Source organism: Saccostrea echinata, unplaced genomic scaffold (assembly GCF_033153115.1).
Source record: "Saccostrea echinata isolate AGI-Se365-2 ecotype Australia unplaced genomic scaffold, CSIRO_AGI_Sech_v1 ptg000014l, whole genome shotgun sequence".
Taxonomy (NCBI): Eukaryota; Metazoa; Mollusca; class Bivalvia; order Ostreida; family Ostreidae; genus Saccostrea; species Saccostrea echinata.
Window position 1 is genome coordinate 13,711,431 of NW_026889763.1, and position 51,018 is coordinate 13,762,448.

Sequence of the window (51,018 nt, forward strand, 5' to 3'; positions counted from 1 at the left end):
GGCGGGGCTTGTGGCACATAACGACTGTCAACTGAAGTGCAAGGTAAGCATCAGTATCGGCGATCTAAGAAAAACAAGGTAGTCATTTTACTTTATTTGGTTGTGATTCTGGATCTTGATAAAGATCAGTGTCTTAAAAGTAAGTTTTTAATCTGAACATTATTGATGTAATTTCTCAAATGACAAAATATGTTCTCTAAGTTACGAAGGAAAAACATTGCCTATTTCCTTGTAACATAACTTCACGTTAATCAACTCCGGCGTTAAGCATGTTTAGTACATATGTTCATGCAAGAAAAAGAAACTGAGAAATGGACAGGCACCAGTGTGCAGACTTAAAATGCACTTAAGTTGTGATTTTGATTAATGGCTGAAATGTGAATATTTTTTTTAATTTACGTTCAATGATTAAAAAAATGTTTTATCTATATGTTATGTATTTATCTTATTTATTTTTATTTATTCATTTATCTATTTATTTATTTCTGCATTTATTCATCAATATGCATTTCTTTAATAATATTGGGATCCACGCCTGTGTCATTCTGCATACTCTTTCATGCGTTTAGAAATTGCGCTTTTATGAATAGTAATACTATGCGTAAGATTGACATTGACTGTAACACGCAGAAAGGGTTCGCCGTTCGGCGAGGAAAAAAAACAACAAAACAGGCAAAAGGATTGCGTTTTGTACTGAGCAGGTAAATAATCAATAAACAGTTTTTTGGCCTGTCATATAAATAAATTTGTTATTTTGTTAAAACTTTTATGTTCTTTTGATGGAGTTTCTGTCAATATTCATCGTTTTATGAAATCCTCAGATCTGCCGTGTTTCCCGAAATTCCTCTGTTGTTCAAAAGAAAAGAATTGTTCAAAAGAATTTAAAAGTTTTGTAAATAATGAATTATCTCTATAATTAATTTAGGCAAAATTAACATATGTTTTAAACACACTCTGCGGCTTTATTTAACAGAAGATCAAAAATAACGTGTGAGAGATGATAGAAGTAAATTTCTTATTTTTTCATCATTATGTTTTGGGTGTATCTTCTTAACAATTGTTATTTTCATATTTTTCTAAGTACCTCTAAATAAAATACTTATGTTTACTTTTTCAAATATGCATATTAATGTGGTCTTAAAGACATAAAATGTGAAAAATTGACTGACCTGATATTTTTGATATTTCTTAGGAATGACCTGACATTAAATCAGATTATATAATTTTTTCCAGGAAAAAAAATGTTATTTATCAGGTCGAGGAAACTATTTTCTGTGACATCGGAATAAATTTACATGCCAAATGAGGCACCAACCTGACTGACAAACCGACCATTCAGCTAAATCAGTCGAACTGCATTATGGGTTACCACAAAAAATACTATGTTTAGAAAAGGCCAGTTTTTAGCTCACCTGAGCCGAAGGCTCAAGTGAGCTTTTCTGATCGAAATTTGTCCGTTGTCTGTCGTCGTTGGCGTTTGTCGTAAACTTTTCTCATTTTCATCTTCTTCTCTAGAACTACTGGGCCAATTTCAACCAAACTTGGCACAAAGTATCCTTGGGGTAAGGGGATTCAAGTTTGTTCAAATGAAGGGCCACACCCTCTTTCAAGGGGAGATAATAAAGAATTAGTGAAAATTTAATAGCATCTTTTAAAAATCTTCTGATGAAGAACCACAGGGCCAGGGAAGATGAAACTCATGTGGAAACATCCTCAGGTAGTGTAGATTCAAGTTTGTTCAAATCATGACCCCTGGGGGTAGGGCGGGGCAACAATGGAGGATCAAAGTTTTACATAGAAATATATAGGAAAAATCTTTAAAAATCTTGTTCTCAAGAACAGCAGAGCCATGATGAGTCATATTTATATGGAAGCATCCTTAGGTAGTGTAGATTCAAGTTTGTTCAAATCATGACCCCCAGGGGTAGTGCGGGGCCACAATGGAGGATCAAAGTTTTACATAGAAATATATAGGAAAAATCTTTAAAAATCTTCTTCTCAAGAACAGCAAAGCCATGATGAGTCAGTCATATTTATATGGAAGCATCCTCAGGTAGTGTAGATTTATGTTTGTTCAAATCATGACCCCCGGGGGTAGGGCGGGGCAACAATGGAGGATCAAAGTTTTACATAGAAATATATAGGAAAAATCTTTAAAAATCTACTTCTCAAGAACAGCAGAGCCATGATGAGTCATATTTATATGGAAGCATCCTCAGGTAGTGTAGATTCAATTTTGTTCAAATCATGACCCCCAGGGGTAGTGCGGGGCCACAATGGAGGATCAAAGTTTTACATAGAAATGTATAGGAAAAGCTTTAAAAATTTTCTATAGTCTCAAGAAAAGCAAATCAAAGCATCTTTAGCTGATGATACTTGTTGATTCACTCGCAGCACTCTAACTTAATTTCTGTACCCAGATCATCCAGTTTGCCAGAATCTGTCAATCATGGTCAGATTCATTGTCTCTAATTGTACTGGCAATTTGCATGTTTGTTTTTTATATCTAAATCAAGGTGAATTTTAGGGACAGTAAGTAATGGGTGTATATAATTATTGTTTTACACATGTACAACTTTGTAAATCAATGTAAATGCACTCAAACTACAAATGTAAAGTAAAATGTGGCAAAATATTTTGTGGGGTAGAAAAATTTCAAGGGGGTCCATTTGGTGCAGAGCTTATATCATGTGAAGTAATGCATCAACATTTATTTTTTATTAACTTATTATATATTTTTAAAGATAATATTTTGTAAAGAGAAAGCAATTCCTAGAAGATTGAGTCTATTTAATATTAAAAAATGACTCAGAATGACCTATGCAGCATATCTTCTCCCTTTACATTTTGATGTGTTTACTTAATTAGCCTAACAAAGTGTGCGTATTTATAAGAATATAATAATATTCACATTTTCTACTGTAAATAAACTCCCCATGTACCTTAATTATCAAGATATGTGTTAAGATTTACACACACACACACACAAAGTAAACTGTTAGTCCTAAATTGCCTACTGAGGCCTGCATTGTGGCTTGAAGTCACAGCTGTTTGCATATCTGCATTGTAGATATTAGTGTTCAGTGAAGTCATGTAATAATAATTATACTTTCCTATGGTCACATTTGAGATTTCTTTGACTATGCAGAATAACATATCAAACTTATGTAAACTTTTTTCTTACATATATAAGCTCTGAATGATTTATTTGAGAATACTTACATGTATGATGAGGAACTATTAGTACATGTTATGTGTCAACTTTTTTCTGTTGTTAGCTGATAGTGACTTATTTCAGGTTGTTCGTTATGAGAAGGCACCCCCTGTACATGCTGGTCATAGCATTATTCTTCTCATCAGCTGGACAGACGAAGGAATTATGTGTGTCCAATCAAACGATCAGTTTTGTGAACCATATTCTCCACATCAATGGTAACGGTTCTAAAATCTCCAGGCAGAAGTTTCAAGACACATTTCAGGATTTCACAGGACAGGAGGATTTTTATGACATTTGTCAGAATTCTTCAGACAAGTTATGTGCAGTAGAAAAGGTAACTAAGATGGCTTTTTGTCTTTTCCAGTCATGTGTCAAAATCCCTCAGACTTTTCTGAATGAAAATAATTCAAGTGCTTTATCTGTTCATTCTCGTAACATCAAATCATTAAATGTAAATCGGTACCAATTTTGATGCACTAGATGCACATTTCGACAAATTATGTCTCTTCAGTGATGCTTTATGTCAAATCATTGAATATACGTACAGGTATAAATAATTGAATATTGTACAGAATGTATTGTAGTGACTGAATATATGTTGTAGAATTCCCCCCTTTAAGTTTTATATTTTGTAACCAACTAACCATGCTAACAGAAAAGTGTGCACAGCATTTGCAGTGGAAGGATTTAATTTGTGCCTAGAGATCTGTATACATTCAAAAGGACAAGATAGGCTAAGACCCCTTTTTGGCCCCTGGTTTGGGGTGTCTTTTAGAATGATGCAACAGTTTATCAATAAAAACCTGTTGTCACCCCTGCCACAAAATAAGTAATGGTTCTAAGTTATGGAATACACAGAGGTCACAGGAAGGTCAGAAAATATGCCATTTTCCGAATTTTCTCATTTTTATGCAAATTTTCATCGATTTTACAACACATTTTGTTTCAGAAAACATAGAGCACAAGCTTGCCTATCTGCCAAATTTATATATTTCATACACTAGCATCAGATGCATCTTATGTATAAAAATCTTAGATAGGCAAGCTTGTGCTCTATGTTTCCCGAAGTGAAAAGTATCTCAAATTTGACAAAAATTCCACCAGAACTGAGGAAATTCAGGAAATTGGCCTACTTCCGCACCCTCTTGTGGCCTTCTTGTAAGCTTTAAATCAAAATTAGTGCTGGTTTTAAATCACTTAGCATCATTTTAAGTTCCTAACTACAAACTATCACAATTCTGATTTTTACATCAAATAAGGGGCCAGATTGGGCCGTTACCATATCTTGTCCTTTAAGCCTTCAAAAATGTTATAAGAGGGTGTTAATTTCATACTATCATCAATCGGAGACTATTCTTTAAATTTATTCTACAAGTATCTTTTTCATGCAGTAGTGTAATTCATATGAATTATGAACATCTACAAAAATTATTGTAACAGTGTCTGTCATTGGATGACATCCTACGTCTCCATGGATACAAGGTTGGGACTGATATCTCTCACCAGGGATTGGTTGAAATTTCACCAGCACTCTTACACAATCACCGGGCATGTCAGCAAAAAGGGGGAAATCACCACAAGAGTTTAGAGGGCAAAGGTCACAAAAAACCCTCAGCAACAGCAGGTAACTGGAAGTGAATGTAGCATTCTCATAGAGTGTGTAAGCTAACATTAATTAAAAACTACATGTACATGCACAGTTAGGGGCATAACTAAAGTCAGTTATTCTTGTATATTTATATCTACTGAATATTATCTCTACTAACAAGCAAAGAAAGCATTTTATTGTTTAATGAAATAGCTGTTTTAAATTATTATATATCTTAGTTAACTACAAATTTTCAGGCTTCACATCTTCTTTATTCTCTCTCTATTTGCTGTCAGTAGAGTTACCTAAGGTAACTCTACCTAAGGTAGAGGTACCTAAGGTCTTCTTTATTCTCTCTCTATTTGCTGTCAGTAGAGTTACCTAAGGGGACCAGAGGAAAAAGCCTATTGATTTTATGGACAACTTGCAGCCCCCTTACTGACTTGACACAAATAGTTATATGTGTACTTATAGTCTAGTAAACTTACATATAGGAAAATTCTGAATTATAAGCATGCTCATGACCAGAACATGTAAAAAGATACCGATTCAAGATCATAATGATTGAAGCAGAGGTACATCATACATGCTGAGATGGGGGGGGGGGGTGTTAAATATTTTGTTTTTTGGATGATTAGCTTTGTAATGTGAGAACTATGACAGCGAAGTAAAATCAGTTCAGTCTTGTTAATTTATTTACAAGGTCATAGGACAAAAATGACAGATTTCCATGCAATTCAAGAAATTTTCATTGCTAAAATACATGCACTTGCATACATATGTATGCAGTACAATTCAGTTTTCAGTGTAAGTAGAAATTAAAAGTTCTGAAGCCCTGTGTATGGTGAATTTCCACAGGAGATATATACACGTTGCATTAGGTAAAAAAAAAAAACATTAACCACATGTATACACCTGTGACAGGTGTCTACTGGACATGATTTTATGATGAAGTGGACAGGGTCACTTATAAATGTGTCTCTGGTCAGAAAAAAAGATCACTTCTAGGACAATTTCCATGTAAATCTCTCGCTCAACCACAAAATCGGGACATGAATTATTCCAGAGTTAGTTTACCTTTTGACATTTAGAGTATTTTGCTCAGTAGTTAACCTTTTCTAAGGAACAGTTTGCATCATGCCATATTAGCTTCTTCTAGTTGTTTTTACTCTATAGATTAAATGAGTGTATTCACCCTATTCCCACATGCCAGTTTTGATTATTAATTTGTTTTAATAGTATTTAAGGTTAATTAATGTCACCATAGATTTACCTGTACATTATTTTGCAATTTTATGCACTATTTATGTTACCGGTACATGTATTTTCTTGAAGGGAAAAACACAAAAAATGAAAAAATAAATTCAAGAAAAAAGATAAAATAACTTGACATTTTGTCAACTGAAAATACAAACTTTAACAATTTTATCTTTAATGAAATGTATGGAGATAACAAACAGTATTCAAGCTCAAAAGTCCACTAAACAATACAAATTTTGGAGCAGAGCAAACATGGACCTCTAAAACATCAGAGGTGGGATCAGGTGTCATGGAGGAGTGAGCATCCCCTGCTGACCGGTCACACCTGCCGTGTGCTCCTTGTCATGATCAGGAAATAACAGAAAAATCTGTCTACAATTCAGTGTGTAAATAATGGCCTAACAATAAGTATGAAAAATGTCAGTCAGCATTTGACTTAATGATAAATTGTATTTGCTGACAAGGTCATTGTATCAACCATAGAACTTACGAAATGACGACTTTAAATGAGACTGCTGATAATCTTGTTTCATCAACTTGTTTGTCAGTAACCTACCTCATTTTAGAAATTGTTTGTATGTAGAGCATGCTCTTGCGTATCGAATCAACTGAGAGATATAAACCCCGTATGCAGGTGATGAAGGTATATTGCTGCATAATCTGAAGCAAAGCTCAGAAGCCATCTAGAGGTTCAAGTTCCAAAATTTATGCAACCAAAATTGTGGGTCTTTGCATCCACAAACAAATTTTAAAAAGAGTACTTATCAATTAAGTATTGAATGATTATTTTTTGACAGATATAGTCTCATACCCGCAATGGTGTGTGCAAACAAATTGAGTTTGCACACATCGTTGCAGTTATGAGACTATATTTTTCAAATAAAAATCATTCAATACTTATATTTACATTTTATAACTCCTTGCATTGACTGCAAATGTGATTTATATTTCAAAATCCCTGTATTATCCTTGGTTAGCTACAATTAATGGAAGAGCCATTGCAACAGCTGATGGTTCATATGAGCGTGAATTTTGATTTTCGCCTATGACGTTCCACTTCCAAATTGTTCATCGTTTGTGACGTCAAAATAAAACGCATTCTATAACCTTTTGATCTCCTGTCCATGTTATGGTGTTTTGAATGTTGTGGCTTTCCACGCATTTTATAAGCAAATTTTTATAAGCAAAATACATGTGTAATGTAATTATTTTGTTTTGAAAATGCTCACAATGAGTAATAATTTGAAAATAAAATTGCATCAATTATATTAACAATTAACATACTGTTTACTTACGTTCCTGTTTCTTCATTGTAATACTTTATTTGGAAAATAGTTGATAAAATTTTATCAATTTGGTGACAAAGGAAAATGATCTGCATATATTTAATAACATAAGGCAACCACATATGGTATATTTGTTCTAAAAAAATTATTTTACAGCATGGGGGTTTGGCTTTCTCTTTGTGACCATTATCAACATTTGCTCTCTGGCTGGGGCAGTTGTGCTGCCATTCATGAAGAGGAAGTTTTATGTGAAGATTCTGATTTTTATGGTAGCGTTGGCCGTGGGTAGTCTGGCTGGTAGTGGAATGTTGGTCCTCATCCCTGAGGTAAGATAATTATGATTATTGATCCTTAGGTTAGGTCACTGGACATCTTTTATTTGCGACTCTTTAGTTTGGAATTCATCAGTGACTACTAATTTTTCGCAACTGAGGCAACATTCTACCTAAATGCATATAGGTGAATAATTTGTTTGCAGTGAGCAATATTCGCGAGTAAAAGGTCATGAAACCTGCAGATATTTCTTGCTCACAAATAAGAGTTTGCTTGTAGTAACTGGTCTGCTTTCCTTGATGTCCATTGGACCTTAGTCACTTTTTTTCTTCTGAGGAATGTCTGTTAGTGTTATATGGTAAAATGTAAATGAACCTTGTATGACACTGTTTGAACCAAATTTCTGCAAAAGCAAGTTCAACTTTATAAATTCCATGTTTTATGTCCTTATTCAGGCATTTGGATTCCTACTTTATTTATTCCATGTTTTATGTCCTTATTCAGGTGTTTGGATTCCTGCTTTACACAATTAATTCTTTGTTTTATGTCCTTATTCAGGTGTTTGGATTCCTGCTTTACACAATTAATTCTTTGTTTTATGTCCTTATTCAGGCCTTTGGGTTCCTGCTTTATTAATTCCTTGTTTTATGTCCTTATTCAGGCTTTTGGATTCCTGCCTTAGTAATTCTTTGTTTTATGTCCTTATTCAGGCATTTGGATTCCTGCTCTACAGAATTAATTCTTTGTTTTATGTCCTTATTCAGGCGTTTGGATTCCTTCTTTATTTATTCCTTGTTTTATGTCCTTATTCAGGCATTTGGATTCCTCCTTTACACAATTAATTCTTGTTTTATGTCCTTATTCAGGTGTTTGGATTCCTGCTTTATTTATTCCTTGTTTTATGTCCTTATTGAGGGGTTTGGATTCCTGCTTTACAAAATTAATTCTTGTTTTATGTCCTTATTCAGGCGTTTGGATTCCTGCTTTATTTATTCCTTGTTTTATGTCCTTATTCAGCGGTTTGGATTCCTGCTTTACACAATTAATTCTTTGTTTTATGTCCTTATTCAGGTGTTTGGATTCCTTCTTTATTAATTCTTTGTTTTATGTCTTATTCAGGCATTTGGATTCCTGCTTTATTTATTCCACGTTTTCTGTCCTTATTCAGGGATTTGGATTCCTGCTTTATTAATTCTTTGTTTTATGTCCTTATGCAGGCGTTTGGATTCCTGTTTTATTAATTCTTTGTTTTATGTCCTTATTCAGGCGTTTGGATTCCTGCTTTAGTAATTCTTTGTTTTATGTCCTTATTCAGGCGTTTGGATTCCTGCTTTAGTAATTCTTTGTTTTATGTCCTTATTCAGGCGTTTGGATTCCTGCTTTAGTAATTCTTTGTTTTATGTTCTTATTTAGGCGTTTGGATTCCTGCTCTACAGAATTAATTCTTTGTTTTATATCCTTATTTAGGCGTTTGGATTCCTGCTTTAGTAATTCTTTGTTTTATGTCCTTATTCACGCATTTGAGCTCCTGCTTTAGTAATTCTTTGTTTTATGTCCTTATTCAGGCGTTTGGATTCTTACTTTAGTAATTCTTTGTTTTATGTCCTTATTCAGGCCTTTGGATTCCTGCTTTAGTAATTCTTTGTTTTATGTCCTTATTCAGGTGTTTGGATTCCTGCTTTAGTAATTCTTTGTTTTATGTCCTTATTTAGGCGTTTGGATTCCTGCTCTACAGAAATAATTCTTTGTTTTATATCCTTATTCAGGCGTTTGGATTCCTGCTTTATTAATTCTTTGTTTTATGTCCTTATTCAGGCGTTTGGATTCCTGCTTTAGTAATTCTTTGTTTTATGTCCTTATTCACGCATTTGAGTTCCTGCTTTAGTAATTCTTTGTTTTATGTCCTTATTCAGGCGTTTGGATTCCTGCTTTAGTAATTCTTTGTTTTATGTCCTTATTCAGGCATTTGGATTCCTGCTTTATTAATTCTTTGTTTTATGTCCTTATTCAGGCGTTTGGATTCCTGCTTTAGTAATTCTTTGTTTTATGTCCTTATTCAGGCGTTTGGACTCCTGCTTTATTAATTCTTTGTTTTATGTCCTTATTCAGGCATTTGGGTTCCTGCTTTATTAATTCCTTGTTTTATGTCCTTATTCAGGTGTTTGGAATCTTGCATTTGGATTCCTGATTTACAGAATCAATTCTTTGTTTTATGTCCTTATTTAGGCGTTTGGATTCCTGCTTTTTTAATTCCATGTTTTATGTCCTTATTCAGGCGTTTGAATTCCTCCTTTACAGAATTAATTCTTTGTTTTATGTCTTTATTCAGGCCTTTGGATTCCTGCTTTATTAATTCTTTGTTTTATGTCCTTATTCAGGCGTTTAGATTCCTGCTGTAGTAATTCTTTGTTTTATGTCTTTATTCAGGTGTTTGGATTCCTGCTGTAGTAATTCTTTGTTTTATGTCCTTATTCAGGCATTTGGATTCCTGCTTTATTAATTCTTTGTTTTATGTCCTTATTCAGGCATTTGGATTCCTGCTTTACACAATTAATTCCATGTTTTATGTCCTTATTCAGGCGTTTGTATTCCTGCTTTATTAATTCTTTGTTTTATGTCCTTATTCAGGTGTTTGGATTCCGGCTTTATTAATTCCATGTTTTATGTCCTTATTCAGGCATTTGGATTCCTACAGAATCCTGATGGTAACCATGACTACCTCTGGAAGGCAGTCACTGTTGCAGGAGGGGTGTACCTGTTCTTCCTGATTGAACGTGTTCTAAAAATACTCTTAGATTTCAAAAAGGTAAGATATTCTTAAAACTTTTTTGAAATTTTTTTCAATGTTGAACTGATAAATCAAAACTTTGAAAATGTATGAGAAGCTCAGTTGAGCTCATTTTCTCCAGATGACAATGTAGAACAGTAGAGTATCAGTCTCATCAGAGACTTGTAGAAACATGGTCAAAGTAAATAAGATAATTGCATGCTTATACACACTGCAGAGTACAGATTATGGAGTTTGAATGATATTTTTTGAACGTACACTTCTCCTGTATTTGTTTGATCATAGAAAATTCAAAGCGTGTTTTAGGTCATGTCCTGCAAAATTCCAATGTTGAAAAAATTGTTAGCATGAAAATCTTCCCTGATTGAAAAATGTGCGAGTTTCTGTGAGTGTATTGTAAGATATCCTCATCTTTTTTTAATAGCATACGTTAGACATATCAAAATATTGTGGTTGTATGATAACACTTTTACAATCTATAATCCTTACAAAATGTGATTTTTCATAAAACACATTGAGATTTGATTAGGCAGCACAGTTTGAACAAATAAGGATATATTCCAATATATTCCATCAGGCACTTGTTGAATGCTGTTAGAACAATGTGTACTGTGAGAAGAAATTGCAGACACTGTGTGAGGCACGACAGATGTAAACATCAGCATCAAAATAGACAACACTCAGTGATGCAAGACAAAAGTACACAACAGCATTAAAACAGACAACATTGTGTGAGGCATGACAAATGTACACAACAGCATTAAAACAGACAACATTCAATGATGTATGACAAATGTACACAACAGCATTAAAACAGACAACACTCAGTGAGGCATGACAAATGTACACAACAGCATTTAAACGAACAACACTCAGTGAGGCATGACAAATGTACACAACAGCATTAAAACAGCTAGACAACATTGTGTGATACATTACAAATGTACAAAACAGCATTAAAACAGCTAAACAACACTCAGTGAGGCATGACAAATGTAAACATCAGCATTAAAACAGACAACACTCAGTGATGCATCACAAATGTACACAACAGTGTTAAAACAGACATCACTGAGTGAGGCATGACAGATATACAGAACAGCATTTAAACAGACAACACTCAGTGAGGCATGACAAATGTACACAGCAGCATTAAAATGGACAACACTTAGTGAGGCATGACAAATGTACACAACAGCATTAAAACAGACAACACTCAATGATGTATGACAAATGTACACAACAGCATTAAAACAGACAACACTCAGTGATGTATGACAAATGTACACAACAGCATTAAAATGGACAACACTCAGTGATGTATGACAAATGTACACAACAGCATTAATACAGACAATACTCAGTGAGGCATGACAAATGTACACAACAGCATTAAAATGGACAACACTCAGTGATGTATGACAAATGTACACAACAGCATTAAAACAGACAACATTGTGTGAGATATGACAAATGCAGTGATTCATTTTGAAAATGGTTATCATGGGTCCAAAGGACCCCTCTTAATGACAACAATGAGTCCCGTGCCAAAATCAATGCGTCCAAATCCAAGGGTACCATATATTAGATGTTACAGAGGAAATTCTGGTGAAATAAAAAAGGGTATTGCATGAAAGTGCAAATGTTTTACTGTAGTTGTGATGGATTTATACTTTTAGTCTTTTTCTATCAATTGTCCAAGTAAGAATACACGATTTTGTGTCATAAAAATAATATATTGTCCACTGTGCACTTTGGTTCTATTTTTAGATCTCATACGATCTCACACATTGTATCAGTCATAAAATGCACAGAAGCCGAATGAAGTAAAAAAAATTAAGAAGTAATAATGACAAATAGTCAGAAATAAAAATGATTAAATTTTATACTTCTTAGCTTGTAAGGAAAAAACGAAAAGAAAAAACCAATGATACAGGTTACAGCTTAAATACAAAGGTATAGTATTCGCTTCAGAAACGTTCCACGGTATAGACATAATCAGTGATAATCGAACTATGCTATCTAACTTTCAAATATTTTCTGATAATTGCTTTTAACTGCAGTTGTGAAACCTGACCTGTTGTTGGCAACCTTATACCTGTTAAAATCGTTCATGCATATCGCTTAGCACGTGGATATGATGCAATCTGTCAAGTTTTGAATCAGGTTATACTGAAATAATTTAAAATAGTACATGTCCTTCTATAAATTTATTGCGTCCATTGGGATGCACATTTATTGAAATAATGCGTCCTGAGCAAAATTTGTGCGTAATTTACGCAGGACACACACCAAAATGAATCACTGCAAATGTACACAACAGCATTAAAATGGACAACACTCAGTGAGGCATGACAACTGTACACAATAATCTTAAAATGGACAACATTGTGTGAGACATGACAAATGTACACAACAGCATTAAAACAGACAACACTCAGTGAGGCATGACAAATGTACACAACAGCATTAAAACAGACAACACTCAGTGATGTATGACAAATGTACACAACAGTGTTAAAACAGACAACACTCGGTGAGGCATGACAGATGTACACAACAGCATTAAAACAGGCAACATTGTGTGAGGCATGACAAATGTACACAACAGCATTAAAACAGACAACACTCAGTGAGGCATGACAAATGTACACAACAGCATTAAAACAGACAACATTGTGTGAGGTATGACAAATGTACACAACAGCATTAAAATGGACAACACTCAGTGAGGCATGACAACTGTACACAATAATCTTAAAATGGACAACTTTGTGTGAGACATGACAAATGTACACAACAGCATTAAAACAGACAACACTCAGTGAGGCATGACAAATGTACACAACAGCATTAAAACAGACAACACTCAGTGATGTATGACAAATGTACACAACAGTGTTAAAACAGACAAAACTCAGTGAGGCATGACAAATGTACACAACAGCATTAAAACAGGCAACATTGTGTGAGGCATGACAAATGTACACAACAGCATTAAAACAGACAACACTCAGTGAGGCATGACAGATGTACACAACAGCATTAAAACAGACAACATTGTGTGAGGCATGACAAATGTACACAACAGTGTTAAAACAGACAAAACTCAGTGAGGCATGACAAATGTACACACAGCATTAAAACAGACAACATTGTGTGAGGTATGACAAATTTACACAACAGCATTAAAATGGACAACACTCAGTGAGGCATGACAACTGTACACAATAATCTTAAAATGGACAACATTGTGTGAGACATGACAAATGTACACAACAGCATTAAAACAGACAACACTCAGTGAGGCATGACAAATGTACACAACAGCATTAAAACAGACAACACTCAGTGATGTATGACAAATGTACACAACAGTGTTAAAACAGACAACACTCAGTGAGGCATGACAGATGTACACAACAGCATTAAAACAGGCAACATTGTGTGAGGCATGACAAATGTACACAACAGCATTAAAACAGACAACACTCAGTGAGGCATGACAAATGTACACAACAGCATTAAAACAGACAACATTGTATGAGGCATGACAAATGTACACAACTAGGGCTGTGTCAATATATCGAATATTCAATACGTATCGATTTTCAGGAATGTATCGTATCGAAAAAATAACTTCCAATACGTATCGGACAGGCAGTTTTCCTTATAATTCTGTAAAAAAGTTGGGAATTTCAGTTACCAAAGATTATTTTTAACTGTTTTGAATTAAAACTGGTCAATAATGAAATAAACATTAAGGAGATAGCACATATTAAATAACTATTACAAAAAATAGACAGCTATATTTTAACATGTTATGTTAGACTCACCCAGTTTTTATGAAATTTATGCATTTACAAGACATTTGTGAAAGACTTAATAAATAATCCAATATATCGCATATCGCTTTAAAAAATATTGTATCGTATCGAAATATTTTGCTCAATACACAGCGCTATACACAACAGTGTTAAAACAGACAACACTCAGTGATGTATGACAAATGTACACAACAGCATTAAAACAGACAACATTGTGTGAGGCATGACAAATGTACACAACAGTGTTAAAACAGACAACATTGTGTGAGGCATGACAAATGTACACAACAGTGTTAAAACAGACAACACTCAGTGAGGCATGACAAATGTACACAACAGCATTAAAACAGTCAACACTGCATAGATCTGTTTGTAAGCAAAGCTTTAACTGAGTATGAACTTTTGCTTCTTAGAGGGCAGGCACAGCTATTTATAAGCTTTTAACTTTATACTACTCTGCCAACAATCAACATGATCAATCAAAAAAAGCAAAGAAAAAGTGTAATAGAATTAAAAAAAAAAAAAAAAAAAACAATCATATATTTTTTTGTAGAAAGTGAACTTTTTGTTGAGGTATAATTTTCTTAAGCATGTCCATTAATGTTTGGGGTGGCCTGAAACCTGCGTAAATAAAGTCTGAATTCATTGGCATATCACAGTCTTTCTTTATTATTTATGAATAATTAGCATATCACAGTTTATCCTTATTATGAATCATTAAACAAACGTGGAAAAGTCTATGTTTAAAGATGTGTATACAAAAACAAAATTCCTTCATCTTTGTTGAAGGAATGCATATTTATGAAAATTTTCAGGCACCTTGGCTGAATCACGCAATGATGTACAATGTGAGTTTGTAATTTACATGTAACAAGGTGAAACATAAAAATTTAAACTTTTTCCCCTGAGGAATTTTGGGTTAAAGTCATCCAAGTCACTCTTGTCTGTGTCTGTCAATTTTTGTGCTTTGTCCAATGGCATAAACTTTTCACATTTTTTAAATTCTTCTGCAGCTCTACTTGGTCAACGTTTACAGAAAGGGGTTTGAGATATTTCTAAATGAAAGACCAAGCCCAAGGGAGATAATACATGTTATAAAGGAACAATGAATATAATGTAGGTTCATATTAAAATGTTCTTCTCAAGAACTACTGAACCAGATATCACAAATCATGGATGCTTTGTTATAGTGAATAAGTTGATGGACCTATGGCACCCCAGATCCAGAGTGGGGCCAAAGAGGAGTCAAGATTCAAGTACACAGGAAAAAGAACATAAAATTGTCTTCTCAAGATGTACAGATAACAAACTTTCATTAGCATGATTGGCATCCTTACATCAGTCTATAAGATAAAACATTGAACCATCGGACCTGACCTGAATGTGCACAGTGCCTCAGGTTGGATGCATTATTTTTTACACTGAACCAGAATATCTAATGTCTTAGTGTCAGGTTTTGAGTTTTATTATTTTAGCACAAGTCATAAAAACTTTTTTTTTAAAATTAAAAATATTGAACAAATCCTATTACTATAAATGAGAATGATTAAAACCACATAAACTGCCAGATTTCCATGATTCTACATTTTCATTTATTTCACTTTCTTACATTATGTTTTTTGGTCTGACAAAATATGGTTTGGTTGTGTGTGTTCATTGAGTACAAAGGACCATTTGTTCCGTGTAACCCAAAAAACTTTCATAAAGACTGCCTTATTAAATTAGTTTAGATTTGAAATAATTCAAATTAAACAAGCTTTTGGACACTTCGGTGAATATAAACTGTAAAGACCATTTTGTTTGCAGAACATGTTTAGATGATTTTTTAAAATGTGAATCATGTAAATAGAAAGTTTGTATAACCACCAAATTATTCAACTTCAAATACATTTGGTTGAGGGGTATGCCACAATTTTTTTTTTTAATATTTATATATAATTCTTTAAATTATGTGATTTAGAGTCAATATGATTGTGTAGTTGTAAACATGAATGCGTATAATTCAAAATTAGATCAACACATATATGAAACTCTTATCCTAATAGTATGTAAAACTATAGAGTACATATTAATTCTGAAATGGTGTAATTGGGAAAATAGTTTAGTAAATGAAGTAATATTAATTAGACTTCTAAGTTTAGTATTAGCATACATTAGAATAATATAAGACTGAATATATCTTTAGTTAGTAAGATTTGGATGAACCTATCTGTATCTATTCTGTAAGCTCTCTGTGAATGTATAACTGCATGTTTATTTCTTTCTGCTTGGCATCGTGCACTTTTATGTTTGTTCAATTTTTAACAGAAAAGCCCACGTAGAACCAATTTATATCTGGAAGGTAGTGGAGAATATAACATGGAAGTTCAGACACCATTTATAGAAGAGGTAAATCTGGGTACCACATTTTTCTTTTTTTTTTTTTTTTTTAGATAAACAAATGGCAGTTTTTCAAGGTTACATTAAATATTATCAATTTCAATTTTTGCTAATCTAAAAATATTGACATTATCGATTAAGAGTCCATTGTTTGATGAATATTCATGACAGTAGACTCGAGAAATTCAGTATGTCCCAGGTATTGTTAAATGATTTGTAATAGCTGAGTTCAGCAGTTAAGGTGGCAGCTACATGTATATATTGGTTCTTAAATGAATTTTTTTTCTGTAGACTGAAATATAATTCACCGAGTAATCATTAAAAAATGTTATTATGCATGATGAAAGTGTATCAAAGTAAAAACTATTTCCTGCATGACAAACTGTTAAACTAAACTACTGTTAACCCTACTGTATGGTGATTGTTCAAGTTTTCCTTCTGTAACCTGCCCAGATATGATCAGTGGATGTTTGCATTGTTATGATAGTTCATGTAAATTTGTGCATTAAACACTAACAAAAAGAGATCGTAAAAACTTTCTGTTTGGTATAAAATATTTAAATCAACTTTGTCTTCAGGTTTGTATTTTATAAAATCATACCTATTACATATTGAATATAATTATTTGTCAATATATAGTTGTAATTTTCCACATGACATTTATTGACTACTAGCTAACTAATAGCTTTAATCTGCTAGAAATAATCTGTTTCAGTTCAGTATACATGTACATATGTTAGTTCAGCAATCACCTTGTAATTTAAGGATAGCCATTTCTGCGTACCTTTAGCAACATTATTTTCTGTCTTTTCCACTAATCTATTTATTAATGCATCAATCATAAATTGATATTAATTAAGGTGGTCCTTAATTTTGCAAATTTCTGACTGTGTGATGGGAGTTCTATATTTACTTAATGTATCCGTGGAAAATTATTTTCCCAGGAAAATTTTCATTTATTTTGATGTGTACATCTGTCTCAGGAAAAATTAAACTCTACTTGTCAGAAAGAACTACAAGTTATTTCTGTAGGAATGCTTATCATCATTAGACCTATATAAATTTCTGTGTATATAGGCTGTTTTTTTTATTATGTCAGTATAAGTCAATGATATTTCTTAACAATCTTCAAGTCATTGTTTTCTGGAAGTGAAAGGTGGACATATTTTAATTTCTTGTGGTAAATGAACTGTTTGAGGTCATTATCCTTGAAGTCAAGGACAAGACGTTTCAGGGAACACATTATATTTTGTATACATTGTAAGCTTTTTTGACGTGAGGCCCATCCATTTAGTAGATATTATGTAAAGAACATTCTATATGTTATACCTATAGGTTTAAATTTATATTGGGGGAAAATGAAGAATTAGAAAAAAAAAAAGCTTAATATTCAGTAAGAAGGATTTCAAAATGTAAACACTGCTGACTTAAGAGTAGGCATTATAACCTGTAATGGTCCCAGTCAAAGCATCTGATGCTAAAAAGATCTTGACTTATATATAAAATGAGGGTGAAAAATCGGCAGGCTTTCAAGGCTAATCAGACAAAAAATAGTGGGGTTTTTTTTAAATCTAAAAAAGTTATAAGATTAACAATACATGGAATTTACAGAGTTTACCATTGTTACTAGAACATGTGCTTGTTAATTAAATATCTGTTAATTATTAATGTTCATATATATTTCTTTGATTCAGAAAAATAATGAAAACTCCAAAGAAGAGTCTTACTCTGTTACCAACAGAGGAAGCGTGGTAGCCAAGACTCCAACTACGGAACGACAGAAGTGTAGTGACACATCAACACTGCACCCTGAGTCCTTAAAACACACCCCAGAATCTCAACAGGCATTAAAAGCCAGCTTTTACCAGGGCAGTCAGGACACATTATGTACATTGTCTAGAGAAGAGGTTAGTCTGTCTGTCTGTATTTATGTTAGCTTTAATAGGGCAGTCAGGACACTTTATATATCTAAAGAAGATGTTAATCTGTCTGTCTAGCTGTCTGTACGACAATAGGGCAGTCAGGACACATTCTAGAGAAGAAGTTAGTCTGTCCATCTTTAAGGTCATATTAGGGTAGTTGGAATACTTCCTGTACATTGTATTCTGTCTAGAAATTAAGTAACTTTCTGTCATTGTCTACTTAATCTGTAAAGATGAGCTGAGAAGGCAGTTATTGCAGTGAAGAAACACTAAGTTTTGTTTGTCTATATTTCTGAAGAATGTTTTCCATTATGTCTGTGAGTCAGTTAAGCCACCAGATTTGGTACAAATGTTCTTTCCAAAAGAATTAGATGTCTTCTTAGTATTTCTTTTAAATTACACAAAATTGACATCTTTATTATGAATGAATGCAAAGCTGGCAAACCTGGTACAAGTGGTATCTCTTGAGTTTTTAAACCAGTGAGTTGCCAGTGATTTTTTGGAATTGAATTTTTGCCTTGGCTTAATGTCAGTCACTTTCTATTCACAAGAACTATTTTTGTGTATTTACACCAGGCTGTCTGATTGCGAAAATTTAATTGTAGCATATATTTTTATTATAAAAGATTGATAATACTAGAGTCAAAATTTGGGAACATTTTGTCTCACTTGTAAATAACAAAGGTCTATCTTGCTGAAATGTCTTAAAAATTTGGTGATCTACAGTATTTTGAATCAAGCCTTGAATATATAAAAGACAACAGCTAGTGTTCATATCTGCAGCAAGCCTAATCGGTCTTCATTGCAAAATTCATGACATTTTTCTGTAATCACTATGATAACTTAATCAAAACTAATATTAGGGGAGATACTGTTGCAGTTAAAATAATTGAATTTTAATTTGTAGAATTTTAAAAAGGTGGAGAATGGTAGTTCCTCAAGTTCAAGTGAAGATGACCCGGTAGTAAATCCGCAGCAGAAGTCCGAGGTGAGAACGATCGCTTGGATGATCATCTTTGGAGATGCACTTCACAACTTCCTGGATGGTCTGTCGATTGGTGCAGCTTTCACTGATAGTATCTTTGCTGGGATGAGTATATCACTGGCTGTTATATGTGAAGAATTGCCACATGAACTAGGTAATAACTTTGTCTGAGTTTTTTGTATTTATTTTTTCATTTTAGATATAAGATTTTTTTTCTATTGTACATTCGATACTTTTGACACAATATAGATCTCTAAGCATTTTATAGTCTTACTTCACTAGGACTATGTAACCTTTGTTCTTGTTTTCTAGGTGACTTTGCTATCCTGTTGAATTCTGGGATGTCTGTGAAGAAGGCGTTGATGTACAACTTTCTGTCTGCCTGTACGTGTTACCTCGGACTGGTTCTGGGTACGATCCTTGGTGCTAACACCACCGCCCACACCTGGATCTTTGCCATTGCTGGTGGAATGTTCCTGTACATATCATTGGTAGACATGGTATGAATATTCACATTCATAGATTAAATATTAATTCAAATAGAAGACATCATGTTCTCCTACTTATCGGTAGTAAAACATGATTTTTTAAATAATACTCATTCATAATAACAGAAATGAAGAAGAATTTAGTAATGAATTGTGATATGATTATACCTTTCATATATTTATGAAACTTTGAAAGAATCCAATTTTTTGATTGATTGATTGATTGTGTGTTGTTTTACACCCCATTTGAGATTTTCACTCATGTAGACTCCTACTGTGACACAGGGCCTCAATTTTTAAGGTCTCATCCAAAAGACGTGCTACTTTCACCTCAAAGTGCTAAGCGTTTGGCAAAGGAATATTTGCTACCTTATTCTTAATCGATTTAGGTCTGTTGTGGCTGGGGCTTAAACCCATGACCTTACAATCATTGAGCTCCATGGACTGAGCTACCGTGACTGTCAACCCACTTTAAAATTCCTTGGTTTGTTTTAAATACCCTATTTCTGTTTTTAGATGCCAGAGATGAACAGCGCAGCAGAGAATGAGGACTATAAAAAGATGTTTGGAACACGATGGATATTTATTGTTCAGAACGTTGGAATGCTGTTTGGGTTTGGGGTTATTTTTATCATGGCTCGATTTGGTGGAGACATTGAAATACAAGGATGAGTTGTCAAACGAATAATTCAGGTTAAGGTTGCACATCCCTTTGATGAGTTACTTCCCTTGTTATGATAGGTAACTCTTTATGTAAAAATGATTTTATCAGTATGCATACTCCCTGCAGGGCAGGATACATGTAATGTTTTCAAAGCCCTCCATGTATTTGCTAAAGGTGAAAGCAATTCTACATCAACCTCCATTTATGTTGAAATACCCAATTGTATTTATCAATACTTATGTCAGAATTTAAACTTGATAGCCATGCAAACAATCAGTATTTTTATATATTGTCTTAGAATTATGAATACCAGGACTCAACTGTAAACAGACTTGTAGTGATGTTTTTTGGCCATGATCATTTCCTTTGTTTATATATATTCTTGTATTCATCAGAATCTAATACTCTCAATGTGTGAACTGATAACAAGAATACAAAGTATTAAAATGCAGCATGCCAGCTTTGACTGATGTTTTAATTTATTTGAAGGTGTTTGCCAAATGTCACATTTAAATAAATTGATACAATCTAACTGAATAAGTTCATTAAGCCATGCCTGTTGATGTGATTATATATTTTCATGCCAGTTTTGAGTTGAGTTATTAATACATTTTTTATAAGAAATAATAATTTCTATGATTTTGTTATATTAACATTGTTAGTATTTTTTCTCATGCTCTACTTTGAACCTGATGCTGAAGTTTTCTTATATGTCTTTTGGAGTACATTAATTTTTTATATTTCTCTAAAACTTCTAAAGTCTTTGTATGTCAAATTTGATACAATTCAGCATTTGATAAGGGAGTTTTGCTAGGGTTTCTTCCCATTTTTTGCAAAAGTATAAATTTTATGAACAAATCTTTTTTAGCTAACCTGAGCTGAAAGCTAAAGTGAGCTTTTCTGATCACATTTTGTCTGTAGTCCATCTGTCTGTCCATTCATCCGTCCATCTGTAAACTTTTCACATTATTGACTTCTTCTCCAGATCCACTGCGCCAATTTTAACCAAACTTGCCACAGAGCATCCTTGGGTGAAGGGGATTCAAGTTTGTTCAAATGAAGGGCCACACCCTCATTGAAGGGGAGATAATTCAGACATGGTGAAAATTTGGTGGCATGTTTTAAAAATCTTCCCAAGAACCACTGGGCCAAAAAAGTTGAAACTTATAGGAATTACTTGGGTAGATTTAATTTTATTCAAATGATGGCCTGTGGGGGTAGGTTGGGACCAAAATGGGGGATCAAAGTTTTGCATAGGAATATATAGAAAAAAAAACTTCAAAAATCTTCTTCTCAAGAACAGCAAATCCATGATGAGTCAAATTGATATGGAAACATCTTCAGGTAGTGTAGATTCAAGTTTGTTCAAATGATGACCCCTTGGGGTAGGGTTGGGTCACAGTGGGCAATAAAAGTTTTACGTAAGAATTTATAGAAAAAAAACCTTCAAAAACCTTCTCAAGAACAGCAAAGCCTTGTTTAGTCATATTGATATGGAAGCATCATCAGATAGTGTAGATTCAAGTTTGTTCAAATGATGACCCCTTGGGGCAGGGTGGGGTCACAATGGAGGATCAAAGTTTTACATAAGAATATATAGGAAAAAATCTTTAAAAATCTTCTACTGAAGAACTGCAAAGTCATTTGTTATATTGATATGGAAGCATTCTCAGGTAGTTTAAAATTCCACCCCCCCCCCCCCCCCCTGTAAACTTTTCAATACTGAACTGATTTGTGCTTTTTCCTAGCCGTTGTGCTCAGGTGAGCGAAGTAGCCCATGGGCCTCTTGTTTTTCAAAAGAGATTGACCCAGATATATAATACTGGGATAAATAAAATAGGTACTCCTCAACCTTTTTATATAAAAAACCACACAGAAATACAAAGACATAGTCAAACTTATGAAAGAGTAACGTTTCTTCTATTATGTATGTTAACATTAATTTTCTTGAATTACGATGCCTGACCCTTTCTAAATGGGACTTTGTTGTGGTTATTATTAAATCAATGCTGATTTTGAAGTTTAGACAATATAGTATATGTGGATTAGAACAAAAGTCTGTTTATATAATAAAGATCTCTAATGAGAATCAAATAAGAAATGAAAGAAGGCATGAATATTTTATAGGAATATAGAAAAACATTCATAGCATTTTTTTCATGAACATTAGTCATGAATTGTAACATATTTCACCATTACCTTTAACCCCATTATTGTAAGCTTGAAGATGGAAGGAATGTGAAGTTGAGGTAACTCAGGTGAGCATTAAGGACCATAGGCTTAGTGCTTTCTAAAATATTTTGTCATATCTAGTCATTTTATTTGTACCGATTAATAAATGAAAGTTTATTTTTGTTAATGTTTAAGAATTGAAATGTTAGGGGAGAAAACATGACGTTGATTTATTAGAACAAAAGTAGAAACCAATGAACAAAAAAGTAACTGTATGCGTAATCAAGGAGAGATATAATCCACATAATTTTGAGGTTTGAAAAAATTGAAATTGTTTGTTTTTTGCATAAAAGATCACTGTTTTCAATAATCAATTGATAAATATGTTCCTTGGAGATGAATGGGATAGAAAATACCTAAATTGTACTATTAATTCCATCTCTAATATTGATGTAGTTATGTTAATTAAAAATGATATTAGAAATATTTGAAGAATGTAAATTAAGATAACTACGGTATTCCTATAGTAATTTGTTCTCAAATGAGGAAAAAAATCTTATGTTTTTCATAACTCTTGTTATATATTTTTGATATATTTATTTCATATATGTGTGGAATTTTTGCGATTTGTGCTGTTACTAAAGAGTGTTCTATTTGGATTTGTCATTGGATGTGGACTCGAGTCGTCATTCATGTTATATGTGCTCTCCATGAAATCCCACCAGAAACAAAAGTCCTTCAGGATTCCAGGGATTCATTTGCCAGTAACTTTCACAATTGTAAAACTGGATAAAAATTATAAATTTTCTGCTGTGATTCAATGTTAAAGAAGAGTGTAATAATATATTTATTAGAATTCTTTTTAAAGGATGAATGAGTTATATTTTTTGACACTGTGTATTGTTTGCTATAAACTGCCTTAGAGTATTGTCAGTCATATAAATTTTTTCTGCACAATTGTTACCATGTACCAAGTTTTGATGCTGTATATTTAAGTTTTTGAATCTCATGCTTTTGATCATTCCAAATTCCCTAGCTTATATGTATCACATATGGATTGTTCTTGGAGTTTTTTGCTGATTTATTGAAGATAGATTTGTACCTAGTATATGATGTATATCAATTTTAATGAATTTAGAGACAGGTTGCTAAATACAATGTTATTAACTTACTGCTGAGCAGTTAATTGATCTGATGTATCTAGCAAAGTCATGTCAATTCATTGGAGGATGTTTCCCCCTTCTCAACAGAATCAGTTTGTGAGGATATGATTCTTTGGATAAAGAATTAGTACTATTTGTTTTAAAGAATACTTTTGATGACTTTTTTTAAAACAAAAAATTTCACTGAAATATACAACAAAATAATCATATTCAGTGTCAGATTTCTAAAACGAAATTTGGAGTCTCTTTTTACATGTCTGTTTTAATATAAAGCTTTATCTTTTGTGCGGTCGGTTTAAAATTGCCATTGACATACAGCCCGTCTTGGTATATTTTTTATAGCAGAGAAGCATTGGAACATTTTTAGATGGGACAATAGTGTTTCGCAAACAAATCCCCTTTTTATGCATGTATACAGTTAAGTACATCATTATCCGTACTATGTATCTCTCATTGTCATTTTAAAAATTTTAGGATTTTTTGATGTAAGTTTTCATGCTGTTAAGGATATGGAAGTTAATACACTAATATTTGTGGTCATAATTAAAGTAAGAGCATTGAGCTTTGTTAATCACAAAATAAAAGGGTTGTTGTTTTGTTAAGAATGCAGTTTATTTTATTTAGTGGAAGGTAGCGAATTCTGAAATATTTTTTTGCTCCAATTAAAATATCAGGAATAAAATTAACCTTTGAAATGAACAGTTTTTGCCTGAATTTATTTTCTTCTAAGAAAATCTTTCTTTTTCTGTATGTAATAAATATGCATATAAGATACTTGAATAAATCGACTATATTGTGTTTGCAGATAATGTGCGGTAAATAGTTTCCGTGCTGAATTTCAGTATTTGAAACTGGTTCCCTTCGATAGAATTCAAGACCATCACAACACTGTCTTAACTGGACAAGAAATCACCATCTCCCCCCCCCCCCCCCCGGATCAGAAGTTTTCTTATAGGCCGGGGTGTCTCTGCTCACAATTTATATTATTTAAATGGACTTTTTTGAGTAAAGTAAATTAAATTAGTTATTATAGTGACATGTGTATTGATACAGTAATACAATGTATTTTACAACAGTAAACTTAGTTTCTTACATCCGGCCCAAAGGACCTATATGTCACTGTTAATATTTTAACTATATATATATATATATATATATATATATATATATATATATATATATATATATATATATATATATGACCGAAAACTTTTATTGGCCAAATTGAAAAAGGTGGAGATAAAGAAAGATATCGATCTCTAAGAAATCTATAAACAATACAAATATTAGAACAGGGCATATAAAATGGAGCCCCGGAAATTCCAGAGGTGAGATCAGGTGCCTATAGGAGGAGTAAGCATATTGTAAAATAAACAACTGAAATTTCCGTCGAATAATGCGACGTCCTCTTCAGAATTAGAGATTAGATTCCTACATTTTTTTTTATTTTATTTATTTATTTATTTATTTCTTTTACATTTTTATTGCTTGCGTATTTGAAACGAATACAGCAATTTATCAAAACTTTATGATAATCGTGAAGGCTTCAACTTTTCTATCGTCAACTTCTCTTATTTATAAAGCTATAAATCTTTATCATCTGCATATATTGAGTTTACGACTCCCAGTTGATTTGATACGCAAGAGCATGTTCTACGTATGAACAATTTCTAAAACGAGATGAGATATTGACAAATAGGTTGATGAAAATTTAAGAATATCAGTGTCAAATTGCAAATTTTTGGAACAATTGTTCGAGGTTGTGCCGTCGTTACAAACCATTGCTTACAAAACCATTAACAATTTATTAAAAAATAAGACTTATAATATTTATGGTTTATTCTGAAGGTAGAAAAATATGACGCTTACGAAATGTCTTAAAATTCATTGAAGTACCTAAAGCGGTTTTAATTTTATTGCGCTAGTCCACGAACATTTTGGTAACCCCTCGTATGTATAATAAGGAGGGCATGCATCAGATATATATGTTTATTTCTTATAAGCTATCGTATTTAAACACCATTGTTTTCCATCAGTTGTCGTGGCCGAGTGGTTAAGGCGATAGACTAGAAATCTATTGGGGTCTCCCCGCGCAGGTTCGAATCCTGCCGACAACGTGACTTTTTTTTTTTCTGTGCTACATGTATCTTTGTTCTGGTTTTTTTTTTTTTTTTTTTTTTTTTTTTTTTTTTTTTTTGATTCAGTCCACTGGCAATTTTTTTTTTTTTTTTTAGAAATTGCAGTATAATTACCGCTAAATAATTAATCAAATTCATTTGACATGATTTACCACGTAATACAACTGATTCCCAGAGTGTGATAAGTTACGTTAGGAGCTATGTCACGTTTATAAGTACTGGTGTATGAATTTTTTTTAGGGCGGGAAGTAATTCTGTCTCCAGTCCGACATTTCCCCAGAATTTTAACCTAGAACACTTTAGAGAATAAACAACCAGATTTTCAAACACATTTTATCAGTTATTTTTAAAGATTAATTTAACGAAATGCATTGAAATCTTAAATTGTTTCTTTTGATAAAAATTTCATCTTCCACTCTCTAATCTCTATGTTGATTAGAGAACTGAGTTAATTGTCAAAGGACAGTGTGGTTTGAAAACACTTTATTATTTAGAAGAATCTAAATAAGAATCAATACTCAATTATGATGTTTTTAATATACTTATTGATCACAAAAATAACATTAATTCACAATTTAATATTTAAATATCACAGGATATCACAGGAATCAAATAATCAAAAATGTCCGTAGGATATTGTAACATGAAGAATACAAAATAAAACTTAATTTTTCGTATGAGTTTAAACTCTTAAGCAATTGCTTGGACATAAGTATTTTTTTTTTTTTTTTTTTTTTTTTTTTTTAAGAAAACTTTAAAATCAAATAATTGTTCAAATGTTAGTAACATAAAAACGTACGGCATTTTTACACTATATACTATCATTCCTCACGATAAATTAATGTATTCGATATATAAATAGCAAAATTTTATCTCCCCAACAAAGAAACAAATAATCAAATCAAGGAAAATGTGAAATATTCCAACGATCAGAGTAAAAGGAAAAGCTTTACCAAGAGATTCTTTTAAAAATTAAATATGATCTAACTAATTTAATATAGAAGCGATGGGAAAAGTATCATTTTCAGAAATAAAATATAAAGAAATTAATATTTGGAAAAAAAGCGTTTGGTGAGGAGATCCACACAAATGTTCAATATAATTTGATGAATTAAAATCCACAGGTCACCTCGAAAATTTTACAGAAATTATTATTTTACATATTTTTCAAGGAGAGATATCTCTTGTAATTAAAACTGAATGTACTTGAAGGAATCTGTCTATTCATTTCAATTAGTTCATTTTTTTCTGTTCTTCTCATTTTGTAAAACTTATTTTATCAGCATTATTTTATTTGAATATATACTGAAAATAGCATATATCTTTCTATTATACATCAAATATCTGAAAAACTAGGGGTTTTTTTTATATCATAGACAACTGCTTCTTCAATAAAAATGGAACTCGGTAATTTTCATATCTTGTGATTGGTTTTCAGCCAAATTACTTTGTTGTAAATCACTCTGATTCTACACAAAATACTCTGAAGTTGATATCAAAAGGATGATGGAGTTCCTCATTGACAACATCAGACCAGGTCTTCCAGCAAACTGTTGGAATTCCGATAGGCACTAATTGTGCTACTTCTTTTATAAGTCGACCTGTATTTATATTGATGTGAAGCGGAAGTTTTATTCAAAAACTTCTCTATGAGGAGACGAAAACACTTGATGTGGCCTTCAACTCTACATTCAGTTAAATCGACGACGTTTTATCAATTAACAACAGTAATTTCCATTCAAATGTCGACTCAGTATAGTGAACTCGAAATAAAAGACATCGCATAGATGCCACATCTGTTTCAAATTTGGATGATTTACTGACTATATATAAACGATAAGGACCAACAAATAAATTAACTGTATGACAAACGATGTAAAAATGTATATTTAGGAAAAAATCCGCCCAAATAAAATACACTCGGGTGGTTATATGAATAAATTAACTTTAATTAATTTCCATGATGATTGATTGTTTTAATAAGAAATATGGAGATAACAAACAATATTCAAGCTCAAAGTCCATTCAAACAATACGAATCGGAATTAGAGCAAACATGGACCTCCAAAATCTTTAGAGGTGGGTTCAGATGCCATGGAGGAGTGAGCATGCCCTGCCGACCGGTCACACCCGCCGTGTACTCCTTGTCATGATCGCTATAAATAACGGAAATATCCGTCGACAATTAATTCAGTGCGTAAATAATGGCCTAACAATTAGTATGAAAAACGTCAGTCAACATATGAGTTAATGATAGATTGTATTTGCTGACAAGGACATTGTATCGAATATAGAACCTACGTAATGATGACTTTAAACGACACTGTATTCTTGTTTCATCAAGTTGTTTGTCAATAGCTTGCTTCGTTTAGAAATCGTTCATACGTAGGACATGTTCTTGAGTATCGAATCAACTGAGAGATAAACAACCCCTATGCAGACGATAATGGTATTGTTGCATAAGGGAATTTGACGACTGAAAAGATAAAGTCATCACGTTTATCATAAAGCGCTTTGTTATTAGATTACCATTAACGTCTTTTTCTAGTAAAATATCCAAATATGAAACAGATGTTTCAGACTCTGTGGTATCTTTTATTTCAACCTCACTGAGATATATCGTGTCGACATTTAAATGGAAATAACTATTGCCACGGTAAGAGATTTCTTTTTCTCATTTATAAGATTTTGAACAAATTCTGCTTCATATGAATACAAAAATAGATCTGTCAAAAATCAATATATGTGTACAATCAGAATGTTTTTTAACAAAATAATTTTGCAAATGACCAATGACAAGGTAAATAAATTTACGAATTCCATTTAAAAAAAAAAAAAAAAGTAGCTGTCAATGATGTCAAAAAGTCTGGACTTTAATTTATTGTGGGGAATGGTTGTATACAGAGCTTAAAAGTCATAAGTTTTGATGTTATTGATTTTTTGTAAAATTTGTGATTGCAAATTTTCCAAAAGTTCCTTGAAATTTTTTACGTATCCACATCTGATTTACACCACTTCTCGAATATATTATTGCACAATACTCCTGAAGTTTCTTCTTCACTGTTGTTAATATTTTAGTGAGGAGTATCCGGTAAAGAAAGAGGCTTGGCAGAACATTTAATGGAACCCGCTTTGTATCTTTGTTTGTAAGGATTTTTACGAAGTTTGGGAATCCAATATAAATATGGTAATTCAAATTCATTTTGATTGTTGGGAATATTAAAAATATTCATAACAAACAAGATAAAATATAAAGATATCGAACAGAAATCATGTTTTCCCTAGCTTACATGTATCAACTGTGAATTGTTCTTTTTTTGTGCTTATTTTTTTCTTTTGTTTTTAGTTTTTTCTTTTGTTTTTAGTTTTTTTCTTTTGTTTTAAGTTTTTTTCCTTTTGTTTTTTTTTCTTTTTGTTTTGTTTTGCACCTAGCACTGATTTATTAATTTTATCAAATAAAAGTCAAAATGTATTGTTGTTACTGACTGACTAGACTGAAGCTAGCAGCCAATAACAGCAGCCAATACTGACTGCAGATCTCTGAACTTGAAATAAAAGATATTTTACTAGAAAAAGATGTTAATGATAACCTACCAAAGCGAAATCTTGAACAGAGCCGATGTATATTTGAATTATTAAATAAATTATTAGAAACCGACGAAAATGACCGGAACGCGCAGATATATGGTTGAATCTTTAGATAAATCACTGAAATACTAAAAACTGCCAATATATGATTGAATAATAGGTAATGACTGAAAGATGTGTCTTCGTCAGACATTGAGATTTAGATTCGTACATTTATAATCTTTACATTGCATTTTAAATGAACAAAATAATTTGATGAAATGAGCTTTTTATTAGGAGACGGTTATAGATGCTTGTTAAAGTTAAGTAAATGTTTAGGACTATTGTTATGTTCTAAATTTTGAATTTACCGGGTGGGAGCAAATATAAAATTTAGAACATGACAATTTTCTTACTTTTGTATTTACTCCCACCCGGTAAATTCAAAATTTAGAACATGTTACTATTATAAGAATTTCACGTGCCTTGAAAAACAGTCGAAATATATATGTTTTTTGGTTTAAAGTCTGATAACAGTTGACCCGCCTCACTTCCCAGGGCTAATATACACACAAGAAAGATTTACGTAAAGATACACAATTCATAACAAAAATTCTCTCATTGACAAGCTAAATTTTACAGTATACTACACGTTATATACACGTATATATGTATATTATTCACTTTTGAAGATATGGATCTGGTTAGGTATTGGTTGATCGAGGCTGAAGATATAAATCTTGGAAAAGATAGTTTTCACCAAGTCAGAGAGGACTATTTGAAAGAGAATTTTTTTCTACTGAAACTTTGGCTCTTGAATGAAATATATGGAGGTAACGGACAGTATTCAAGCTCAAAAGTCTAGTGAAAGGAATTCTAATGCGTAATTGTGAAATGAATTTTTTTTAATTTGAGGGGAAAAATCGGATTATAATTTTTCTTAATAAGAACTTTTAGTTTCAACACTAAAAAAGAAATGACAACACGTTGTTTTCAACCTCCTTATGTAATGAAGATTTTAATTTTTTTCAAGATATACCTTAAGGAGCAAATTTAAGATACTCAAGAAAGACTGAGTCCAAAGTTCTTTGTAAAGATATATACTTGTATTCAGTGGAAACAAGGTTTGAAATGACGTTTCGTCTTAAAATATTACATAATGATATGAACATTATTTGGATTTCAGTGGATTTTCTGTATCCTTGTTTCTGAATGCTTGTGAGACCTACAAAGCCATTGCCTCTGTTCATAATCCCGATATTTAGTTTGATATATAATTAACTTTTGTATGTAAACAAGAATATAAATAGACTATGTTCTGTATCTTTTTATTATTGTCAAATCTTTCCTGATGACAGATAATTTATTTGATATGAATTTTTGAAAAAAAGATTATCAGTTCAGGTCTTAATATAGATAACTTTATATCAAGTACCTTAGTGACTGTACAATGATGAAATTTCTGTCAAGGAGACTCTCAGGTATGTGTTTACTTACTTTAACAAATCGTATATAAAGGGAAGAGGTTGTTCACAGTTGTCGTGGCCGAGTGGTTAAGGCGATAGACTAGGGTTTCCCCGCGCAGGTTCGAATCCTGCCGACAACGTAATTTTTTCCCAACTTCAATTTTTTTGTGTCACCTGCAGAGCAAAGCGACACATAAGGTCACTTAAGGAAGCTCTAAACACTAATGAAAAATGCTTTTTGGACTTTGAGAAAAATATATCACATAAAGGTGAACAAAGTATCAAGTTCATTTTCAACATAGGGCGCCTGTCTTATTTCTGCAGAAAAAATGTTCAAAGACAATGAACTATTTGTGAACAGAAATCACTGTTGTTTACTGGCATCCGGTAAATTAATGGAAATAATGTATTCAATTACTTAATCTTGGTCTAACATAACATTAAGAATACTTTAATTCATAAGAAATTGTTTCATTAACTGTAAATTCCATTTATTCTATTTTTCTTCTAAGGGCATGTTTATGAGTTCGTGACACTGTACTTTGAAACTATATTAGAGATATTTACCACGCAAAATGAAATTTAAATACAATGAAAATACATGGGAATCGGAATACCAAAAACAAAAAAATCCATGGAAACCGACTTGTGACCCATGAATTTGATCTGTGACCTACTTTTCAAAATAGTTCAAAGAGCCGATGTACAGCTTATCATTAAGAAGTAAGTCAGTGCTATTTAGCATGTGTACTGTTTGTCATAAGATCTTAAAAAATACCGGTGTGACAGTCCACTTGACTTTAGTTTAGTTTTAAGAATAATTTTATTCATGATATATATATAGATTTATATATACAATGAACATGGATTGAACAACAGGCAAAAATAGCCTATATTTGTTCTCTCCTTTGACCCCTTCGCGAAAACTCTTCGAACGCTTAATTTAAAAACCTCCTTTTGAATTTTGAGAGGCAGAGTTACAAATAACTAGTACATACATGACATGTTTATGAGTTCGTGACACTGTAATTTGAAACTATATTAGAGACAATTACCACGCAAAATGAAATTTAAATACAATGAAAATACATGGGAATCGGAATACCAAAATAGATTTTTCAAATAAAGTTGTAGACTGACAATATTGCAGTAAAGAGAGACTGAAATCTCTCTTGTCAGAAATCTGGGGGATTGTTGAATTAAACAATGAATAAAATGACAAATAGGTATTTCTAATAATTTCAATTTCATTATTCATTTATCCTTGAGGGTTTGGGACACATATTTGTATTTAATTACCATAGTCTTTTGCATTCAAAAGCTAGTAGCAGATAAATAGCTGGCCACTCTTAGATTTATTTATATCTTTAATGATGTCATGCGTTCCTTGGAACACTCTAGTTCCTTCTAAGACGATGTTTTGATGACATAGAAGAATTTTAGCCAGCTATAGACATACAGGAAGAAGTATATAACGAAATAATGTAACATGAAGGTTTTTTCTCCACGGTTATGAATACGAACTTATTTTAATTCTATTATTTTTGTTTTTAATAATTGTCAATTTTAATTTTGATGCCTAATTTAACAATAATCCATATCGTAGTAACACACATTTTCTTTTCTTAAAATCACATAGAAATGGATACTTAAGAGTTTTCTGAGTACAGAACTAATTAGAGACATGGTAAATGATAATGTTTCCATGAACGTTGCATTTCTCTAGAAAAATAACTATTTTTACACTGTTAATGAATCATTTTAAAAACTTGTTTCTTTCAATCATTTATATTTTTATCTTTAATTAATGTAATATTTCAGGGCACTGTAATTGTTATAAATTCATTTACAACGATTGAGAAAGTATAAGACTAAGCACGTCACACATGTCTGTCATTGACATAATTGTTAAATTTTAAAATTGAGTTTATTCTATCTGCTCCTATTTCAAAACATTAACATTGACATAATTCTGCAACCTATAATACTATCTATAAATTAACTTTTTTTCATAGATTTTTAAGAGCCAACAATTGAATTAAAATGATTGATTAATTATTGTTTGTTTGTTTGGCAGGATAGATATGAAATGTCACAAGTATAAAAATTTAAAAACATAATCTTTCAAACTTTTTCAAGTCCCTGTCTAAGTTCTTATTAATGACACCATTCGTGAACTTTGAAATTGTAATTTTTTTTATTGCTGCAGTTTCTAAATTATTACTATTCATAAAATCCCGTGATCTATATTCAAATCTATGATAAAGATCTTCGTCTCCTCAAACTTTGAATATTTGAATCAAATCTATCTACCGATACATGTATTGTCAAAAGAACTCAAAGGAGAAGCATTGCTTTTTAAGAAGTTAACCTGTTAATGTATTAAAATATACGCCTGTAAATGCAAATTTAACAACTCCTTGTTTATATTATGGAGCACATTAATTTAATTTCTTAAAGCATACTTACTTATTAAACTGAGGAATACAATTTCTAATTAGCAAATGTGTTGTCGTGGCCGAGTGGTTAAGGCGATAGACTAGAAATCTATTGGGGTCTACCCGCGCAGGTTCGAATCCTGCCGACAACGTATTTTTTATATGTACTTTTTACTCGAATTCACACTAATACATTTCTGAAGCCTAATATCTGGATAAATATATTTTCAAAATTGGACGTGAGCCAGTATGGTTAACATGTTTGTCTATTTAACAGCATTATTTGGGGGTTTCTGGCATTTTGCTAATTATAATTTCATGGATAGAAATTTTGAAATGAACGAATTAGATTCCTGTCGAATCTAATGTTTTCTTGATTGGAAGTGTTTTGTAATCCTTCATGCAGCTTCGCAAAACATATTTCCGGACATTTCAAATTAAAAAAAAAATCTTTCTCAGCTAGAGTTTGGTTCGTTTAGGAATAATTGGGAGGCAGATTATGTCACCATTACAAAATGAAAGAAATTAACCGGCATGGTAAACGAAAAGAAATATGATTTTTCATAGTAATTGCCATTTTGGATTCTTTTATACTCATATATAATTATTATCAGCACCTCATATACTTGGAATCTCCTCTTTTTATGATATTCTGTAGTTTTAAGTGAATTGATATAGCTATTTGCATTCAATAATTAAAAGAAGTAATATAAATTAAAATAAAAGAAGCAAGAGTGCCCAGATATTGAACATCTGAAGCATAATCCTCGAAAGTGCTCATATTCTTCTTCACCCTACAACTATATAGTCCTGCTGAACACGTCATTACGAGTGACGTAAATATAGCTGATAATGGGGACCATAAATCACTTATTTTAAAAGGGCCAAAATTTAGGGAACCCTGATCTTTTAACTTGCGTTATAATTCCACAAATATTATGAATTGTGTCAAAGATTACGCCAGACTATGAGCCAAATATGAATAAGAAGAATTTGACACTTTGTCAAAATGTATTAAAAGTGTCAGATGGATGTTGAAATCTTGCATTAAGAGATTGAGGGGCAATATGAAAGCCATCTATCCTTCTTCTTCAATAATTCAGAGGTGAAAAAAGAATAAGATGGATTACAAGATCAGTATGTACTGGTCCAAGATGACAAAGCAGATAACAACACTGTCTGTTTGTAAGGTTCAATATTTTAGTTGTATTTTTAGAGGAACTGGGATTTGATTCTGCAAGTGGTAATCCAACTTATACCCATAGCTCTCTTTCTAAGGAGGAAATTCTTCAAAATCATATATCAGTATTAAATATTTTTAATATTAGCAACAATCAAAATGATTTTGAATTACCATACCTATACTGGATTCCTAAACTTCAAAAAAAAAAAAAAAAAAAAAAAATACTTACAAACAAATATGCATAGCGGGTTCCACTAAATGGTCTACCAAGCATATTTCCTTTCTCCTCACTAAAATATTAACAGCAGTGAAGGAGAAACTTCATGAGTACTGTACAGCAGTATATTCGAGAAGTGGTGTTAATTGGATGTGGATACTTAAAAAGGAACGTTTAGAAAAATTAAAAATTACGAAATTTTACCACTTGCGACTTTTCAACTCTTTATACAACTATTCTTCACGATAAATTTAAGTCCAGGCTATTTGATATCATAGAAGCTCCTTTTTCAATAAAAATGGAACACGTAAATTTACCTACTTTGTCAATGGTCATTTGCAAAGTTATCTTTTTTAAAAAAAACATCCTGACTGTACACACAAGAACTCTGAGGTAGATATTAAAAAATGCATAAGTTTCGTACTGACTGTATCTATGTAGTTTTATTGGAGAACAGGAACAAGTCTTCCAACAATTATCAGAATTCCACGGGCACCAATTACGCCCCTTTATTAACAGACATATTTTTGTATTCATATGAAGCAGAGTTTATTCAAAACCATACATGAGAAGAAGAAGACACTTGCTGAGACCTTAACTCGACATTTATAGATATATCGACGACGTTTTATCAATTAACAATAGTTACTTCCATTCATATGTCGAATTGATATATCCCAGTGAACTTGAAATAAAAGATACCACAAAGTTTGACACATCTGTTTCATATTTAGATATTTTACTAGGAAAAGACGTTAATGGTAACCTAACAACAATACTTTATGATAAACGCGATGACTTCAAGTTTTCTATCGTCAGCTTCCTTTACCGTTGCTCATGCAGGAAAGTACCCTTATCACCTGTATAAGGGAATCCAGTTGATTCTATACGCAAGAACATGCTCCATTCCACTTTTAAACAATTTCTAAATCGAGCCAAGCTATTGACAAACAGGCTGACAAAACAATGAAATCAACAGTCTTGTTTAAAGTTATCATTTCGCAAGTTCTATGGGCTATTATTTAGTCACTAAATTGTCTACGCATTTTTCCGTTTGCCCGACCATGAGAACGAGAACATGGCGGGTGTTACTAGTAGACAGGGGATGCTTTCTCCTACATGGCACCTGATCCCACCTCTGATTTCTATGTTTATTTTACTCCAGATTTGTAATGTTTCAGTGGACTTCTGAGCTTGATTACTGTTTGTTATCTCCATATGGGTTTATTGACCCTTTAATAAAAAAGGTGAAAGATCTAATCGTGGATTGAAGAGAAACCAGAGTTTTAAGAAACATATCGCTTACATGGTTATATGACTAACATTCCTTTGCAACTTGGTACAACAAGAAAAGCTATTATATTGTCCTTAGATAACCCAGGAAATTAAATTTACCTATTGTCAATCAGATAATTTACGTCTAAGAAAAATCATATTTAAAGCTCTATGCACAATTAAGATAAATTTTCGTCAGCTAAATGTGATCGGGGGGGGGGGGGGGGGGTATTTCTTGAGCGATAATTTTTTGTTTTGCTCTATTGAGCTTTTCCTAAATGAAAAAACAAGTTTCATTTTCAAAGCAAATTTTACGTTTTGAAAACAAAGGGATGGCATCACACCGATGTTTTAAGTAAAGGGAGGAATGCAACACTGCCTCTGAGAGTTTCCTTCACACAGACTCTCGTAATACGTGCCGTTGCAGGGGATATAATTAGGCCAACAGCGACCACCTTTTCGCAAACAAGGCTTATCTTTATCTGAAAATAAAATTGAATGTTGTTATTTTTGACTGCAAAGAAAAAAAAAGAATATTAGACAAAAATTTCAGAAAAGAGGCATTTGAAATAAATAAAAATCAACAATCAATATTTATAAGATAAATTTCTTGCCAAGTTATTGATATTTCAAAACCTTTAAAGAGTTCCAAAAAGTTTTGTAATTGTTTGAATTTGATATATATCGAGAAAATTGCTGTAAAGCTTGAAAAATCACCATTTCGGGTATTAATTGCGTATGAAATTGATCAAAACTTAGAGGTCCGCAGGCACATCGTTCAATTTATATTAAATTATTAAGTTATATTCTGCATTTTTTCTACAGAACATTTTTCATTAAAATAAAATTCATTGATTGAGTTAATCTGGAGTTGTTTTAACTATTTATGGGTATCGTGGTATATTTCCTTGTTTATTACCGTATTTTAAACTCGAATATTTCATTTTTATACCGCAGTTCGTTATCATCACCTTTTTCATATTTCAAACAAGTCCAAGTTTAAGTTTATTTATTCACTCAAAACCATCTACATATATGGTACATGAGGAGAGTGCAAAATATTAACAGTATATAAATTCAGGTCAGAGGTACAAGTATTTGATAAACAAGTACTTATTCAAAAATGATTGTGGAGGACAATATTGAAAAAAAAAAAGAAAGAAAAATACATATATTTCATATAATAATCGTAACACTGGGGAAAAAATCAAGGTGGACAGACTAAATCTGGACTAAAGGGATGGTTCTACAAAAAATTATATAAATTTAGAACATTTCTAAGGTATTATTTTTTATTTCAATTCCTTCGTTGATAAGGTAGTTTTTTAAGTAATTGTATATGAAATTAGTAAAAGCAACAATATTAAAATTCAATTAAGTAAGCGTTTACCTGCGTTAATTTGGTAGTGTGACCATTTCCTTATGGCATTGTACAACGTGTAGCCGGGACACTCAGAATCTTTTGTTGTTACGTCATAGTGTCCGTAAAGTTTGTACGATGGAATGATAACTTTTCTGTACACAGCGCATTCCAAAAGCTTACGAGCTGACATCAGTGCCGGCTTAGAAGGCATTGTGTTATTGAAGTTTCCAATGAAAGATGCGGCCAATGCAATATCATTATAATTTTTTGTATGTGTTCCAATGCGATTCCAGCCTCGTCCTTCAAAGGTCTGACCACTGCCAGCGATTAGAAAATTGTAGGCAATATCATGCCACCCTAAAACATAAGTAATCAGAGATTACAGAGCTCATCTCAACGAATGTTGTCTTAAGTAAGGCAAAGTCCCACACTAAACTACTGATCTAGTAGTGTGCATTCCTAAATGCAACATTTATGCAGTTTCGGTTTGATGGGGCTTGCAGTCTTTGGAATGGACTTCTCGAAAAAACTCTAAACTAGTCTCTCATTAAAAAAAAATGTAAGTAAAATCCAGCATCTGAAGCATGATTGAGAGTGTTCATCCCTTTTAAAAGACTTCATGCATACAAGTTTCGTGGCCTTATAGTTTCTTGGTAATGTCCCTGGTCCAAAAACATTAACCTGGTCACTCGTGGAAAAGGCAGGCCAAATCCAGCATCTGAAGTAACTTTGGTAGTGTATCTCTTGACGCATCATCCATGCAAGTTTGGCTCAGGTAGGCCTTATAGTTTCTTGGTCATGGTCCAGCTTCAAAAACGTTAACCTGTTAACTCATCAGGAAAATGTAAGTCAAATCCCGCATCCAAAGCGACCAAGGTAGTGTTCATCTATAAATGTATCTTCGGTGCAAAGCTGGCAAGCATAGAGCTCATGGTCACTTAAGAAACTGCTCCAAAAACTTTAACCTGGTCGCTCATCTTTAAAATGTAGGTCAAACACAGTGTCCGAAGCAAGCACTGTCATGTACATCCTTAAATGTATCATCCATGCAAGTTTGGTCCTGGTAGGACAAATAGTTACTTTAGAATGAACCTACTCCAAAAACGTTATCCTGGTCAGATGCAGGTCAGATCCAGCATCCGAAGCAAGCCCATTAGTGTGTAACCTTAGAAGTATATCATTAATGCAAGTTTGGTCAACATGGGGCTTATAGTTACTTGGTAATGTCTCTGTTCAAAGAAACTTTAACCTGGTCACTCATCTGGAAAATGCAGGTCAGATCCAGCATCCGAAGTGAGTCCAGCAGTGTACATTCTTAGATGTATTATCGATGCAAGTTTGGTCAATATAGGCGTGCCGTTACATAAAAATGAACCTCCTCCAAAACACTTTAATCTGGTCACTCATCCAGAAAATGTAGGTCAGATCCAGCATCCGAAGCAAGCCTGGTAGTTTGTATTCTTAGATTATCATCCGTGCAGGTTTGGTCAATATAGGGGCTTATAGTTACTTGGAATTTAGACCTGCTCAAAAAACTTTAACCTGCTCAATTAACTTTAACCTGCTCCAAAAACATTAACCTGTTTATTCTTAAGCTGAAATCGCAGCATCTGCAACCTTGACTGGTACACTGAATCATTCTGGAGATATTCTCCATGCATTTCTGATTAATAGAGCATATAAGTACTAACCACTTCAGACTACATGTTGGCAACAATATAAAATCAAAATTATTCATTGGAATGGAGGGAGATTTTTTTTTAAATCCTCTGATAAAGAACATCATGGCCATGGTGACTTAATTGATTATCGTGGCCCATATATCCTTATTTTATATTTCAATGTTAAACTTTAATCCTTTTTTTTTTTGGTCACACCCTTCCCCGAGATCCATAATTACAGCAACTAAAATATATACTTTGTCGGAAAATTTGTACATGTTTCAAATTTTAAGGCAGAGTGGGAAAAAAAAATTAAAATGATTTTTTCCAACATATTCCAGTGTTAAATGTTGATTCCCTTTTTGTCCAACATTACCTCCTTTTGAACTATTTAAATTCTTCACTATAATAGGAATTTTTTATGCTTCCTCTTTTCTTGCCAAGAGGTTCTTGTGAAGAGTTTATATGACCCCATCCTATTTTTGCCTTTCATTTGTTATCCCTACTTGAAAAAGGAAGTTCTTTATTAAACAATTTAAATCTAATATACGCAAAGATGCCTTGTACCAACATTGGTAAAACTTGCCCCAGTGATTCTTGATATGTAAAGAAATGTGAAGAGCTTATAGAAGGACTGGTGATCAGACTGACAGAAAGACAGACGGACGCCGGACAATGATTGATCAGAAAATCCCACTTTCAATAATTTATGGCACAGATGAGCTTAGAAGTAAGCTGGAATTAAAAGTACATGTAGGAGTTACGAGGTCAATACCCTTTGTATTTAAAAAGAAGTCTTTTATCACTAATAAGATAACATAATTACCCCTTCCACTTGAAGAGATACAGTTTAATTCAATATTTTAAAAATATATTTTTGAGGAGTGGGTCATGTGTAAAGCTCACAGATGCAAGGTCGTTTGCAACATATCCTAGGAAAAAAATAAGTGTTATGATTCTTATGGCCAAAGTAAGAATTTGACAGATGGAAACTGGCAGAATGGGCAAAGTTACCCTAAACTAAACTGCCGTCTAACTTTCTAGGCGACAAAATCATCTAAGTAAGCATGAACCTACCTTTTCCAATGTGATAGCGCTGTATACTTTGAAGCAATTTTGAACATGATTTTGTGTCTTGACAATTCCCCGTTTCTGTGTGGTGCAAAAAGAACTTGGTTACGGGTAAAGACATGTTTGAAATTAAGTCCGGACGGGCAGCTCCCCATGTGTCACGTGACAGGATTGGTAGGTCTAGATCTTTACAATCACCCGTGTCTTGATCTGAACATTCAATGATATTTGTAAATTTGTATTTACAACATCATAAATGTATATCATGAGAACATGTCTGATACTAGTTTTATAAATGTGGTTAGTATATTATCTTCTCTAGAAAGGGTATTTAAAAAATCAACCCTCACATGGAGAGATGTAAACTCTCTGTTGTTAAAGTTTTGGATTTATTAATTCCATGGTAATTTTAAACTTCCTTGAAACGGAAGTGTACATTAAAACATTAACAGCCATTTTTCCTTTTTAAAATTAGAAGAAAATCCTAATCAAAAGTACTCTTAATTAATTTATCATTTTCTTATAATCCCTGTTAAGTATTACTTTCACAGAATCATACCTCGTGGAGTTGGCAAACAACATTTGTGTGTTGAATTCTCGTAGCAATGAGCAGGGATATAAGAACCCCCTTTGCACTGTGTTGTGTCACTCTGACATTTCCCATCATAGGCATTGCAGGATGGGTCGTCTAAAAGATATATCAGCAACATTCTCATTTAAACATTCACACTACGGTTGGATAAAAAGTTCTTATTTTAAGGTATGTTACAGATCAGCTTTTAAGTAAAGTTCAGTCAGGACCTATTACTTCAAAACTATTCATTTCAATTCTATTTTTATAACATATTTGAATTAAACAATGTAAATTAAACAACATTCAATAAAAAAAATTGCTTACAAAGTCATAAAGAAAAAAACATTTATGGGGAACTATTTCTTGTGGTAGAAGGAAATTTAAAAGAAAATTCGTCAAATGTACATATTTGTTACATTTAATATCTTAGAACTTTAGACCCACATATTTTTATTCAGAGAATATTTTCCGTTATATGCGAAGAATATTAAATATGGTTTTCAAAGTATATTCTTATAAGAAATTTTACACATTCACTCAACAGACTTTGCCAAGAAATAAACATATATTAAAGACGCCTAGATAAAATTTACACTGATTTTTGCCTGAAAATTGCTTATTTCATTGCTGGCAACTACGTAAAAGTAAATTTACTCAACCTGCAATTTGTAAACCAAAACAGAATCCCTGTTTACTTAGTCTTTCGTAGATGGCAGTGACAATAACGTGAAAAATATGCTGTTTCATAACTTTTCTAAATAAATAAGAAAAAAGGTGTAGCTGTGTGTGTATTATTGTAATTTCTTTAAACAATCCAATTTCAATCATACAGCTTGTACTTGCACAGTTAAATACGTGTAAGAGGTATTTAAATTTCTGAATAGATTGTTATGAAAATCGACTGCAAAAAGTTAATTTTAGGTGCGTTATTACATAGCATTTCTTTAAATTTAGCAATTTCATAGATACAACCTGAAAAAGGTTTAATTGAAATTAAAATTGGTGATAGAAATGGAGATACCAGACTCGCTAACATCCATATATTCCTTTTCGTTTTAATTCCAGTGGAGTTCGGAATAGTTCTTTAAAATTGAGAATGCGAGTTGTTAATCATAATCTTTTATTTCAATCCCTTGAGAAATGTCAATGGAAAATACACAATTAAAAAGTCTTGATAAGCAGTAATCAGTAGTGTTTGAAAACTTTCTATTATAACAAAGAAGAATGAGGAAGGCAAGAATTGCAAGAAGTCCCCAAAAGAGACCCTCTAAATAACTATTGCAATAAAAAGGGGAAAGGGGTATAAAACTATTTTTAAAATTCTATTTTGGGAAAAATCACGAAGATTGATGACGTTGATGACTTTGTGTCTCAATACTTTAAAATAATACATGCACATACCGGTTTGGAAGGGGAATAAATCGTATATCAGACATTGAGGGTCACTGCAACTCACAACATTGTTCACTTTAATGTTTGTGCCGTCACTCAAAGTTATTAGTAGTGCTGTACGATTTGCAAGGTACTCTTTTAAATTATTAACAGCTAATTTAATCTTTTGGTAGTCCTCTGTTTCCGAGTAAAGGTGAACATGAATTGGAATGGATGAACTTAATTCTTTGAAAATATCCGGACCGATTGATTTATAACTCAAACCAGTTTCCTTCCACTTAAAAGACTGGGAGAGTGTTTTACCAGTTTCATTGGCCAGGACATCTGTGTCTTTCCCAGTTTTATTTTCCAAATAAAACACAAGCAATTTTGCCCATGGCGGAATGATTGGTGTTCGTTTACAATGTTTTAACCATTTATAAAATCCTTTGAAAACTCCATCCATCTTAAAGATATCACCCCATGCTAAGTCACAATATCGAAACTCATTATGTGGTTCCAGAAAACATGTTGTCGTTGCCCATTCTAATTTTGAACTGATTTTTTCACAATCATTGAATACCTGCGGATAAAGCATGTGAACTAAACTTTCCTGTATGCATGATTTCACAGCATTTATCCATGACCTGCCCTTCTCATACATCTTTTTTGCGATATTGTCCCATTCTTTACATTTATTCTCAGTTTCCCACACCAGTGGACAGTTTTCTGTTTTCGCCAAGCATTTCGAAAACCAGGAACAATTTCCAGATGGAAAATAACAGTCTATAAAAGATGTTTCAGACGTTTTCTGACTGTTAGACTTCGGGTCACATTTGCATGCGGACAGACCTCCATTAGATGGAGTTGTAGAACATAGATACCAACAATACTTTGCATCTTTCCACTTACAACTTATATGACTGGGTGTCGTCACCTTCATCTTATCCTTTCGTAAACAAATTGCAGCCTGAAATTCTGAATATGAGGGCGAATGGACACAATCTGTTAACCCGGAGGGTCCGTTCATTCTGTCACAGACTGTATAAACTTCAACGAAAACAAATTGCATGCAGAAAATCTGTAAAAGCATATTGGCACATATATTTACAAATTTTCTTTTTCCTTACGTAGACTTGCTCTTTAACAAATTTCACTTTGCAAATCAAAAATGAATAAAAAATTTCCCCTTTTTTATTCTCACGTGACTGTTTAAACTACTTCAGTTCTAGCGGGAAGATTTACACCTTATTTTACAATGCTTTTCACGATTCCTTTTTTAAGGTCTTCCGTCTTCAGCGGAAGACCTTCTTGTTATTCTTTGGGTTTCTTTTCCACTATTTTTAAGGTCTTCCGTTTCCAACGGAAGACCTTCTACTGATTCTGTTGTTTCTTTTCCACTATTATTATTATTTTTTTTTTTCTTACCGATTTTGTGCAGGCGATTTCTCGAGAACGCCTCGATAGATTTTCATGAAACTTTCAGGAATGATGGCAAATCATCTGAACTTAAGGCGTTTTTTTTTTAATTTTGTCGTCGTCACTTCCGGTCGCGAGATACGGCCAATTTTCTTTTTTTAAAGTTGCATTTTGTCCGAAAGTGTTCTCAAAAACGCTTTGAGATTGAGTCCTGAAACTTTCAGGGATGATAGATTGTGACTCGTAGATTTGAATTTCCTGATTAGTGTATGTTGCCGTGACGTCCGTTGTCCACCGGAAGTAGTTTTAAAAAATGCAAATTTTTATTTTTTTTCTTTTTTAAATGTTTACAATAGAGATAATAGAGGCAAATAGACTTTCTCAAGTCATACTATTTCCACCGGAAGTTATTTCTTCCAAACCGGAAGTAGACGAGAAAATGCTCATTTTTCTTCGAAACTTTGGGGGATGACTCCTCCACACTCAGTGAGGAGTTAAAAGTCATTTTGAGTACTTCCGGTCATACCGGAAGTGAAGATAAAAGACCGGAAGTTGTTTGAAATTGATAGATTTTACTCTTTCATGTGTTGCTAAGCATATTTTGACGAATTGATATGAACATTTTTTTTCATTTGAAGTTGTTCTACTTTCTTGTAATCAAAATTTCCCAAATCTAACGGAAGACCTACTCGTTGCTCGCAACGAGATCTCATCTAGTTATTATTATTTTTTTTTTCTTACTGATTTTGTGCACGCGAGTTCTCGGAAACGGCTCGACGGATTTTCATGAAACTTTAAGGTCTAATAGAACATCAAAAAATCTAGATATATTTTTTATTTTGATGACGTCACTTCCGGTTCGGAGATTTCAGCGATTTTATGATTTTGAGAGGGTCACTTTGTCCGGCAGTGTTCTTAAAAACCACTGAACATCGAAGTATGAAATTTTCAGTGATGATAGAGCAACCTATATAGAAGTGAATTTTGTATATCATTACCACCGGAAGTACGAAACGCCGACGCTCGCTATTGCCCGAAAATAGTCATATCGAGAATTTCTAAATTTCTAACTCTTTGTCTACAATATCTTTTTACCTGTAAATATTTTATTAAAACATATAAAACAAAAGAAATGCAGAATTACAAGATCTTTCAAATGATATCTAGGAAAAGGGGCTGGTCCTTAAAATAAGGGATCTACAGGGGCTGAAATTTTTTCCCAATATCTCAAAAAGTATTGAGAATTTATAATACATCAAAGAAGCAAAGTTGTTCAAAATGACAAGTAGCAGCTAGTGAGATCATCAAAATCCGTCCAATGACGTCACTTCCGGCCAAACAGGAAGTAGTCAAAAATTTCTTATATTCATAGATATCGGCATTGAATTGAATTAAACATGCCACAGAGGACGTCTGACAGTATTTCCTGTCGTATATCGTCACTTTTGACAACTTCCGGTTAAACCGGAAGTAACCATAAATGACTTAATTCTGCAGATATTAACATAAAATCAAATGATTTACTTCACCCAAGACTTCCGACCCAATTTTCTGTCGATTGGGGTCACTTCCGGTCAAACCGGAAGTAGTCTTAAATTGCTTTATTAAAAAAAATTATGCATAGATTTCAATCATAAAAATACAAAATACAGATTGACATCATTTTTGGTCTGGAGGCCTTCTTTTTAACGAATGGTTTATTTTCATTTACCCATCTTACAAGCAGTGCTTCTGAAAATCGGACGGAAGATCTACTCTTTGCTTTGCAACGAGCTTTGCTCTAGTTTTTTTATTATTATTATTAACGTAATGCCTACCTTACACAGGAAGAACTAAACCAATTGGACGTAGTTGTTTGTTGATACTTTGCATTGCCATGTCTTCTTATGTTTAATTATTTGCAGATTGACGTTATGTAAACTATAGACAATAAATCAAATCAGGAGGAAACATGTGTGCAATCTTAATTGCCGAGCTTTTATTTAGGTCGTTTTAAAGTAAACACAGCCGAAATATTTGTCCATAAATTTAACAACAAGGATAATTTAAATATATGTAAGAATGATTTCTTGTTTGGTCGTTTATTTTAAGGTTTCACTAAAGGCATTTTTTATAGAAACCTTTTTTTTGTCACTGGCTAAATTTTGTTAATGTTCTTTACAGTTTAACATCAATTCTCTGTAAGGACCAAAATTTTACTGTAGGGCTGTGGCACACACCATGAGCGATTTTCATGAAACTTTTTCAGGTGATTAATGCCCATACATTATGACATAATCAACATTCAAAATTAAGATTACTACCTTGGTTGCCATGGTAACGGGCTAATATAGATTTTTGCCCCATTTCTTCTCAATTCAAGCATAAAAATGCTATATACTAGATTTCATGTGGTTTAATCATCTTTATTATTTTGACATAATTCATACATTATATGAATAGAACAAATGAAGCACTATATAACACAATAAAAAAAAATTCTACAAGTCACTGCGAATTCTTCAATTGATGGCTCAAAGATGACCAAATTCTTACATTTTGAAAATGGTCGTTTTTACCCTATATTTCAAGAAGTCTTTCAAGAAATGCAGGCAATTCAAGAAAAAATCACCTGAAATTTTAGAAACACCATAATAATATTAGTTAACTTTTATGAAAAGTAGAGTGGGGATTTTTTTCGTTTTCGATATTTTTAACTTCGAAAATTGGCATTTTGCCAAATAATATTTTTTTTTTCAAAATGTTACTAGACACTGGTTGTTTTATAAAACTTCTTTTCCAGACATTTTTCTCACGAATAGATAAGACAAATGGAATAATAAGTAAATATTATTAAAGATAATAAATAAGATAAAACAAAATTAAATGAATTATTATTGTTTCTCTATGATCCTTTACAAAGGGCAGGTAACTCAAAATCTAAAGAAAATTAGCTATTCAACTTTTCACTGGAACTTATTTCAGTAAACAACATTTTCAAATACTAGATAAAAATGGAACAAGATAATGGATAAAAACTCTAATGATACTTTTCAACCAAAAAAAAAAAATAAATAAATAAATAAATAAATAAAAAATTATTACTTTTTCAGCATAGGTAGGTAGATATTAATTTAGCAGGTTTGAAATTTGATAAGCTAATGTTAATTTCCTCCATTTAAATTTTGCTTGTTCCCAGATGCAAATCTTTAGATATCAATTTTATTTGGATAAAGAAATTTAGAATTATTTAGACTGACCATAAATTAACACCCCATGTATATTCTTACAATCAGAAAACATACACATATTCATGTGTATATGTATAATTTTATCATTACTTTTAAAAACAGTTTTTTTTTTAAATTATTAATCAAGCAAGATCTACATCTAAACATTATCCAAAATGTGTATTTACAGATAAACAAAATGTAGAAAATAACTGCTATATAGCAATTTTGTAGACAATAGAAACAGCTAGGCTTGATGTTTCCATGATTTCTCTTTTCATCAGAGGTTGGCCATTATGTGGTGTTGTGTCTGATCAGTCAAGAAGAATTTTAAATGGGTTTGAAAAGTGAAACTTGAAATAATCATCTTCATCTTTTCCCCTGGAATAAAAAACATACATGTACTTTAATTAAAAATCAATTGTTTAATATCTACAGTAACTATATTTTTCATGTGATAAAAAATACAAGTATATAAGCATATCTGTTTTTATTAAAATGTATATAATACTAAGCTAGTAGTTAGTATTTACACCTTCAAATAAATTGCCTCAGAATTCCTGCATGTGTACTTTAAAAAGCAGGCTTCCTATCACAGGTGCTTGGAGACGGGACCCCCCCCCTCCCCTCACCTCCCCTGCGTTCCATACCCCAAGGGTTCTCCCCGACTTTTTTTATATAAAATATTTTTCTATGACACATTCACAAAGTTTGTTTTTTTGTAAATTGACTTTAGACATAAACAAACATACATACACATACACAAACACACCACGGCTGGAAAGCTTACATACAGATTTTTAGGAATAAACATGAAATAAAAAAAATATGAATACACAAGATATACTAAAATAATAATGTAGATGACATAAATTTATCTATATGTTTATGTTTTCAAATATCTGGTTCCAGTTAATCCATCTTCTTTTATAGTTTATACTCATGAAGTTCATTGTTTTATTTATTTTTATAAAAATTCATACTCTTGGATACTAAAAGAGAACTTTTAGTATCAGAAAGTATGAATTTTTATAAAAGGTTAGTTTTAAATTATATTTTGGATTTTTCAATTGTAATACTTTGTGAATGTGTCATAGAAATATATTTTATTTAAAAAAGTCGGGGAGAACCCTTGGGGTACGGAACGCGGGGGAGGGGGTCCCATCCTCAAGCACCTGTTCTTCATATTTTATCGCCTTGAACGCAGACAACAATTTGCTAATTAATGAATACCGTAAATAAACCATTAATAAATACAATACATGGCGCAGACGTATGTAGCGCTAATTCATGATTACGCCAACCACTCCATACCCAGTGATTGCGCTAAATTTTGAATACGCCAATTTATGTACACATACAGTATTTTCAGTGTAGCCAATTGCAAGGTAAAAGTAACTGAAACAATTTACCATCACCTACTCTAAAAGCTGTCCCCATGCTCTAACAGAATCTTCTCCAAAAGAATATTGTTCAGTTAAGATACTGTCCGCTGTTCAGCTCTCACGGTCAATCGCAAGGTTTCTTTCTCCATTAGATAATTTTGTAACTGCCTCCTGCTTCTGGTATTTAGCCTTTGTGTTGAAATAAAGATGATAAAAACACAAGAATTAAGGTTCTCTTTATGTACCGGTATCTTTTCATCTTCTTTTTTTCAAAGCACCAGTACATCTAAAATATGTTTAAAATAATTTTTTTTTCAAATTAAAGAAATTCATTCTTCATCATGAATACATACATTTACATGGGTATATTATATTTATATCTTATTAGTGTGTATTTATAGCTGCAGTTAAATTATTCTCCATTGAGAAGCTGGTGGCTCGTTTTAATACTCTCCCTCAGGGGGAGTATTAAAACGAGCCATCAACTTCTCAATAGAGAATACAGTTAGATATGTTTTGTTTTTTTACAGTGAATCTCAGTTATATGACTTCTTTTTAGGCTTAAATTTTTTTTATGTGATTCCATTAAGTCGACCATCTCTAATTTTTACCCACCACCTACCGGTACTACTTTTTTGGCCAAATCAGATTTTAAATTGTACCACTGGCGGATTTAGAGGGGGCCCAGCCCCCCCCCCCCCTTTTGTGTCCAAAATGTACATCAGATTTAATAAATCAATTTTTTGGTGTGGCCTTGAGCCGACACCAAACTGGTCCCTCCCCCTTTTCAAGATTCCTGGATCCGCCAGTGTGTACAACGTTACCAAAAATATATGTTTTTTTAATATTAAATTGCCTTGTGTATATTTTTCATTACATACAAACTTACAACTTCTATAACATTCTTCTCCTTTTGATAAACTTTGTAGTTATGATTTGCCAAGTAAGTTGCTTTCTGAAGCAAGCAAAAATTCCTATAATGCAAATATATTATCAAGATGTATATCTGGAATGTCGTGCTAACATGGTGATCTTTGAATATAGACCAATTAAGTCTATTATATATAAAAAAAAAATATTTAATTTAAAAATTATGTCAATTTAATTGAAAAAGCTTCTTACATGTAGTTTTTATTACAAAACGAATATTTGAAAAAATTCAAATTTATACCTGTGCCTAGGGTTGTTCTAACCATTCCCATTGACTGCCGTATCTTCTGCTTGTTGTATTCCTCCAATTGCATCTTGCATTTTTCTCATGGGTTTTAGAGAGTACATGGAATCCCACATGATGGGAATGCAAGTCAGACTTCATAAAATTTGTTTCAATATTTCCCAAAGTGAATTTGACTTTAAAAATCTATTATTAATAAAGACCTGTACATCATTATCAAGTTGAATGCTGAGAAAGCAGTGTCTCCTTCTTTTGATGACTTACTTTGTCATTCACATCTGAATTCCATTTTAAAAAGTTGAAAAAACACATCATTTTTCTGTTATTGTTTCATGTTTATTTTTCTGACGTCTGTTTTTGCCACATGTTGTTATAAACTTCTTTAGACTTCAATACAGGAGAGTCAACAAAGGGAAATAACACCAGTTTAATTTTTTGTCTTCAGTGCAAAAGAGTCAGCAAAGGGAAATAACTCTAGGTTAATTTTTAGGAAAAGTTTTAATTTGAGGGGATTGGAATATGACTTTTAACTGATTTCCCCACCTCAAATCTTTTTGCATCTTTTAGATCTAAGCTCGATCTTACTAAAAATATCTTTTTTCTAAGTTTCAATTGCCTGCAAAAATTAATATGCATATCAAGAAATAGGCACCTTTGTATTCATTTTTATGACAAATTCATGTAAATTGATCTGTATCATAATAAAAACCTTAAGCTTGGGTTAAATTGAATAAAATTTAGATGCACAGAAACTTTAATTATTTGCTTATTTAGCTATAAAATGAAACCCATGTTATGTTGATAACTTTCCTACATTAAGGAAGCACGGAATTATTTTACATGGTGATGACAATCAGGTCAGTTTTGCCATAACAAAATATTTCAAAGTCGTTGCTATGGAAACCAAGGAGGTACTGTCCAAAATTTACCCATCAATAGTCTTTATATAGGGCACTCTCTAATATTATAGTGATAAAATAAAATTCCATGATAGTGCGTGGCCAAGCATTTTTGGTCCTTACAGAGAATTGATGTTAAATGCTAGCTAGAACTCCATAAACATATACAGTATAAAATAATATGAATAATACTAAGCTTCTAAATACTCGTTCATTATTCACTGCTCGTTATCTTCACCGTGTGATAATTACAGAGCTAGATTATTTGAAAAATTCTGCAAATGCAAAGAGCATCTTTATTCGTCACTTTGAAAACACTAAAATCCATGAGGTTTTAATTTTCGTTGTTTTCGACACATGAAGTGACCTACAAATTCATGTCCATCACGAAATGCCAAATCTTACATAAAAACTTAACAATTCTTCATTCACGAAAACAAATCACCTAGAACCTAATGTTTTTTCCTCAAACTACAAAGATTTGACTCATGAAAACATGTGATGCCACAATACTTTGTTATTGGAATTATTCTAACATTATTTTGTTAAGCCAAAAACGTTTTGTCAACTTCATAACTATAGCGACCCAAGCGGTT

At 32.4% G+C, this 51,018-nt stretch overlaps 2 protein-coding genes, 1 long non-coding RNA gene and 2 other non-coding genes across 5 annotated transcripts; 4 read left to right on the plus strand and 1 right to left on the minus strand.

Moving 5' to 3' along the window:
* Nucleotides 1-627: 627 nt before the first annotated feature.
* On the plus strand, nt 628-20,988 carry LOC133187244 (metal cation symporter ZIP14-like). The gene is made up of 9 exons (XM_061322601.1): nt 628-701; nt 3,299-3,551; nt 4,658-4,841; nt 7,508-7,677; nt 10,302-10,430; nt 18,313-18,525; nt 19,448-19,679; nt 19,838-20,025; nt 20,530-20,988. Exons 2-9 carry the CDS (start codon nt 3,309-3,311, stop codon nt 20,683-20,685), a joined length of 1,515 nt encoding a protein of 504 aa, XP_061178585.1. The 5' UTR covers nt 628-701; nt 3,299-3,308; the 3' UTR covers nt 20,686-20,988.
* A 390-nt stretch (nt 20,989-21,378) lies between these two features.
* LOC133187245 (uncharacterized) lies at nt 21,379-24,711 on the plus strand. Its single transcript, XR_009721156.1, has 2 exons — nt 21,379-22,067; nt 22,232-24,711. It is a non-coding gene; the product is annotated as an uncharacterized LOC133187245 (long non-coding RNA).
* A 1,336-nt stretch (nt 24,712-26,047) lies between these two features.
* Trnas-aga (transfer RNA serine (anticodon AGA)) lies at nt 26,048-26,129 on the plus strand. The gene has a single exon. It is a non-coding gene; the product is annotated as a tRNA-Ser (tRNA).
* A 7,562-nt stretch (nt 26,130-33,691) lies between these two features.
* On the plus strand, nt 33,692-33,773 carry Trnas-aga (transfer RNA serine (anticodon AGA)). The gene has a single exon. It is a non-coding gene; the product is annotated as a tRNA-Ser (tRNA).
* Nucleotides 33,774-36,647: 2,874 nt separating this feature from the next.
* On the minus strand, nt 36,648-42,802 carry LOC133186939 (uncharacterized). Its single transcript, XM_061322323.1, has 5 exons — nt 42,367-42,802; nt 40,951-41,079; nt 40,398-40,601; nt 37,687-38,016; nt 36,648-36,778 (listed from the first exon to the last, which is right to left on the minus strand). The coding sequence occupies exons 1-5, from the start codon at nt 42,800-42,802 to the stop codon at nt 36,648-36,650; spliced, it is 1,230 nt and encodes a 409-aa protein (XP_061178307.1).
* Nucleotides 42,803-51,018: the final 8,216 nt, after the last annotated feature.

Bases quoted from the DNA above. Each gene is read 5' to 3' on its own strand.
- LOC133187244 (XM_061322601.1), top strand. From the start codon at position 3,309: ATGAGAAGGCACCCCCTGTACATGCTGGTCATAGCATTATTCTTCTCA. The intron at 3,552-4,657 runs GTAACTAAGATG...TTATTGTAACAG, and splicing joins AGTTATGTGCAGTAGAAAAG to TGTCTGTCATTGGATGACAT. The intron at 19,680-19,837 runs GTAATAACTTTG...CTTGTTTTCTAG, and splicing joins AGAATTGCCACATGAACTAG to GTGACTTTGCTATCCTGTTG.
- LOC133186939 (XM_061322323.1), bottom strand. From the start codon at position 42,802: ATGGATGGAGTTTTCAAAGGATTTTATAAATGGTTAAAACATTGTAAA. The intron at 40,602-40,950 runs GTATGATTCTGT...TTGAATGTTCAG, and splicing joins TTGTTTGCCAACTCCACGAG to ATCAAGACACGGGTGATTGT. The intron at 36,779-37,686 runs GTAAACGCTTAC...TTTTATTTTCAG, and splicing joins ACACTACCAAATTAACGCAG to ATAAAGATAAGCCTTGTTTG.